Consider the following 72089-nt stretch of genomic DNA (forward strand, 5'->3'; position numbering starts at 1 on the left):
GAGATACTCTCGGGGTGCACTGATAAAAGACGATGAACACCCCAGTGGGTTTGAAACAAAGTCCTGAGTTGCACAGGTTGCACTGTGTCGCTCCATCCATGCTCCTTAGCTCTCAGAATGCTGTCGTCGTGAGGCGGCAGCTGAGATCCGCTCACGCGGCGGGGTTCCATTCGCGACCAGACAAGGCCGCTATTGATGCAAAACACAAGTTGTCCTTATTGAATGAAGCCGCACAGCCAAGGGTGAAAGTATAGCAGTTTAATGTAGATGAAAGCTGCAGCCTGCCAACTCGCACAATGTTCTCAAAAGGTAAAAGCCCAACGCGTTTCGTGCTTCCTCAGCACTTGATCACGGGCGGAGTTCCTGTATGCAGTCCCGGAGTCAATTACCAGCACTCGTGTTTATAATGACGCTCGCCTCGGGAGGCGTGACTGCAGGCTGTTGCCTGCTGGTATTTGAAGTGCTGGCCAGTGTTCCTCCAGTGAGATACTCTCGGGGTGCACTGATAAAAGACGATGAACACCCCAGTGGGTTTGAAACAAAGTCCTGAGTTGCACAGGTTGCACTGTGTCGCTCCATCCATGCTCCTTAGCTCTCAGAATGCTGTCGTCGTGAGGCGGCAGCTGAGATCCGCTCACGCGGCGGGGTTCCATTCGCGACCAGACAAGGCCGCTATTGATGCAAAACACAAGTTGTCCTTATGTTTCAAACCCACTGGGGTGTTCATCGTCTTTTATCAGTGCACCCCGAGAGTATCTCACTGGAGGAACACTGGCCAGCACTTCAAATACCAGCAGGCAACAGCCTGCAGTCACGCCTCCCGAGGCGAGCGTCATTATAAACACGAGTGCTGGTAATTGACTCCGGGACTGCATACAGGAACTCCGCCCGTGATCAAGTGCTGAGGAAGCACGAAACGCGTTGGGCTTTTACCTTTTGAGAACATTGTGCGAGTTGGCAGGCTGCAGCTTTCATCTACATTAAACTGCTATACTTTCACCCTTGGCTGTGCGGCTTCATTCAATAAGGACAACTTGTGTTTTGCATATATATATATATATATATATATATATATATATATATATATATATATATATATATATATATATATATATATATATATATTCTAACACCCGCAGATAAAATGTTGGAAACAGAAAAATCCATAAAATTCCTAAAAAGGGAAACTATTATTAAATTACATACTTATAGGAAGGAGAGCACCAATAATGAGAAAACATACTGGAATGGCACCAGATATTATTCAAAAGCATGTCAGAGCTACTATTAAAAAATGAAATATTAGAAAGTGTTAAAAGGACATAGCCACTCCCCTAATATTACTGAAATAGAACTCAGAAATATTTTTCATGACCTGAAAGAGGCCAATATGAGTTCACAAGAACCAAGAGGAGCTATACTTAAAAATGTTATACCAAATGCTCCTGAACAGGCAACAGGTCAACTCCCCGCCATACCTGACCTTAAAAAAAATGAATTGCCAGAAAATGAAAAACAGCGAATAAAAAAAACACCAATAGCACCTAAACATGGTTGTATGTGATTCCATAGATAAACGACTTCATGGAATGCCATTACTGAGAAACCATTTAATCTAAACTGTTTAATGGAAATTTTTCTGAATTAATGGAATTTACCTTTTTGTAGAAACCAATTAATAGAATGTTTTTTTGGGGTTGGAATTGACATTTGAATGATTATGTTTTAAGTGTAAATGCAAAGGTTGCAGGTATTACTGTCTGGGATGTTTATTTCAATTTTTACTTCAGGGGACATTATTTCATATTTATATCTTTTATATTGTCAAATAATTACTTTAGATGCGTTTAATTTGCTGACCCATCACAATCTGGAAACACCATCAGTCGTTGACTTCTCACAACCCCAAACACAATTGATCCTGCCCCTAAAAACCCCTACCCACACCTAAACCACACTTGTCCCTGAATCCTAAAAGCCATTTCTACTAAGAAAATGTCACCATCCTGGAACCCTAAAATCACTCTTCACCCCTAATTCAACGCATTACTGAGCCCTAAAAACCCTTATTGGCACTTAAAAACCACTCATCCCACACCTCTTAATACACCTCAGCACACCCAGACTCCCCCATCCCTGAACCCTAGAAAACCCTGACTGTCCTTAAACCCCAGCCATTCACTCCTCAACCCTAAACCCTAAAAACGCCCTTTCTAGATATAAACTCCACTCATCCCTGAATCTTTAAAACCCCTCACCACCCTAAATTCACCTCATCATGAACCCTAAAAACTCTTCACTACCCCAGCTGCTACCCATAATTGAACTTTAAAAACCCTCATCAGCCCTAAACTTGGCCCATCCATGGACCTTAAAACCATTCAAAACCTTTACACTTTACCCATACTAGAAACCTAAAAACGCCTCATAAACCTAATCCCCACTCAATCGTGAACCCTAAAAACCCCTCACCACCCCTACACTCTACCCATCTCTGAACACCAGAAACACCTCTCTATGGCCGAACACCAATTATTCCTGACCTGTAAACCCCCCCATCACTCTTAACATTACTCATTCCTGGACCCAAAAAAACCACATTATTCCTAAACTCCACCCAATTACATTTCCTTAAAATTGTCTTATCTTAAAATTGGTTATCCATGATTTGGTTTCCTCCAATGTAGTTTCATATGAAGAAATAGACATACCCAAAGCTTACTAATCATATATAAAAAAGACACTGTTTTCTTCTCTGAAAACCTCAGTAACAATACATGAATGATCATTTATGCTACTAATAACAAGTATTTAACCTTAATGCAATGTAACACATGGATGATGGACACAACTTTCAAGTTGGCCCTCCACCATTCTGTTGGAAATGCACAATACATGGTCAATATCAAAATACAAACACCCATTAGCATATGCACTGTTACTTAACCCCTTCGCTGCTGATGACGAGCTCAGCTCGTCATCAGCCACGGGTGGCGTGTGCTGATGACGAGCTGAGCTCGTCATGTAACGTGGTATTTTTAAAAATGCCGCACAGCGCAAAAATCACCGCAGCAGCGATGCGGTTAACACATCAAATGCAGCAAACAATGAAATGCTAGCACGAGTAAAGCAACAAACTAACATCTATAAACCACAAAAAATAATCATAGATTTTTAATAGGAAAGGATTTATCCCAAACTTAAAACCTACCCACACACTGCAATCAATTCAGGGAGGCCACTATCACTTTGTCCAGAGCAAATGGAGCCACCTGCAAAAAGCCACCATGAGTATAAAATTTTCAACTAACAAAGAATTTCCACACAAAATAAAACATCTAATACCTTTAGAACAGGTCTTTGTAACAGAAGTCACTAAACATTATAATATATTGATTAAATACCCCTTTTACCAACAGCATAAAACAAAACTAGCTCCACTAATGAATTCTTTCGAAGATACTTGTGTTGGTCTCCTGCACCGATTAGGTCACAGACGCCAACCCAAGTATCACATTCCCTAATATATTATCTATGACAACAACATGTCCCAATAAGCAAAGACAGAAAGGAAGGTTGGTACAATTCCTTCCATGTAAGCCACTCTACAAATTCCTAGAAATATGTAAAAAAAAAACAAAGCTAAAAGGATCTTAGAATACAATATTCTCTAACCAAACTCATACCAAAAATCTCCAAACTAAACAAATGCATGAACTCCTAGCCTGCAAAGCAACACTATTTGCTAACAACCAATACACATCAAACAACACCAGTTACCCTCCCTAAAACAAGAACATTTAAACTTTAGCAATATTTATTTTAAAATATTATTAAAGCATATTTAAAATAACAATCTAAATAAAAAACAATTGGAAAGACCAAAATTGAGATTGATATTGACATTTTACCATAAAAATGTTTACCTGTGGGTGCCTGTTGTGGGCCACCAGGGACTGCAGGGGGGGTGGACATGGGGGGTACCTATGGTACCCCCCTGCATTTTAAAGAAAAATGTGGAAGGCACCGCACGGTGCCTGTCACGTTGTGCTTTGAAATATACTACATGCATTTTTAGCATTGCGGCGGCCCGCCGCAATGTTAAAAATACAGGGTGCGCCTGCACTGTGGCGGGCGCACCCTAATTTCCCCCACGGGACCCCCACCCTTATGGCGGGCGGTCCCTTTCTACGATGGGCCCCATAGAATATACACATAAAATGCAAATAAACATTATTACTTCACAGTGAGACCTAAGGCAGTACCATAAACTAACATATGCTACCTTAAAAATAATTCTAAAACAGCATCCAAAAACAAAGAGTAGCCCAACTAAGGGCCTGATTATGATGTTGGGTGGTCGGACTGCCAACAGCCATAGCGGTGGTTGGGAGACCGCCCGATGAGAATGTGGCGGTCTGACCGCTGTATTGTGATCGCAGATCTGGGTTGGAGGTCCGAAGTCAGTACTGCCATGGTGGGCGGAGGCATGTCACGGCCACAGAAAAGTGTTGCAGCACATGCCCCCACTATACAATACCTCCTGAACGTCCGTGCACTGTGTGCCATACACTACGTAGTGCATAGCACTTGGGGCAGGGAGTTAAGTGCAACGGAAGGGGGCTACCATATGTGCCCCAAGGGACAATATTACTTGGCCTACGACAGCCGGGGGTCCTGTTTTGGGCCCCCAGTCCCTTTCTGACAACCTTTTCATGTTGGCGTTACTGCCATGAAAGGCTGTCAGAAAAAGATATAATAACCCCGAGGGCGGTGCCTGCCTCAGCACTGCCACTATTCTGGAACGCTCTTCTGGCCACTGCACTGTCAGGTTCTATGATCCTGGCAGAGGTGGTGGTGTTGCACTAACAGCTGTGCGTCAGACCACCAGTATCATAATATGGCAGTTGGACTGAAGGGCTGTCGGCGGTCAGACTGCCATCGACGGGCTGTCGGCACTCCGACCGAAGACGAAATAATCAGGCTTCAAGTCTAAACACCTCTCTCACCTTTGAACAGTTACAAAATACGTTTAAAATACTCTTACCTGAACCAGACACTAGCAATTGGAAACAGTTACAGCAAACTCCACAACCTGGCAAATATGACGAAGAAGGAATAAAAAATCAAAGAAACTGGAAAAATGCAAGAGAAATGACAATTAAAACAACTCCCATCCCATGGAAATTAATGTAAAAAAATTATTTATTTATGTGCACAATCATAAAATGCAAAAAATGTTTTACAAATACAAGGGTATGCTAGACACTGTAGTTCATAGTGCTGCCCTTGGACTCAGAGTTCCTCTAATCAAGTGGAGGCTGCTCCTGTGCCTCAATTGAATAAATATTCCTGGTCAGGAGAAAGGTTTTGGCAGTGCTGCTTCCAACTGCCACTGTGTTCCTGCGGCTCAGGTCCCCAATGTCCCAACAGCACCTGTGGTTCCAAGTGCCCATGATCCACTAACCAGAATCAGGGCATCCTCGCGTCCGGGCATGGATGCATTTCATGTCCCAAAAAAAGGTTGCCCTTGTGAGGATGCCACGCACATCAGGGTTACCGCACTCAGCGCCTCAGGCAGCAGTGTAGTAAGCAGGTTGATTCCCCCCTCTGCAGCCAAACGCGTTTCGGGTTTCCATGAGCCCTTGATCACTGGTGGGAAGGATACGGAATGAAGGAACATGTGCTTTATTTGCATATGGAGTCCCACCCATGTGGGCCAAAGGTATGCTGAACACAGTAGTTCATAGTGCTACTCTTGGACTCGCAGTTCCTCTAACCAAGTGGATGCCGCTCCTGCGCCTCAATTGAATAAATATTCCTGGTCCTGAATATTTATTCAATTGAGGCACAGGAGAGTCATCCACTGGGTTAGAGGAACTGCAAGTCCAAGGGCAGCACTACAAATGGAAAGGGAAGACCACTCGGTCCCCCCGAACGTATGGATGGGTGCCCCGATCCCCCCGGGAAACCTTTGTGGGTGGGGGGCGTGTCTCGGCTGGTATGCCCAAAGCGGCATAGCCGGAGCACGCCCTTTTCGCCCAGAAGGGGTTGTCCTAGACACCCGCCCGGAAGTCCGCGCACGGATGGGCGTACCTGAGGCGGGCCCCCGCCCTCCCGCAGATGGATAAATGGAGCGGGAATTCAACGAAGCTTCCTCTTGTTCCAGTGCTCTGAAGGCTGCACCACTCGTCGCTCGTGAGCCCTCGAAGGAACAAGCGGCAATTTTGAGAACTTGTAATCTTTGTTATTTCTCTTTCAGTGCCAGGCGTGTGGAAGATCGAGTACCCTTGAGGATCGAGTTGGACGGAGTAACCAAAGTCATGTCTGGCAAGAAGGCGGGAAAGAGCTCCGAGATGGAGAGGATGCTACGCACCTTGGTGAACTGGGTAGCGGTGATGGACCGGAAGATGGGTAAAGTGGATGACATCGGTCGGGGCTTAGCGGCCATCAAAAAGCAGATGGCGGCCCAGAGCACCCCCTCGGGCGGCCTAAAAAAGTCATAGGACCGGCCTTGCCGAATGTCGCCCCAGGGGGTAAGGGTAAGAGGAATAGGGGGAGGGCAGGTTCCAGGGAGGTCCCAGTCCCAGAAGTGCCTCTATCGAGCCCAGGCGCAGACAGCCCAGTCGCGCCGGTAGATAGCCGGTACCAGGTCCGGATGGGGGTTTACCGATCCCGTTAGTGATAACGCCAATTGGGGATGACCAAATGCCCCCTGAACTGGCCCTTCAGTTAGCAGCGGTGTTACCTTGGCTAAAGAAAGGAGCAGGGGGATCAGTGGCCGCGGGCGATCCGGCTGAAGAAGCCAGATTTATTATTGAGCAGTTGCGGCAGTCAAGGGATGCCGGGACAGCGAATGTACTTCTTGTTCCCCCGCAGGTAGTGACGGGGGTCACGACGGACGGTCGAGCTAAGACAACGGAAACGGCTGGGAAGACGGCTGAACCCGGTAAGACACCATTGCCATTGGTCGGGGAGAGTTCAGTACCTTCAAGGCGGGAAAGTTTATCGCAGCATATTCCTATGGCTACGAAAGAAATGATATGGGGAGATAAATACATCAACATGTTTTCACTATTGACTGACCACCATGAGGTGGAATATGCAAAGACCCAGAAAGATTTGTGGCACCCCAGCGTATGGCGAGCCAAGATGGCGGAATTCAGGGTCGACGAGACCATGGTGAACTGGGTCAGGGCCTTTTCTATTTTTACGGCAGTTATGGGTGAGCGTAAACCTGAAGTGTTGCCCGACCTATCATGTTATCAGAATAGGATCATGAATTTCTATGCAATGTATGGGGGGAATGAATAGAAAGGTTATGACGTTACCTTTAGATAAGCAAAAGAGTTTAACAATGCTTTAACGTGGGATTGTCTGGACACGGTGTCGTGGCATAACCAGCTTTTGCCGGGACCGGCGGGTACGTCGGTACCAAGCACGAGCGTGCCTGGGACATTCCAACAGAAGCCGGCACAGCCCTTTCGGGCAAATGCCGGAGGGGATCCGCATCCCAGGCCCGGCGGGAACGGAGGGAAGCGGGGGGTTTGTTGGAGATTCAACAAGGGAACCTGTAACAGGCCTCAAGGTACGTGTAGGTTCCGGCATGCATGCTCGGGCTGTGGGAATTCCTCACACCCAGAAACTAGATGTCGATCCAAGTCCAATGGTGCGGGAGGTAAGGGGGGACCCAAGCAGGATTGAGGTGGCGCCTTGGAAGAAAACATCTTCGCCCATTGATATCTTGGCTTTGACCCCCTGGCTGAACCGATACCCAGATCATTTGTCCGCCGGGATTTTGAGGAATGGCTTTCTGTATGGTTTCAAAATCCCGACAGGAAATTTTCAGGGGAGCCCCTTCTGTAAGAACCAACTGTCTATTCAGCACAACCCGGCGGTGGCCGCCAGAAAAATAGCGAAGGAAGTCAGCCTGGGGCGGGTAGCGGGGCCATTTGCCTGCCCGCCAGTTGCGGACTTTGTGTGTTCACCTTTAGGAGTGGTTCCGAAGAAAGACCCGGGGGAATATAGACTCATTCACAATCTATCGGCCCCGAAGGGGGCCTCGGTAAATGAGGCTATTGATCCTGAGGTATGCTCAGTCAGATACGCATCGTTCGATGATGCAGTCGTTCTGTTGAATTGCCTGGGCCCCGGTGCATTGTTAGCAAAATCAGACATTTAATGGGCATTCAGGTTACTCCCGGTACACCCTCAGGACCAGCGCCTGCTGGGATTCACGTTTCAAGGGAAATATTACATGGATAAAGGTATGCCCATGGGTTGTTCAATTTCATGTGCCTATTTTGAAATGTTTAGCTCCTTTTTGGAATGGGCGTTCACCGAGGCCACAGGGCATAGACAGGTGATGCACTATTTGGATGATTTCCTTTTTCTAGGTCCGGCGGGCACTCCGGAATGTGCACAAACACTGCAGGACTTCTGCACACTCATGCGGGGGTTTGGGGTCCCATTGGCGCCAGGTAAGACGGTGGGGCCATCTACCTCACTGGAGTTTCTGGGGATTGAGCTGGACTCAGTGGAGGGGTGTTTCCGTCTGCCATTGAGAAGGTGGCCAAGTTCAGGGCTTCCTTGATACAATGTCTTCATAAGGACAAAGTGACCCTACATCAGTTACAACAGGCAGTGGGGCAGCTCAATTTTGCCTTAAAAGAGATACCGATGGCTCGCCCCTTCTCACATTCCATAGCACAAGCTATGGTGGGCCTGAGGGAAGGTCACCACCGCACTAGACTGTCGGCAGAGGTTCGCCAGGACATGCGCATTTGGCTAGCATTCCTGGCGGATTTCAACGGTCGAGTGGTGTGGAACAGACCCCCAGCATCGTCTGATGAACTGGGCTTGTGGACCGACTCGGTTGGGAGTGTGGGATTTGGCGCAATCTTTGGTAACCGATGGTCGGCGCAAACATTGCCGGCATGGTGGCACTCAAGTGGCCTAACAGGTAACATTGGGTTCTTGGAGCTATTCCCCATTTGGGTGGCTCTGTTGGCATGGCCGGAAGACTTTAGGAACCGCTCAGTGGTGTTTTGGTCAGACAACATGACGGTGGTGGAGTGTATTAATCACCAGGCGGCACGCTGCAAGTGGATCTTGAGACTGCTGAAAGAAATTGTATTGTGATGCATGAGATTGAATGTACAATTCAGGGCAAAACATGTGCCAGGTGTACTGAATAATGCTGCTGATGCACTCTCTCGTTCACACATGCAGGCTTTCAGGGGTTATCTACCCACAGCGGAACTGGTGGCGGCACCGTTCCCCGAAGCACTATGGCGGATCGGTGCCCCGGATTACAAGACCTCGTGGCAGCCAGTTTAGCGCCCAGGACGAGGAAAGCTTATGAGGGAGCGTTTCGTTCATACTGCGCCTTTTTAGGGCCAGTAGGGGGACATAGCTGGGGGCGGGAAGAATCCTTCCTCGGGTTTTTGGTGGCACTTCATAAGGAAGGCCGATTGGCGGCGACTGCCAACAGATATAGGGCAGCCGTATCATTCATGGCACAGCTTCACGGGATACGGGACCCGACGGGTTCCTTCTTAGTCAGGAAGGCGCTCCGCGGTTGGCAGCGCCTGGAAGGTCGCAGACAAGATACAAGGCACCCGATTGGGCTAGACAGATTGTCCTTGCTACTAGCAAAACTGGATGAGACATGCTCCTCGCCCAGCGAGGTAATTCTGTTCCGAGCGGCTTTCGCATTGGCATTCCATGGGGCCATGCGGGTAAGTGAACTCGTAGCAAGGAACAAGAAGGATGTGGAGGGAGGTCTATGCAGGGATCATGTTCAATTGCGGGGTGATTCTCTGTTGATCTCGATAGCCAGGTCCAAGACAGACCAGGAAGCGTTGGGGAATAGCATGGTTTTGCAGCGCGCCCGTGGGAGCCCCAGTTGTCCCATAAGGTATTTAGAGGACTACCTGGCACAGAGGTCGACAACATGGGGGGGGGGCCCTGCTTAGACACAAGGACGGCACCCCGTTGATGAGATTTCAGTTTCGGAGGGTGCTGGCAATTACGATTGCTGCGGCTGGCTTGAACCCGTGCGATTTTGGGACCCACTCATTCAGAATAGGGGCTGCTACTGAGGCTATGGCTCAAGGTCTGGGTACGGAAGAAGTGAAACAGTTAGGTCGTTGGTCCTCGAACTGTTTCAAGAGGTATGTGCAACTGCACATGTTGTAAAAGACTGATGAAATGCACTCACGCTTGTTGTCTTTTGTTTGGATTACAGTTTCGCAAGCCTGTGACGCGGGGCGGAAATTGGGATCGGCCCAACACCAGAGGACCAGCGGTCAAGGATCACCGACTGGAGATCAAGTGGTATGGGTCGTGGGCCACTCATACGTGAGCACGCCTCACGTATGAGTGGCCCGCGACTATGAGTCGAGTCACCTGCCTTGAATACATCCCCGGCACGCCCGGGGACGTATTCAAGGCAGGTGACGCGACTCACGCATCTGGGGAATACGGGTTCAGAGTGACCTTCCATGGGAAGGGAGGCCTCTGTTTTGACCAATTTCAAACCATTGTGGAGGAACTCTTAGGGCGGCAAAGGTCACAGCCATCTGTAATCATAGTACATCTGGGAGGCAATGACTTGGTAAGACTGGGAAGCCGGGTGTTAGTAGAACACATATTGTCGGCAGTTAGGTGGTTGGCTAAGAGGCTCCCGGGGTGTACGATTGCCTGGTCCCACATGATCCCCAGAAGAATCTGGCGGGGGGTATCTCTGTGTCCGCGTTGAACCACTCGGTAAAGAGGGTCAACAACAAAATTGAGAAATTGTTTCGCTCCGCGCATTTACAAAGCATTCCCCATGGGTGTATTCGGGGTGATCACTGTTATTTGAATGATGGGGTTCACCTGTCCAGGGCTGGGAATGATTTACTCATAGGAGACTTCATAGCATGGCTAGTGGCATTGAGGAGACATGACCTTTAGGAGGTGTGGGGGGCCGGATAGTCGGTCAACTATCCGGCCTGTGGCGGTAAGGTCATGATAGGTGAGCAGTGATTTCAAGGTCCCTAGTGTCAGACTTGAGCTCCGCAGGATCCGACTGAAGCAATATGAATTCCACCTCCCGACTGCACCAACACCCTAATTATTACACAGGGTGTTCGAGTGATCAAGTGAGGGAAAAAAGATAGCAAAATAATAACCAGGAGGGGAAGGAAGGGGACAGCTGGGAAGGGATTGCTGAAACGAGAAAACACACAAGTTTACAACACATACATTAATCCTATTCTCATTTTATTCTCGCTACCCTCCCTTTGTGAAATAATCACCTGTCTCATTGAAAGCACTGCTCCCCTCTTTGACTAGCATCAAGTACTATCACGAGGAAGCTGTTTCCTACACAAATGAAAGACACAGGTTATTGCCAAAGAAAACATCCACTGAAATATATATATTGGAGGCCACACCTAGACAGAACCTACCCTCCTGTTTTAAATGAAGACTCTTAATCATATCCACAACTGAGTTCCACTCAGAATAAAAACGTTCTTCAAAACTGATAAGTGATTCTCCCAAAACGACTGTCTCCAAAGAAAACTGTTTGGATAACTTCAGTATTCAATCCAAGCTGCAAAGCTCTCAACACGGTGTGATGTAGCGACCCACTACAATCCTCCGCTCTGTATCCAGTTGCAATATTTACAATGTTCTTTTAGCATCAAACAAATTGACAACTCTCCAGATACGGTAGAATGTAGGGAGCTACCCCACTATCCTCCGCTCTGGCACTTAGTGAATCCTCCCCGTTTCCTTTGATGCAACTAAAAAAAAGCAGCTTACACGGAAGTGCTATCGATCAAATGTCCAGGCTCCTAATTTCACGTTTGTTACCTCTAACTCCCCGTGTCTAATAAAAAAGGGGACTTGCCTCTAATATTCCAACAGGCTTTCTTTTCGAGGGTTCAACAACTCCAGCCTATGTCCATGGAGTATCGCGTTTAAACAGCAACGCTTACCGTGTCCACCTGCGCGACTCGAATTGATTTGTCTCGCACTTCCCAAACGAGCTTGCTGTATCTCACCTCCGAGGTTTCTCCCCTCTTGCTCGGGGAAGAACGAAAACGCCAATTAACTGCACGGCGCCAACTGTTCAACTCACAATCCGCCCGTGCTTCCTCACCGCAACCGGCAGAACTCCGTCCCCACAGCCTGTGGAAACTCCTACCCTTTTTTCCCTATTTTCCTCTGAAGTCGCTCTGGATCCAGCAACAAGGACGCCTCCAGGAACACACCGGAAAACAAATTACGTGCAATGTCTAAAGGCCACGCCCCCTCTTTTATCCCACTAGAAAGTACAGGGAATTCTGGGCGATGTAGTTTTAACATTGGGCAGGCACGATATTGTTTCCAAATCCTGACACCTAGGGGGGGCGCCACCCAGTACGGATGGGAGCGCCCGGGGGGAGGCGGCCATTGGCCCCTCCCACAGGGAGGCGACACCCACTACGGATGGGTCGCCTAGGGGGAGACGGCCATAGGCCCCTCCCAGGGGGAGACAGCTATATGCCCCTCCTACGAATTTCCCGGGGGCCGGATATCCGCTCCGGCGGAAGAGAGTGTGGGGAAGGGGGGGAGTCCACGCGGTCCTTCTTGCGGATACCTCGCACGAGAACTCGGACGACCTTTAAGATGGCGTCGAGTGAAAGGGGGCCCCCACGACAAGGGAAGTTACAGTTGGCAGCGAGGGTAAAGTCCTCTGCGCATGCGCCACTCACACCGTGAGGGCGGGAATTTGGTAGTAGGGATCTGACACCGGTTAAGACCTTGCCGTTGGCCCTTAATGCTAGGATGTACAATTTTATTTTAGAATGTTATGCATTTTCAGGATGCTAGACTCGGCTAGGAAACCTTTGTATTAGAGATTTGTTAAGGTTAGCCAAAGAACTTGTCTTCATCAAAATGTAATGGAAGAAAAATTGTACATGATTCATGAAACATTTTAATTTAAAGTTTAAAATTTTGTTTCATATTTTAATAAATATGGCCGGGGGGGTAACTCCCCCCCGCCTTCCAAAAGTTCAAACCTGTGTCTGTCTCCTCCCATGGGGAATTGGTGTTGGGAGGGGGTGGCGGGCATCCCGGCCCATATACCCACTGTGACACTTTTTTGGCAACATTTCATGCAGATTGGTCAAACTACGCCAAAGTTATAGCCAAGCCAGTAAGCCTGGCGCATACTGGAGGTACCTGGTGGGCTAGTTGGCCCACAGGGGACCTCAGGATTGAAGAGGAATTAATTCCCCAACTTAAAACGGGCCACAGGGCGTGTTTGCACACATGTCACCTCAGGCCCGCCCCTTCCTTCACTATTGCGCAAAATATTCCTCTAAAACAGCCGAACTACGAATTCCGATTTACTTAACTATTATCACGAGAGACGTCAGTGCTGCATCTTTGAGCCCAGTACGGACCCTGAAAAGTAAATCTAAGCGTACTTACCAGTAACCTGTATTTCCTTCTGCTGACGCTGACGACACCCAACTGGTGGTGTCCATCAATCAATCTAACACTAGCCTGGAAAATCTCGCCAGATGTCTCGAAGGTATCCCACATTGGATGTCTGACTCACGACTCAAGCTCAACGGCGACAAATCGGAGATCCTTCTCCTTGGCAACCAGAACAAACTACCCACTAACCTTTCCTGGCCACCCTGCATGGGTACTTACCCAACCCCTAAAACCGAGGTCAAAAGCCTAGGCATCTGGCTCGACCAGGACCTTAATTTCAAAACCCAGGCCAGAAAAACCTCAGGGACCTGCTTCGGCCTAATTTGCATGGCCCGAAAGATCCTCCACCTGATTCCCTGTCCAGGAAGTTACTGATGCAGGGACTGGTTAACTCAAGGTTAGACTACGGCAACGTCTTGTACCTGGGAGCCCCTGCATCAGTCATTCAGAAACTACAGGTGGCTCAAAACGCGGCAGCTAGAGTCCTAACAGGAACCAAAGCTAGAAGCTCGGCGAAACCAGCCCTCAAAAGCCTACACTGGCTCCCAGTAAAAGAGCGCATCACCTTCAAGACGCTCTGCATATCGCACAAAATCTTGCACGACAAGGGCCCCCCAATACTCAGATCTCTGATGAAACCACACCAGTCTGCCAAACATCTAAGATCTAATACACTTGCCTTGGCCTCCATCCCAAGAATAAAAAAGGCAAGATCTGGCGGCCGCTTGTTTGCCTACAACGCGCCAAAGCTCTGGAACACCCTCCCATTAGCCATGAGGAGAGATCACAACCTCCTCTCCTTCCGAAAAAAGTTAAAAACTTGGCTCTTTCCCTAAACCTCCCTGTTTACGACCTCCACATGGAATTCCTAGGTCCTCTCTGTGCTGGGATGCCCAAGGGTAGCTATGCGCTCTACAAATCCACTTCCAAATCCAAATCCAAATCTTCCATAGGCTAACATTGACTGGTTTCCTAAAATCATCCGAACTACGAATTCCGATTTACTCACCTGTTATCAGGAGAGACCTCAGTGCTGCATCTTTCAGCCAAGTACTGATCCTGAAAAGTAATTCTAACCGTTCTTACCAGTAACTTGTATTTCCTTCCTTAGGAATCCATTGTCTGGTTTGTTTTCACCAGAAAAGTTTCTAAGTGTCTATTTTCACAAACTAAAAATATTCCTTAAAAATCGCCTGTATGACTTAAACGCATTCTTTCAACTGTTTACAGGCGATGCACCAGTGCTGGATCCAGGATCCACCACTGAGTAAGAAAAATTATGATAACACTTCTTACCTGCTAAGTGAATTTCCTCCCATAGGATAACATTGGTGATTCTATATGAAAAAGTTTCTAAGTGTCAACTTTAAAAATACAATAATATTCCATAAAAATCACTACTGTAACCAAAACGCTTTCACTCAACTGTTTACAGGAGATGTCCAAGGACTGAATCTAGGATCTAGTCCTGTGGTTAGAAAAGTAATCCATAAAGTAACTAATTGCATTTAACTAGAAATTCACATTGAGCTCAATGTTGCATAGTGTTTAAATTGTGTTGCCCATTGCAACAACTGTAACTACTGTACTTAAACCTCTATTGCGTATTTGAAAAGTATTTAAACTAAAGTAATTCATTCTGAGAAAGTATATTTTGTAATGTAATGTATAATGTAATTATGATGTAATTTAAAAAATAAAATATCTAAAAATAAATAGTTTAAAAAAATGTAGTAAATCAGTATTAAAAAAATAAATATAAAAATTAATACATTTAAAAATTGTCATTTACAAAACCTTTGAAATTCACTGAAAAAACGATAGGTTTCAGACATGTTATAGTTAGGAATTAGCATTTAAAAAACCTTTGAAATTCACTTAAAAAACCAAAGGTTTCAGACGTGTTATAGTTAGGAATTAGAATTTAAAAAACCTTAGAAATTCACTGAAAAAACCATAGGTTTTAGGGGTGTTATAGTTAGCTGGACATTTCACTCGTACAAAACTATTGAAATTCCTCTGTTATAGTTAGTTTACTAAGTATAACTCGCGCGCGCGCAATCCGCTGCTGATGATGTCACATATTACATCATTCATGATATGGTCTGTGACATCCTGATGACATCTCAAATGACATAACTGATGACATCATCCACGTGACAATCTGATACATCTCATCATACTCTAGTATAAGCTTTCAATACTCATTATAAAATATTGAGTACCATATTTGAAACCATTGACACACCAATATCAGTTTCTTAAAACCCACTCAGTGATTCCTGCATCTACACACACATCTAAACACTTACCTATAGATTCACTCATACATGCTAACAAAGATCAATAGAACACTATTAAATATACTTATACACCTACATGACACACCAGCACAAATCCTATTCACTTATGCAGTCATTCTACTCCCTAACGCAAACAATCGATCATACTTAAATTTACTAAGCTACGCACTTATACAAACACCACTTTATTTATTCGTATAGATAGTAACTTATACTTAGTGTGTTATATAATCACTATTACAAGTATACAGTTTTCGATACAGTCACTCATACAATCCCTGAGTCTTATGTATACTTATTTATATACAACTGTCACATACACTGCTTTTTATATTTCTAGTTTGTTGGACATGTATCATTGAGAAATATATTTACTCATCACCACACCCATATAGAGATTCACTCACCCAAACAACTGTTTCCACATACAGTCTTAACCTCATATACCTAGTAAATCAACGATTTACACATCTTTGGGCAGTCACACACCTCCCACTCAACCACACACACATTCACTATCCCATACAAATACTCACTTAAATAATAAATGAGTAATATAGACTTTCACATAACTAGTAACCAACTTATGTCATAGTTTACGCAACAAGAGATAGAGTGATACAGGTATTCACACAGTTTAATCACTATCCCATATATTTAGTGTAACACTTTAAATTAGTCACTTAAACAGTCAATCACATTGCTACTAAATCCTCCATTCAGACACTTATACATCCACTCAGTCTTCAAGGCAGATTGCTATATATATAATACTTATTTAAATATCGAACCCAACCACATTCACTGGATGATGTCATCAGTGATGTCAGTGATGTCATTTAAGATGTCATCAGTAATGTCATCAGTGATATCACTGACCATGTCATGAATGATGTAATATGTGACATCATCAGCAGTGGATTGCGGGCGCGCAAGTTATACTTCGTACAACTAACTATAACAGAGGAATTTCAATGGTTTTGTACGAGTGAAATGTCCAGCTAACTATAACAACCCTAAAACCTATGTTTTTTTCAGTGAATATATATATATATATATATATATATATATATATATATATATATATATATATATATATATATATTCACTGAAAAAACCATAGGTTATAGACCATATATAGTTAGGAATTAGCATTTACAAAACCTTGAAAATTCACTGAAAAAACCATAGGTTATAGACCATATATAGTTAGGAATTCGCATTTACAAAACCTTATTTTACTCACACAAAACCATTGAAATTCCATATATAGTTAGTTGCACTAACTATATATCGCGCACCCGCAATCCACTGCTGATGATGTCACATATTACATCATTCATGACATGGTCAGTGACATCACTGATGACATCACTGATGACATCTCAAATGACATCACTGATGACATCACTGATGACAACATCCAGTGACTGTATGTTTCTGTAAAGTTAAAATATGTCTTACATATTGAAGAATGAGTGGATGTATAAGTGTCTGGATGAAGGATTTAGTAGGTGCATGACTGACTGTATGAGTGAGTGATTAAATGTGTCTCACTGAGTGCATGGGTTAGTGACTAAACTGTCTTAATTTGTGCATCATTATGTCTGTTGTTCTGTAAACTGTTGCATGTGTTGATAAGTAGCTATATGAGTAACTATATGGGTTATTGATTGGTTGCCAAAGTATTTGTATGGGAGACTGAGTGTGTGTGTGGGTGGCTGGGAGGTGTATGACTCTGTGCATAGATGTGTGAGCAGTTGATTCACTAGATGTATGGTTTCAAAAGTGCATGTGGGAACAGCTGTATGGGCGGTTGACTGTGTGCATGAGTGTATTGGTGAGTGAATGGATATCTCAGTGCTACATGTCAAAGTAAGTACATATGTAAAACACAGTACATGTGAGAGTTGACATATATAAATAACTGTGCATAAGAGCCAGTGAATGTGTGAGTGGCTGTATGGATCATTGTGAACTTGTATCAGGGATTGTATAAGAGGGTAAATATGTGTTAGTATATGTTTGAATAAGTAAAGTTTGTATAACTGTATAGTTGAGGAAATGGAGGTGTGATTGATTCTTTGCATGACTGACTAGGTGTGTGAGTAACTCCATGGATGAGTGACAGTCTGTGAGTGTCTGTTTACACTGATTGTATCTAAGGTTATATTAGAGTCTGAAGAGGTTCATCGTATTATCGCATGAATGATATCATCAGTGATGTGATCAGTAATGTCAAATGAGATGTCATCAGTGATGTCATCAGTGATGTCATTTGAGATGTCATCAGTGATGTCATCAGTGATGTCACTGACCATGTCATGAATGATGTAATATGTGACATCATCAGCAGTGGATTGCGGGTGCGCGATATATAGTTAGTGCAACTAACTATATATGGAATTTCAATGGTTTTGTGTGAGTAAAATAAGGTTTTGTAAATGCGAAGTCCTAACTATATATGGTCTATAACCTATGGTTTTTTCAGTGAATTTTCAAGGTTTTGTAAATGCTAATTCCTAACTATATATGGTCTATAACCTATGGTTTTTTCAGTGAATTTTCAAGGTTTTGTAAATGCTAATTCCTAACTATATATGGTCTATAGCCTATGGTTTTTTCAGTGAATATATATATATACATACATATATAAACATATATCATCTGTATATCTATATAAATACAAACATAAATGCATGCATACATATACTTATATGCATACAGATGCATGTTATTTACATGAAAGTTGAAAAAACACTAATAAAAGCAAAGCTAAAAAGCCACCTCATTACAAACAGAATGGCTTTAACTTAAACGAGGGCGAGATCTATTGCATTTTCAATGCTTGTTTACTTTGGTTCCATCAAGAAGGCATTCAGATGTGTCACACATTTGCCATAAATTCTGAATGTTAGCACTCTAGTTGCACATTAGATCACTGTAGTAAAGCTACTGCTCACCAGGGACGTCTGCTGCTGGTATTCAAAGTGCATGTTTCAGTCTGCATGTCAGAATTGTTTTAATGAAATAGAAGAGGATTTGAGAAGTCACTCAAAATGATCCCTAATTTTTCTTTCTGAAGCACTAATCATACTTTCTATGGCAAAATTAACCCCCTCATGTTGTTCCTTTTTAAATTGAGTGTTTTCAGATCTACCACTTCATTCCAATCAAGATGGCTTCTGGTGTGCCATACTTTTGTCATAAGTAAGACTGTTAGCGCTCTAGTTGTTCTTTAGAACACTCTGGGACATTCTGTCATTGGGCTATACTTGGGGTACATCTGGGTGATATTTGGGCTACATTTAGGCTCTTTTGTCTCTGGTGGCCATCTTGGGAGACTGTATGTCAGAATTTTTTAATGAAATTGAAGAGGGTTTGAGAAGTCACTCAAAATGTGCCCTAATCTTTCTTTCTGCAGCACTAATCATAATTCATATGGCAAAATATACCCCCTCATTTTGTTCCTTTTTAAATTAAATATTTTAAGAGTTACCACTTTATTCCAATCAAGATGGCTTCAGGTGTGCCATACCTTTGTAATAAGTAGGACTATTAGCGCTCTAGTTGTTCTTTAGAACACTCTGGGACATTCTGTCATTGGGCTATACTTGGGCTACATCTGGGTGATATTTGGGCTACATTTGGGCTCTTTTGTCTCTGGTGGCCATTTTGGGAGACTGCATGTCAGAATTTTTTAATGAAATAGAAGAGGATTTGAAAAGTCACTCAAAATGTGCCCTAATTTTTCTTTCTGCAGCACTAATAATACCTTCTATTGCATAATATACCCCCTCATTTTGTTCCTTTTTAAATTAAATGTTTTAAGAGTTACCACTTTATTCCCATCACAATGGCTCCAGGTGTGCTATACCTTTGTAATAAGTAGGACTGTTAGCGCTCTAGTTGTTCTTTAGAACACTCTGGGACATTCTGTCATTGGGCTATACTTGGGCTACATCTGGGTGATATTTGGGCTACATTTGGGCTCTTTTGTCTCTGGTGGCCATTTTGGGAGACTGCATGTCAGAATGTTTTAATGAAATAGAAAAGGATTTGAGAAGTCACTCAAAATGTGCCCTAATTTTTCATTCCGCAGCACTAATCTACTTTCTATGGCAAAATATACCCCCTCATGTTGTTTCTTTTTAAATTAAATGTTTTAAGAGTTACCACTTTATTCCAATCAAGATGGCTTCAGGTGTGCCATACCTTTGTAATAAGTAGGACTGTTAGCGCTCTAGTTGTTCTTTAGAACACTCTGGGACATTCTGTCATTGGGCTATACTTGGGCTACATCTGGGTGATATTTGGGCTACATTTGGGCTCTTTTGCCTCTGGTGGCCATTTTGGGAGACTGCATGTCAGAATGTTTTAATGAAATAGAAAAGGATTTGAGAAGTCACTCAAAATGTGCCCTAATTTTTCATTCTGCAGCACTAATCATACTTTCTATGGCAAAATATACCCCCTCATGTTGTTTCTTTTTAAATTAAATGTTTTAAGAGTTACCACTTTATTCCAATCAAGATGGCTTCAGGTGTGCCATACCTTTGTAATAAGTAGGACTGTTAGCGCTCTAGTTGTTCTTTAGAACACTCTAGGAGGCTGCAGTAGAACACAAAGGAATCAACTGACAGTCTCTGTCCTTGTTGGATGTACATGTTTTACTGAGAATGTCAGACTTCATTTTCACATGACTGAGAAAGATAATGTGAATTTACAGAAAATATGCTTTCAGTTTAGCTTATAGATCCCCTTCCAAACCACTGTGGGAAAATCATGAGATATTAGTTTTCTTTCAAACAATATTCATGTTATCACAGCAGAAGGTTTTTTCACATGGTAAAATAACCTTAGAACCCACCACAATTCCTAAAACGAGTATGGTACCATCAACAAATGATTTATAATGTAACTAAAGTCCTAAACCCCTCTATTAACTACAATGCTTTTTAATGAGGTGCTATCATGTATATTGGTCCCAAGATGGCTGCCAACACTTCTTGGATGAAGTGCTGACAGCCAATCAGATCAGATGTGTGGTTAGGCTCCGCCCAGATATATATCTTTTTTTGAACCTAAATTACTCAAAATCCACTGGAGCACATATATTGAGACCTAGCAAAGGCACATCGGGCTAACAGTCCCTACAATTTTGCCAAGTTTCGTGCAAATCCATTCAGCCGTTCGAGCTAAAAGTGAGGCCAACCGCCCTATGGAAATTAACATGGGAAAAACGCGTTTTGGGACCCCCCTTTTTTCTTGGCCCCCCCTTGATGAAACCCCCCCAAATTGTCAGGGGCTGCTCAGAAACAAAATGTTCCATTTTCCTGAAAATTTCAGCCAATTCCGTCCACAAACGCCAAAGTTATTAGACATAGAATTTCCAAAAATCCCATAGAGAAAAAATCCTAACTATATATTCCTACTGGCGACCGCCAGTAGGTAATATATATATATATATATATATATATATATATATATATATATATATATATATATATATATATATATATATATATATATATATATATATGAAACAAGCACCTCCTCTCTCTGAAAGAAGTGGAAACCTCGAAGGGGAATGCAGGAAAGACATCATTTATTGCAGTAAAGTGGCGAATGCATTTCGGCCGGATTGGCCTTCATCAGCGCCTGCGGTGATTAAAAAGGAAGTCCTGACGTCCTGCAGTGAAAATGCACACAGCCGCACCCTGATAAGTGTAGGTGAAGCTCCGCCCCTCGGCAGTAATTAACTCCTGAAATGTTCCAGCCGGTCCGAGAAGAATAACGGACTCCAATCCCCAGGATGCACCATGGCACCTAGGTGAGTATAGCCGAGAGACGTCTTGATGAAATACCAAGATGATAGTGGGGGTTGTGGGCACTGCAGAACGTGAACCCGCAATAGAAACAAATGGTGCTCCCTTGAGTCCCCGTGCCTCACCCACCGGCAGTCAAAGTGTCAAATTCGCAAGGACAGGCAGACAATGCAACCCGCCCGGGCCGAGATAATATCTCAATGAGCCGCTTCAGATAGCTGGGAATGCCGGCGAGCCTGGAGATATTCGCCCAGATATATATCTTTTTTTGAACCTAAATTACTCAAAATCCACTGGAGCACATATATTGAGACCTAGCAAAGGCACATCGGGCTAACAGTCCCTACAATTTTGCCAAGTTTCGTGCAAATCCATTCAGCCGTTCGAGCTAAAAGTGAGGCCAACCGCCCTATGGAAATTAACATGGGAAAAACGCGTTTTGGGACCCCCCTTTTTTCTTGGCCCCCCCTTGATGAAACCCCCCCAAATTGTCAGGGGCTGCTCAGAAACAAAATGTTCCATTTTCCTGAAAATTTCAGCCAATTCCGTCCACAAACGCCAAAGTTATTAGACATAGAATTTCCAAAAATCCCATAGAGAAAAAATCCTAACTATATATTCCTACTGGCGACCGCCAGTAGGTAATATATATATATATATATATATATATATATATATATATATATATATATATATATATATATATATATATATATATATATATATATATATCAGCGCAAACTCCAAATGCAGCCACTACTGGTTCTTGTGGGAATCAGAACCCTCCAGGCAATGAGGAGACGGACCACGAACTGGATACACAGATGGTTTATTGTTCAAGGGTTGAAAACAGCAAGGGCAAGACGCGTTTCGGGCTTCCAAAGCCCTTGTTCACATGCATCGATTCAACGTCATTTTTTCATTTTTATAATGCAGTGCAAGCCCGCCTCCCCGCCATTTCTCTCTTAGGTCACATGGTCATAGACATAAACAAAAGAGTTTATACATAATTAAATTACGATATGACAGTGCAATGGCAATATAATATAAATAAATTATATTTGCTGTTGGTTAATTGTTCACATGTTTTTCTAAATATAAGAATTGCATTAATTATTTTAACTTTTCTGGGATAAATCCCGAAACAGGCACTGACCTATGTGCAAGATTACGCAATAACCACCGAGACATAGTAAACATGTATAATTCACTTTCCTTAATGGTTTGGGATAAATCCCTGTGCAAATTATAGCTAATGCCTATACAAGCAATAACAAATGTGCAAAATTACGCAATGATGATGGAAACTTATGGGATAAATCCTTGTGCAAATCTTAACAAAGACCTGTGCAAATGTAGCATATGTGCAAAATTATGCAGTTTGTATGGAACAATTAAATTGATATCAGTTTTTTCTACTTGTACAAATTATATTAAAAATTGTGCAAAATATCGTGACCTTTAAATGATAGGGGAACGGGACAAATGGTGAAAGTGCAAATCTTAATGTGTCATTGAATCGCAGTCTGCAATTCATGGAGATAATAAAGTGCATAAATGCTAATAGAGGGAAAATGAACCAAAAGAAAAGGGAAACAAAGTGCTGAGAGCCTATGATGATACAAATCTGTGTACGTGGTACATGTATGGTAATCTAGACATAAATGAAATATAAATGTATCTCCTTATTCTTAGTCTGAGTAAAATCATACATAAAACCTATTAATACCAGTATAAATATATCATCATCTTAAAAGATATAGAAAAAGACACCACATATATAAATAAGTGTTAAAACCAGTTCTCACATCTAAGGTACATGAATAAATACCTACAACCCAGTGAAAAAATATATACATTAAGAAGAAGTAGAGCAATATATAGGAAAGTGGCTGACAAGGAACTTGACCAGCCACTTGGATTACATATATGAACAAGATGTTTACAAGGTGAAACTGAAAATAGATGGTCACCCTAGATCACAGGGATCCTGACTTATTTAGGGGGCTGTAAAGGTGCTAACAGGAAGTCTAAATTAATTATAATAGTTGCATTTGGCAGATATTTTAGAGCGAGTGATTATAAAAAGTGGCGTAGATCCTCGGTATTGTTAAGGCCATTCGGCCATTTGCTGTCGAATTCAAGGATCAAACTCGACTCTAATCGCCTTAACTTGAGCTCCCTGTTGCCTCCTCTTCTAGGTTTTGGGACAGAAGCTATCACATAGTAAGAGAGACAATTAAGATCTTTATTATGTGTACTCTCAAAATGGCGAGCCACCGGATATGCCTGGTCGCTATGAAGGATAGCTCTGATATGCTGCAGTATCCTGACGTGCACTTGCTGTTTTGTACTGCCAATATAGCTAAGGCCACAAGTGCACGTCAGGACGTACACAGCATATTCAGTTTTACAGGTATGGCTACCCTTGATCGGAATATCAGCAGCAGAAAAAGGTGTTCTGTAGTGGGTCTTATTGATTCCGAACTTGCACGCTCTGCAAGAAGTACACTTTCGAAAACCTGCTGATATTAACCAATTGGGCTTTTGTTGCAATTCAGGGCTACTTTGATCAAGAATTGCGCCCATGTTTTGTGCCGCCTGAACGTGACCAGGGGTTTATCAGGTAGCATACATCCCAAAACAGTGTCAGTTTGAATAGTAGACCAGTGTTTGTTTATAATCTGTCTGATTTTAGTTTCCTGGCTACTATAGTCTGTGATAAATCTTGGACACGCTGTATCATCTGTTTCACTCTCATTGGTGGACATACTATTTTTGTTAACCAGTAAACTTGCTCTAGACAATTTCTCAGCCTTTGCTAGAGCCTGGTCAAAAATCTGGTCAGAATAGCCACGGGCCCTCATCCGTACTCTCAATTCGTCAGTGCATCCTTTAAAATCCTCATTAGTGCTACAGATTCTTTTTAGCCTTAGGATTTCTCCGTAAGGTATGCTGTGGATAGTATGCTTTGGATGTAGGCTTGAGGCATGAAGCGTGGTGTTGCCAGCCGTGGCTTTTCTATGTAAAGTAGTCTGGATGCGATTGTTGTCATCTACTTATATCTTGACATCTAAAAATTCTGCTTGCCTGGCACTGATGTTAGAGGTAAATCTTAGATTAAGGGGATTGTTATTGATTTCTTCATCCCCTTGCCAAACAATAAATATGTTATCGATATATCTAAGATATTTTACAATCTTCTCTCGCACCCAAGTCTGGTGTAAGACCTGGAGGACCTGCTCCTCCCACCAGCCAATGTGTAAACACGCGTAGCTGGGGGAGAAACAGGCCCCCATGGCCACACCCCTTAATTGTTTCCAGATTTCTTTTCCAAATGTAAAATAGTTGTTGTTTAAACACCAATCAATCAAACTTAAAATCACCTTACTATGTTCATATATTTCAACAGGTCGTTGGCCAAGATAGTAAGTTATTGCATTTAAGCCATCCATATGAGAGATGCTGGTGTATAATTGTTCGACATCAAGGGTGATGAGTTTTATGTCCTACATAGGGCATACCTGACCCCTGATAAATTACATAAATACTTCCCGGCACACCCGGCGTCCTGTCCGCGTTGCCCGGCGGATCCCGCCGACTTCCAACACATGTTCTGGTCCTGTCCTGAACTGGGGCCCTTTTGGGAGGAAGTAGTGGAGGTTCTGAGGGAGGTGATGGAGAGAGACCTGCAACTCACCATGGCACATTGCATACTACACTGGTTCCCACACACATCAAAGAATAAAGTCACTAGCAAGTTTCTGGACTTGGGGCTCCTCCTGGCGAAGCGGGCCATTACGTCCCAATGGAAGGTGGCCCGGGCCCCCGTGGTAGAGCGCTGGAAGGCTGAGCTGCTAAAATGGGCCAGATGTGAGGGTGAGCTTCGCCTGCAGGCCGCGCTCAGGATAGACAATGACATGGCACTGGAGAGAGCCAGGGCGTGGGAGGGGCTGGTCCTAGATCTCACGCTCCTGGACGTGGAAGAGGAGGACTCCCCGGTGGACTCCCCGGTGCATAGTCCGGCTCCGGCGGGGCACCCGCCTGACGGGGAGATGGCTTAGGCCCACTTTGCTGCTTCACTGCCTTTGCGTTCCAATGTGATGATCTACGAATGTTTGCTGATGAATCCTGGAGCCATGCTTCAGATCGGATCTTGGTGGAGGGGTAGAGAGCTCGGTTGGTGATACTCTGGCACGCCTGGGGGGGTGGGGGGTCCGGGCAGGGGTAGGGGATGGTCAGGGGGGATTCTAGACGAGGGTAGCGGGGTAGGCGGGATGAGGGTGTTATGGGGGAGGGGGGGGCTTATGCAAGGAGGGTGTACAGTGACTCTTGGTTCAAACTGGACTTGGGACATGGGAGAGAGGGTGATAGGACCCAAAAGCAGCTCTGCCATTTCCCACCCACATGGTGGCTACAGCCATATTCATAACGCTCCAGCGCAGCTTCTTTGTACCCGTGACTTTGCCGCTCGACCTCCGGGGTGTGAGCTAAATGGCTGTGTGATACAAGGGTGAGGGAGCGGCGCATTCACTGAGCTCCAAGGGAATGGATTAAATCTACTGTATGCCTTTCTGATTTTGCTGCAATAAAAAGATACTTACAAAAAAAAATCAAGGGTGATGAGTAACATATCATTGTGCCATTCCAAATCATCTATTTTAGCTAAAAAGTCAGTGGTATCACGAACAAAACTTGGAAGTTTGTGGACCCAATCCTGTAAGAAAAAGTCTATATACTGTCCCACATTTTCTCCACAGCTGTTAATGGCGGAGATAATGGGCCTTCCAGGAATTGGTTTTGTTCCTTTGTGGACCTTTGGAATTAGGTACAGGGACGGCAGTACGGGATGCTCATTGTACATGAATTTAAATTCATCAGCCGAGATGAGGCCTTCTCTGCGATATTTCAGAAGTAGTTTGTGCAGAACCTCATTAGCTTTTGAGTACTCTTTGTTATTTGATTTCGTGTAACAGGCAAGATCTTGCAATTGTCTTAATGCCTCAGCAGAGTATTCAGATTTTGGCCAAATAACAATATTATCCCCTTTATCGGCAGTTTTTATTACAATATTGGGGTTGTCTTTTAGCTTTTTCATAAGTTCAAAGTATTTGGCCCGTTGCACATTGTACTTCTTTTTCTTTTGATTGTTGGTTCTTTTGTACAGATCTTTGATGTCTGCAATCACACAATCCTGAAAAACATCTACTGCATCTTTTGCCATGATCGGTACAAAGTCAGATTTACCTTTGAATGGCGTGATACCTGCACCTTTTTGAACCACATGGATTTTTTCTAATCTTTTTTGTGTGCTGGTATCGCCATCATTGATCAAGGGTTGAGAGTTAGTTGCATTGTCTAAATCATTTATGTCAAGAAATAGTGGAACATCAGAGGCAGTAAGTTGTGCCATACTTTCAATATTGTTCATGCCAATATTTGTGTCTTTGTTAGAAGTAGATTTTAATTTCTGTAATGCAAAGATTTTTTTCAATTTAAGTTTCCGGATGAAGCGATATACATCTACTCTAGTGGGAGCATATTTAAAGTTCTGTTCAGGGCAGAAATTGAGACCCAATAGTAGAAGTTGTTGTTCCGCTTTTGTTAAGATCACATCCGACAAATTTACAATGGACTGATTTAATTCTGTTTTTTCTTTTTCCATGTCTGATTTGTTTTCTTGTTGTTGGTCCATCCACCTTTCTTTGCATTTCCTTCTCCTTTCCCGTCTTTTTTTATTTCTGCGGTTGTTGTTGTGTTCTTTTGGCGTGGTCGCAAAGTGCGCAACCTCTCTTCCACTAAAAAACCCATCTCTTCATCTATTTCAAAGATGGGCAATGGAAAAGAACACAACAATAACCGCAGAAATAAAAAAAGACGGGAAAGGAGAAGGAAATGCAAAGAAAGGAGGATGGACCAACAACAAGAAAACAAATCAGACATGGAAAATAACCAATCATGCATTTTCTTGGGGACAGCCATTGAAAGACCTTTGTGTTAAACTCATGCAAAATGTTTTCTCCTGTATGACTTTTCTCCATGGCAAACATGCCTAGTGTTGCATGTTTCCAAGCAGCTTTAAAAACGTTGTCCGGGTCAACACCTGCGTTTAGCTTTGCATTAACCCCTGAAAAAGAGACCCAGTGTGCAGTGATGCACATGTAATCAATGGCTTGGCAACTGGTCCACATGTCTGTTGTCAGATGTATAGTGTGAACAGCACTCTTCTGCAAAGCTGCCCCAATCACCTCCAGCACATCTTCATGTAGTGCTGGAACCGCAACTCTGGCAAAATAGAACTGGCTAGGAACCTTCCATTTAGGGCAGAGCGTTGCCACTAATTCAAGAAAACCAACCCCTTCCACAAAAGAAAAAGGGAGAAGGTCCAGCGCTAGCATTTTAGCCAGCTTAGTGTTATACAGACGCGTCATTGGGTGGTTGCGTTCAAATGGCGCATCTGAAAACAACATGCTTCTAATGGTGGGCTGGACCATTTTATGGGATGATGATGACTTCTTCGACCCAGTTACGCTCGGTGATGATGAACTTTTTCGCATTGGTGTCTCACTCTCTCCCACACTCTTAGTGTAGCTCATATATCTTGCAGGGGGTGTGCTGCTGACAGGGGTACTGGGTGTAAGTGAAGAAATGTTTAACGCTTCTTCCTCCTCGTCATCGTCAGACGAAACATCAACGGATACAGTTTGTTGACTTGCAATTCGGGCTTCCTTGATCTCCTTTAGGTGCGCATGCCATTTGACAGTGTGCTGTCTCTCAAGATGACCTCTCTGGCCTCCGGTACCATAGTTGGTGCCAAGCTTACCACGACTAACTCGAAGCTTACAAATGGTACAAATGGCTATGTTTTCCCTTGTTGGGCTAACACTAAAGAAGTCCCAAACTGCGGATTTCAAATGTCTGTGGGGGGTAGAGGAGGCGATACTGGGAATGCTAATGCCAGATGAAGTGGAGGATGTGTGTTGCCGAACTTTACTACGTTGTGCACTTGCAGCACCACTAATTGAGGCCGAGGTGGATGGAGGTCCCTTCTGGCAAGAAAATATGGAAGCGGTAGGTGGTGGTGTACTAGTTAACTGCATTGGTGGTGGTCCAAAACCACGCCGCCAACATCACGCTCAGCAGCATTTCGGGCTAGGGTAAAAATGTCTGTTTGCTGCATGCACGCAGAGCCTGGAGTGGCGTTTATGATGACTGCGTCATCGTCGTGAGAGTCTTCATCAGCAGGAGTATACGCCACTTCTTGTTCAGCATCATCAACACACTCCATAACTATGAGACTTTCGGGGACCTTCCTTTTACGCTTAGCTACCTTTGTCAGATCATGGTGTGCCTCACTCTCAGACGGCTGTGCTGGTTCCCAATTGTCATCCTTATCATCAGAAGGAAGGGTGCTTGAAGAAGATGTAGGCACCATCCTTGATCTTTTCCTTGCTAGGGATCTGGAAGACAATGAATAAGGAGGAGGAGTGGCTTCCTCAAATGATACCTCGGCTTGAATGTCGATTTCCTGATGTGCCCCTATTTCGGGAGGAACAACTATTTTGGGCACTTGTGCCGCTCCATGCACCTCTGTTTGCGCATGTCCTTGCGCTGCCTCTCCTTCCACATGTACTTGGGCTTGTACTTGGACATGTGGTTATTGTTGCAGCTGTGGTTGTTGAACACTCGTCAGATGAGTTACAACAACCTGTGTCGATTGAGGGATGCTGCTACTTTCTTGCGATGAGCCAATATCACTGGTCGATGGTGATTGAACAACTAGACTGGCTGCCTCTGCAGCACTCAAGGGCTTGGACTTAAGTTGGCGTGGTGGTGGTGGCACTGAGCCCAATGGAGCGGGGGTGCTGCTCCCAGCTTGGTCCCCAGGAGACCCCGCTGCTACTGAAGGCGCACTTTTTTTCCCAAAAAATGCGGCGGTCGGCACACCAGTCTCCTTGGTAAGTGGCGCCACTTGCTTCTTCTGCTCCTTACTGGCAACTTTCTTGCTAGAGGAGCTACGGGCAACTTTTTTTGGGGCCATCTTCTTCAGATGTCAGAACAGCAGGTTGCAGTTGCACAAGTTGCAGAGTTGTCTGTGGCCACACGTGACGTTGTGCTGCACACACCGCAGCAGGACTTGTTCCTGGCACTGATGAGGAACGATGAGGCTGATGATTCGTCTTTCTGCACCTAAAAGCAAACGAAGCCAGAGGAACATCAGTTAAATAAATGTTGCGTATGTAGCGCTTCAATTAATAGTTTGCAAGTAAGCATTTTTATTATACCCACCCCCCAAAATGGAAAGACCAATAAAATGCACCACTGGGCATAATGGATGAAAGCATGGCAGACTGGGTGCAGGCCTATGGCACAACAAAGCACACTGCCTGGCTTCAAAATGCCCCCTAGACCCCCACCACATGGCCAGGCCCTGCCTGTACCAGTCCTCAAAATGGCCCCCACCCACACGGACAGCCCCCATCAACACCCCAAAAAATCAAAAAACACACAAAAATCACCACAATCCAATGCCATCCATGCCCTCAATCATGTTTAAATTCAAGACACCCCATAGAAAGACTAGGCCCATGCGCCACAGAGTACCGCTGGGCAAAAGGCCCCAACAACAGCCCAAAAATCGAAAAACACACACAAATCACCACAATCCAATGCCATCCATGCCCTCCATGATGTTTACATTAAAGAGACCCCACAGAAAGACTCAGTCCATGCACCACTGAGTACCCCTGGGCAAAAGGCCCCAGCACCACCACCAAAAATTGAAAAACACACAAAAATCACCCCAATCCAATGATTTCCATGCCCTCAATCATGTTCAAATTCAAGACACCCCACAGAAAGACTAGGCCCATGCACCACTGAGTACCACTGGGCATAATAGATGAAAGCATGGCAGACTGGGTGCAGAGCTATGGCACAACAAAGCACACTGCCTGGCTTCAAAATGGCCCCTATACCCCCACCACATGGCCAGGCCCTGCCTGTAGCAGTCCTCAAAATGGCCCCCACCCACATGGACAGGCCCCATCAACACCCCCGAAAATCAAAAAACACACAAAATCACCACAATCCAATGCCATCCATGCCCTCAATCATGTTCAAATTCAAGACACCCCACAGAAAGACTAGGCCCATGCACCACAGAGTACCCCTGGGCAAAAGGCCCCAACAACAGCCCAAAAATCGAAAACCACACAAAAATAACCACAATCCAATGCCATCCATGCCCTCCATGATGTTTACATTAAAGAGACCCCACAGAAAGACTCAGTCCATGCACCACTGAGTACCCCTGGGCAAAAGGCCCCAGCACCACCACCAAAAATCGAAAAACACACAAAAATCACCACAATCCAATGCCATCCATGCCCTCAATCATGCTCAAATTCAAGGCACCCCACAGAAAGACGTGGCCCATGCACCACTGAGTACCCCTGGGCATAATGGATGAAAGCATGGCAGACTGGGTGCAGGCCTATGGCACAACAAAGCACACTGCCTGGCTTCAAAATGGCCCCTAGACCCCCACCACATGGCCCGGCCCTGCCTGCACCATTCCTCAAAATGGCCCCCATCCACATGGACAGGCCCCATCAACACCCCAAAAAATCGAAAAACACACAAAAATCACCACAATCCAATGCCATCCATACCCTCAATCATGTTCAAATTCAAGACACCTCGCATAAAGACTAGGCCCATGCACCACTTGGTACCCCTAGGCAAAAGGCCCCAACAACAGCCCAAAAATCGAAAAACACACAAAAATCACCACAATCCAATGCCATCCATGCCCTCCATGATGTTTACATTAAAGAGACCCCACAGAAAGACTCAGTCCATGCACCACTGAGTACCCCTGGGCAAAAGGCCCCAACACCACCCCCAAAAATCGAAAAACACACAAAAATCACCACAATCCAATACCATCCAAGCCCTCAATCATGTTCAAATTCAAGACACCCCACAGAAAGACTAGGTCCATGCACCAGAGAGTACCCCTGGGCAAAAGGCCCCAACGACAGCCCAAAAATCGAAAAACACACAAAAATCACCACAATCCAATGCCATCCATGCCCTCCATGATGTTTACTTTAAGAGACCCCACAGAAAGACTCAGTCCATGCACCACTGAGTACCCCTGGACAAAAGGCCCCACCAACAGCCCAAAAATCAAAAATTCCAAAATTGTAGTTGCAGCAACTGTAATGCCCCAAACAAACTTACTTGTGAAATTTCTATCCAAAAGTGATCCAAAGAAAGTCAAAAATGCCTCAAATCCAAATATCCAGCAGCATCCACAAAAAGTAATCCTTCCAGGTCAAGATCCAAATCAAAGTGACCAGGACATGAACAAAGCACTGGGAGGAGCCTGCTGGACAGGAAGAGGAAGTTGGAGACTGTGGGGCACTTCCTTCCTCCCTCCCCCCCCCAAAATGGACTCCTTGCAAAAGAAAGTGCAGGCAAATGTCAACCTGAAGAGTTATTCTGATAAAAAATCATCATTTTCAGAAGGTTTATGCTGCTTGCTGGTGGATTTCTTGAGCAGAAGTGCAAATTTTGCAATTTGGCGAGTGCGAGATTGTTGCTGCCCGCCGCATCTACGTGTTCGCAATTGTTTACCCCCGCGAGGCGTGATCACGGGCCTTCATGACGTACTCACGTTGACAAACTCTCGCTGTGCAAGGTGGCAAGCCGCGATGACATAATCGCGGTCGACAAACTCCAGCGGGATCCCGCAGCAAGATCCAAAATGGCGCAGCACACGCAAAACATGGAGAAAAACAACTCTGCAAACGCTGCATGACGGTAAGTGAACGCCGCTCGCCGCAATATTGTATCACCAAGCAAAAAAATCCGCTGCGTGCGAATTTTCGGGAAATTCGCAAGAATTCGCAGGTTGCGGATTTGCCGAAAATCCGCAAATTCCGCGAGCGGAACAAATTTTACGCCCATGCTTAATACCAATACCAGTTACTTACAACAACCTATTCAGTAATTCTAGGATCTACATACACATCCACTCATTCACCAACAGTCCTATATAGTCACTCATACATGTACTCATACACCTATACATCGTGTTACACACAGCCAAACATCCATAGAGTTACTCACACACAGTCACTCATGGTAATAAAGAATTAAACATCCATTTACTTGCATATACAGTTATATACACCACCACACTTACTTCAACAGAAACTTACACATACTTACTCTTTTGAACAATAACTTAGAGAAACACATACTTATTCATACAGGAGCTCTTCCAATCTCTCACTCTCACATATACTCACTTATATACACCAATACTTACTTATACTAGTTTAGAACATATGTAGTTACTTATAACAACACTATTGAGACAGTCATTCACTCACTAACCCACCCATACACACACTTATCTACCCATACAGTCCTGCACACATACTGTCTTCAACACATACAAATAGTGACTCACTCATTCATGCATGTATGCACTAAGGAATAACCCCCACTGAACCATACAGACACTCAGACACTCATACTGATACTTGAAAAACTAAGAAAGAAATGTGTTTATTGTAAATAAAAAAGGTCTATGTTAAAAGAGATGGAAAGAAAATGTATATAACAAAATCTAAAAAAATATGAAACTTTACAAAAATGATATTAATAAACAAACAGTTTGTATTATAAATTACAATGGGCCTGATTACGACTTTGGCAGTGTGGCAGTGGGCCGCCACGCCAGAAGAACAGTTGCCATACTGCCAAAGCCGACCACTCGCCAGATTAAGAGTTTTCTCTGGTCTGGCAGGTGGTGCTGTGGCGGTCTCAGGCAGTGAACCTTAGAAAGGCACTGCAATGGGAACGCCAAGCACGTTCCTGCACGGACCAAACTGCTGTTGTGCATTTCATTCCTTGCAGGGACGTGGGGGTGCATACAGATAGGGGAGCATACCATGTGGCCCCCTGCATGCACCCTTGTGCACAGAGGTACAAGGCAGTTTTTTCACCACCACCCTTTTCATGGAGCGCTCACCGCCACGAAAAGGAGGGCAGTGAGGAAACTCAGAATATGTCTGGCAGTGCAGCAGCTGCACCGCCAGCATAATATAACCTCTGACCGCTGTGCAACCACCACAGGATCAAGGATCCCAGCAGTAGCAGAGGTCCTGTGGCACTCCCACTATCATAGTCATAATACGGCGGGTGGACTGCCCCCATGGGTTCAGCGGTCACATGGACCGCCAAACTTGTAATTAGGCCATATAACTAGTGAAAGTACAAAATAATTAATGCAAATAAATGCTAACAGTTTATGGATTTCACATTTCCTATTCGCAAAAAAACTGTTGTAATTTATGGAAGGCCTAATATACTGCTCTCACTCCAAATCTAACCCCAGTTGGGAAATGGTTTGACTTTGAGGGTTTCAGATTTGTTATTCCCACTTCAAACGTAACCACATTGGGAAAAGTGCAGGACTTGGGGTGCAAGGGTGAACTTTACTATTCTCACCCCAAACTAAACCAAATTATAAAAAGCTTTGAACTGTGAAGGAATCAGATTTACTATTCAGACCCAAAACTTAACCATACTGGGGAAAGTGTTGGACTTTGGAGAGTTAACATTTTCTTTTTCCCACTACAAATACGTTGGTGAGTTTCAAAATTAAATTATAATTCCCACTCCAAATGTTATCACTTTGGAGAAAGTGTTGGACTTTGAGGGGGGAGGGGGTCATAGTTATTATTACCAATCCACCCTTGTCACACTGGATAAAGTGTTTTACATTGAGGAAATCATCCTTACCATACTCACTCCAAACTCAATGGCCTTGTGAACAATGCTTGACTTTGGAGGGGGCATATTTACTATTCCCATTCCATACTTAATTACATTAGGGGAAGTGCTGGACTTTTAGGATTTAGAATTAACTGCTCTCACAAAATCATAATAGACAATACACTAAAAATGATAGCTTGTAAGAGTCCACTTTAATTATCCCAAAAAAGTCAACCATATGACTTGCATAAGAAAAATTGGCAGTATAATTTCCCAAAAATATTTACTATGACTTTATAATTTATAGGTATATACATTTTATAATAAATACAATAAGTAAAAAATAACAATATTCTACATTTTAAACTCAAATTGCATAATTTGCTAACTGCCAAATAAAAAACAAATTACAAAATGTACTCAAATGATAAATTACACTGCTAATAAAGACATTAAGAAAAATTATTTTAAAAAAGTAACAACACATGTTTACAAAATTATATTAGTAAAAACATACTCATAACAAACTTTAAAGCCTATAATATTATTATGACATGTAAAAAACATTACATATAAAATGTTAATTTAGAAATAATGAAAAAAAACAAATAATTTAAATATACTTGATTAGAAAAATATTTAAACCCTTTTTTACATTTAAAAAATTACACAAAAATAGTTTTAAACATTATAAACTTAAAAACCACAAATGTCAGTGTACTCTCCACCCTATTGCCCTCTAAACCAATAACCTGCTCCTAAAATAATGATACAAATAATACAAACATTTTAAAATCAAATATAATATACTAATGCATAAACAACATATCCAAATTCCATTTTAAAAATTATATCCATTCCAACAATAACAAATATTCTCCCAGTGATATTCTGACCTATGATATTTTTGACTTTACAATATTCAAGACAAAATATTTGTGTCTCACAATATTCTTGAGACAATATTTTGTTGGAAAACCCTGTACTCCGTTGTGCCATCAGAGTGAGTTTTCTGATAGCAGGGCCAGCAGGGAACCAGTATCAGAAAACTGACAGTCTACGTGACTCTGAGGGGTGGATCACCTGCTAGGTCCCTCCTCTGGGTGGGACCAGGAAGGGGGGCGGTTACACCCCCTTTCCTTTGTCCAGCTCCTCGCCAGCCCTGGGTCTGGAAAGTCCCAGGACTGGTTTGGACTGGCTTATGCACGGGGACACCTTGTGTGCCCCGGGCATGTCTCAATCTATTCAGCCCTGTCCTACCCAATACACAAAATCCTGTCTGGGGTGGTGCTTGCACCTCCCAAGGCAGGAAACCCTTTGTCCAAGCCTTCCTCGCTGGAAGGACTCCCAGCAGCAGGAGGTCAGACTTGTGTCTGTGCTGGCAGCATCCATTTTGTGATGCTGAGGCTCTGGTTAACTTTAACCGGGGTTAAGGCTACGCACGTGTTGTGTCCCTCTAGAAGGGTGGAATGCTATCCCCGTCGACAGAACTGTCGAAGGGATAGTATTCCAAATCGTATGACACCTTACTCGACATGTTTTGATAAAGCCAAACCAAAGATAGCATATAACCGCGAGGATTATAATGCACTTAAGAGTATATGGTATGGCAATATCCCGGAACAGCTAAGGGAGTGGTTCCCGACAGCTGCAGACAGGCTCAGCTCATGCTAGAGCACCATCTCACATATTTCCAAGCACTCTGCCTCCAGGATTGATGAGGCCTTCCATAGGAGTGGCTGATAGGAACATATGTGTCCAGTTTAAGGTTAGATATAGGGATACTATATCTAAGTAAGAGGTGATTACACCAACTTACCCCAGCTGAGTGATCATACAGTTGTGTCAAATATGGAGGCCAGGCCAGGGGTGGCACAATACATGCTGCAGCCCCTGGTAGGCCTTGGAAACACCTATGCCCTGGGTACCTAGGGTACACTGTTACAGGGGCCAATAAGGTGAACCAGTTCCAATTCGTAATGCACCTAGGGTGCATTGGCTGTAATTTAGAGAGAGAACAGCAGGCTGGGGGTCTGATTAGCAGGCCCACAGCCACATTAAGTCATAAACCAGTGAAGCAAAAAGCAAAAATTTAGGGTGACCATAGGATAGCAGACCCTACTCTCCTACACAACCCCCCCAAACGCAGGTACATTAGACTAACCTTGACCAGTTGTGTCTTCATGTTCGAAGTGGAAGTACCTGGAGAGACCATCTGCGTTGCCATGGTCAGTCCCTGGGTGGTGCTCCACTGTAAAGTCCATCCCCTGTAGGGAAATGGACCACCTGAGTAGTTTGGGGTTTTCACCCTTCATCTGATTAAGCCATAAGAGGGGATTATGGTCGGTCTGAATCTTGAAGTGAGTGCCAAACAAGTATGGTCTCAACTTCTTCAGGGCCCACACCACAGAAAAGGCCTCCCTCTCTATAGCTGACCAACGTTTTTCTCTGGGGGTCAGCCTTCTGCTAATAAAATCAATGGGCTGGTCGTGGCCATCTACATTAAGCTGTGAAAGCACTGCTCCCACTCCCAACTCAGAAGCATCTGTTTGGACAATGAACTCTCTTGAGTAGTCAGGACTCTTCAAGATAGGTGCAGAGCACATGGCCTTCTTCAGGTCATCAAATGCCTTTTGACAGTTTACTGTCCACTGAACCTTTTTGGGCATCTTCTTGGATGTCAGATCATTAAGAGGAGTCACAATGGACCCATAGTTCTTAACAAACTTCCTGTAGTACCCAGTCAGGCCCAAGAAAGCTCTGACCTGAGTCTGGGTAGTTGGAGGGGACCAGTCCTTGATGGTCTGGATCTTACTCTCCAGTGGTTGAACTTGGCCTCCACCTACAAGGTGGCCCAGGTATACAACCTTTCTCTGCCCTATCTGGCACTTTGTGGCCTTGATAGTGAGGCCTGCCTTCTGCAGAGCCTCAAGCACTTCCTTCAGGTGGACCAGGTGATCCTCCCAGGTGGAGCTAAAGACAGCAATATCATCCAGATATGCTGTGCAAAAGTCATCCAACCCAGTAAGGACTTGGTTCACCAACCTTTGGAAGGTGGCAGGTGCATTTTTCAAACCAAAGGGCATCACCACAAATTGATAATGCCCACTAGGGGTAGAAAAGGCTCTCTTGGCTTTAGACTCCTCAGCTAACCTGATTTGCCAGTAGCCAGCTGTCAAGTAAAATATGCTCAAATATTTGGCAGAAGCCAACTTGTCAATGAGCTCATCTGCCCTTGGAATAGGGTGTGCATCTGTCCTGGTGACAGCATTGAGTCCTCTGTAATCCACACAGAACCTCATCTCTCTCTTGCCATCTTTGGTGTGAAGCTTGGGGACCAGAACCACTGGGCTAGCCCAGGGGCTCTCTGAAGGCTCAATGACACCTAATTCCAGCATCTTTTGCACCTCAGTCTTTATACAGTCCCTGACATGATCAGGTTGCCTGTAAATCTTGCTCTTTACAGGAAGACTGTCACCAGTGTCCACCACATGGGTACACCAGTTAGTCTGACTGGGTGTCAATGAGACTATATGCCTGTATGCCTGCAGAACTTGTCTACAGTCATTTTGCTGATGTTCAGTGAGGCTGCCATCTAAGACCACACCATCAACTGAACCATCCTCAGGGTTCTGAGTGAGCAGGTCTGGGAGAGGTCACTCTCTTCCTCCTGTCCCTCATCTGTAGCCATGAGCAAGCCCATGTCTTCCCTGTTGACATATGCCTTTAGTCTGTTGACATGGAGCACCCTGTGGGGGCTCCTGGGAGTTCCTAGGTCCACCAAGTAGGTAACCTCTCCCTTCTTCTCCAGAATTGTATGGGGTCCAGACCATTTGTCTTGGAGTGCTGCTGGGGCCACTGGCTCCAAAACACATACCTTCTGTCCTGGCTGAAACTCAAACAAGACAGCCTTTTGGTCATGCCAAGCTTTCTGTAATTCTTGGCTAGCCTCAAGGTTTTTGTATGCCTTTTCCATGTATTCAGCCATCCTGGAGCGGAGACCAAGTACATAGTCCACTATGTCCTGTTTAGGCTTTTTGAGAGGTAACTCCCATCCTTCCTTCACTAGACATAGGGGTCCTCTGACAGGGTGCCCAAACAACAATTCAAAGGGGCTGAAGCCAACCCCCTTTTGAGGGACCTCTCTGTAAGCAAACAAAAGGCAGGGTGGAAGGATGTCCCATCTGCGCCTGAGCTTTTCAGGTAATCCTTTGATCATACCCTTTAGGGTCTTGTTAAACCTTTCAACAAGCCCATTACACTGTGGATGGTAAGGAGTGGTGAACTTGTAGTTGACACCACATTCCTTCCACATAGCTGTCAAATATCCTGACATGAAGTTGGCATCTCTGTCAGATATTACCTCCTTAGGAAACCCCACTCTGGAGAAAACTCCAAGTAAGGCCCTGGCCACAACAGGAGCTGTTGTGGTCCTAAGTGGAATTGCCTCTGGGTACCTGGTACCATGGTCCACCACCACCACCAGTATGAATCTGTGCCCAGATGCTGTAGGGGGATCCATTGGACCTACAATATCAATCCCCACTCTTTCAAAGGGAACCCTCACCACAGGTAGTGCTATCAGGGGGGCCTTTGTGGTGCTACCTGCTTTACCACTGGCTTGGCAGGTTTCACAGGAGCGACAAAACTCCTTGGTGTCTTCAGACATGTGAGGCCAGTGAAAGTGAGGAACAAGCCTGTCCCTGGTCTTATTCTGGCCTAGGTGTCCTGCTAAAGGAATATCATGGGCCAAGGTGAGAAGGAAACCCCTAAATTGCAGAGGTATAACCAACCTCCTGGTTGCACCAGGCGTGGGATCTCTACCCTCTGTATAAAGGAGTCCTTCATCCCAATAAACTTTATGGGCACCTTGAGCATTCCCAGCAGCCTCAGCAGCAGCCTGCTGTCTGAGGGGTTCAAGAGAAGGACAGGTTAACTGAGCCTGCCCCAAGTCTGCCGTAGAAGGTCCCCCTGTCCCCAGAAACTCAACCTGGTCAGGTTCAAGTTCTTCAGAGACAGTTCCTTCAGGGGTCTCAAGATCAGTTTCCTGTGAAGCCTGATCCTCACTTGTAGGCAGTTGGGAAGGCACAGCCTTTACCCTCCTGTTCTTTTTCTTGGAAGGTGCTTGGTCCATTGTTCCAGGATCCAAGACCTGAGGTTCAGAGAGGCACTTTTTGGCCTGTGACCTGGTCACAGCAAGGACATGTGATGATATCCCTAACAGTCCTCTGTTCATGTTTACGCGAAAGTAGGAGGTGCACACATGAAAGGAATTCATTACCTCGTAACGTTGAATATGGGTGGGGCCACTTTAGAAAAAAACCTCGAAGTAAGAAAATATTATTAGCATCGAAGGCGTGTGGAAACGCCATGAAAGTATGAAGCAAGACGTGATTTTAAGCACCCTGGGGACCCATTGAGCATGGTAAGCGTAAAATAGCACTAAAGGTCGTATAACACAGAGGGAGAGAGAATTGCGGGGTTAGAAAGTACAGAATATTACAGATGAAATGTAAGAGGGAAAGTGTAGAAATATGAGAAGAAGCAATGTCATAATTGGTTATATTTTTAAAAATGACTGATGTTTGTAACAAAGTATTTAACAAAAGTGAACCGGTCAGTTAAAATTGATTTTTATATTTGTAGATGCCCCTGAAGAAGGAAAAGCTTTTTCCGAAATGCATTGGGCCGTTTTAATAAACATTATGGGATGTGGAACCCACATTGGACTCCTGAGCTTTTGTGAAATAATTCCGTTCACCGAATAATTGAGTAAAATGAATTGATAATACAAGTGAAGAAATGAATTAGAACAGTTAAAATAACGAAGAATGAGTAAGAGAAAAGCGAAAACATTGATTCAATTGATTCAATTAAAAAGACTAGCTGTGCAACCTGACGGAATCGGAAAAGGAGATTCTTTGTATATGACATCCCTAACATCTCTGCATGAGTCCTGTACTCAACTTCTGACCATAGAGAGCTCTCCAGGTTATTGCCCAACAAACATTCAACTGGGAGATCAGCACTAACCACAACTCTTTTTAGGCCAGTTACCCCCCCCCCCCCCAGGAAAAGTTAACAATTGCCACACTATGGGTAGTGGTGACATTGCTGGCATTGGTCACCAGGTAATTATCACCTGGCATGTATTGTCCAGGGTCCACAAAGTTAGGTGTCACCATAGTGACACTGGCACATGTGTCCCTGTAAGCTTGAGCCACTTTGTTATTAATCAAAGGTGTCTGTCTGTATTTGCCCAGATTACTGGGACTTATGGCAGGGGCCAAATCTATGTCCCCCTCATAAATCAGAACAGCCTGTGTAAGGGTTCTGACTAGGTCAGAATCTCCTTCAGTTCCCAAGGTGATACCCACTACCCCCTTGGTTTGTAGACCAGCACTGCTAGCTGTACTAGTGGGTGCAGGTGCCTTAGGGGCTGCAGTGCTGGGGGCTCCACCCTTTTTACACTCACTTGTCCAGTGAGAGGTGTTTTTACAAGTACTACACCAGGGTTTTCTTTGACCTTCTTTCTTCTTCTTCTTAGAAGTTTGGGACCCACCCTCTGCATTAGTTTGGGGCCCTGTTGAAGACTTCTGGTCTTTAGTTTTCTGCTCCCCACCCTTCTGATCTGTTTTCTTCTGGTCACCACCCTGGTTCTGGTTCTTTTGCTTAACTCTGGTTCTAACCCATTTATCTGCCCTCTTTCCCAATTCTTGGGGAGAGGTCAAATCTGAGTCAACCAAATGTTGATGCAACTGCTGGTTCTGACAATTATTTAACATTTGTTCTCTCATCAGCAAATTATACAATCCTTCATAGTCTGTAACCTTGCTTCCCAGCAACCATCCCTCCAGAGCCTTAGTGGCACACTCAACAAATTTAGACCAGTCCTGAGTCTGTGTCTTCTGGGTGTCTCTGAACATTAACCTGTACTGTTCAGTGGTTAAGCCTAACCCATCAATCAGAGCACTCTTCAGGACCAGGTAGTTTCTAGAATCCCCATCACTAACTGTGAGGAGTCTGTCTCGGCCTCTACCTTCAAAGGAGAGCCACAAGATTGCTGCCCACTGCTCCTGAGGGATCTGCTGTACCTTGCAGGCTCTCTCAAGTGCAGTCATCCATTTGTGGATATCATCCCCAGCTTTGTAGGGGGGCACAATCTTACTCAGGTTTCTGTTATCAAAAGGCCTGTCTTTATCCTTGTGGATATTGCTGCCACCAGTGGGTTCTATTACCCCACTCTCTCTAGGCTGTCTTGCTCTAGCAAGTTTCTCTTGGGCCAGGGCAACTTATAATTCTTGTCTCTGGATCCTAAGTTCAGCCTCTCTCATTTTGGCCTCATGTTCCCTTCTCTGAGGGCTAGTCATCTCCCTTCTGGAGTGACCATGAGAACCTCTAGAAGCCTGGGAGGTATTGGATTCACCTGAGTGATTCCTCCTCCTCCTATGCCCCTGGTTAAGTCCACTTGGGTGCTTGGGCAAGGTCATCCTTGCTTCAGTCCCAAATATACTTAAGTTAGCCTGGTTAAGCCTACTGACTAGCACCTGGCTATTTCTACCATCATCAGAATCACTGCTCCCCCTTCTGTCTCTTCTTCCTCTTCCTCCTCTGGATCTACCTGAGGAGCTCCAGTGATGGGGACTTCCTCATCTACCAGGAATATAGGGACAGGGGTATCAGCATTGTCATCCTCAGAAGGAGAGCCTCCTTCAGCATTCCCTGTGGGGTCTGCTTTAGAGGTCTTTAGAGTCTCAGACTGATCCAAGATCTCTCTAAGGTGGTCTGTAGTAGGGGAAGGCCCTGTCTTCAGACCCCTTAAGGCACAAAGCTGCCTTAATTCCTTAAAGGAAAAGATAGCAAATTTGGATGGTGCCCTTGGAGGGTCACTCTCAACAGGAGTAAGTCCATTGGACCCCTCTGCTCCAGACATTGCTGTAGTGTGGTGGATGTGTTGCAATCTACCTACACTGGTGTCTACCTACTAAACCTATCTAGTAGTTGTAGTCAGGGTGTGCTACTCCCTATCCTCTACAACAACTAAGTTCAGTAGAACTTAATCAATGTATACTAGTCTTGTTTTATATGTACCTGTATGATCTTTCAAATGATACTCTCAAAGATTGTAATGGTAAAACAACAGCAAGCTCAGATCCCAATCCGCTGCTCACCAATGTGAGAAGTTGGCCTGGTATATGAGGCTCACTAGTTCTAGTGATCACCTTGTACCATGCCAAGCAACCCTTATGATGATTGGTTGTAAGTCAACCTTATAGACCAGTTATCCTAGTGGTAACGTGGACAAAGCAGTCTTAGGCTAAACTCTGAAAGGCATGTGAAGCCAGCTGTATTACCATACACAACCCCCTTGAATACCGAATGAAAGGACACCATACACATATATATTGAAAATATATATATATTTATTAACTACAAATATCCCCTGAACTCTTTATGAGCACAGAAGCACAAGCGTTAAACAAAACACAGTTTAAAATACACAAAAGTTGCACAATAAGGATGAGCCCTAGGGGCCACCTAAACCATATACTAAGAAAGTGGTATAAGAGATACCAATCAGAGAGGAAACAGGCCTAGGGCCTTGGGAATCGCTGGAGCTGATCGGGACTAGCAGTGACTAAGTCGGGAAAGGCCCGCGGGACTTGGGTGCAGTGTTTAAAGTGCACGCACTCACCAATACAAAGTCTATGGTGCGTAAAAGTTAGAAAGTTAGTTAGTTCGGAACCTTCAGAGTGACCTAGAAAGCTGAAACTTGAGACACAGGCCCTAGAGGTGTGTACCAGTGTAGGAACACCGGCGTTGCTGATTTACCTCACCCACAGGAAGCGGGTGCATAGGGTCGAAGTAGTGTCGGGTTTAGTCACGCTGGTCGATGGTGCGCCGAGCTGAAGATGCTGCAGGCGCTCGATGTGAAGAGTTCCGGTGGATCCAAGGGTGGATCTGAAGATGTGAAGACCTGAAAGCAGAGGGGACAATGTTCAAAGTCACTAGCCAGTGACTACCGTGGAACCAGATTGGAACCAAGCGATGTCGGGTGCAAACAGGCATGGAGGTGTAGCTTCTCTCTGCAGCCACGTGGACACCGGGGGTCAAGGACGTCCAGGAGTCGGTCACGAGCTGTCCCACTTGGGCTTCTCGCTGTTGGCGGTGTCGGCAACTTGATTGAAGCAAACAGGCCTTGGCTAATGCAAGCCACACAGGAGTCAAAAAAGGCTTGTTACTCGGACCAACAAGGTCAGAGCCGGTGCTCCTTTTTACAGGAGCTAGGACAAGTCTGGAGCAACCAGACCCACAGTGTAGTTCTTCGGTTTCATCGCCAAGATGGCAGCTGACCATGTGGCTAGTGGCCGGGATGGCGCGTCGAGTGGCACAATGCAAAATCGACGCAAAAACGACGCAGATCGTGGAGATGCTGGGGGGCTGATCTTCGGTGCAAGGGCTGCTCGGTGGTGAGGGTTCTCAGTCTCCAAAGCACAACGTCGAGGGTGCCTCTGATGCTGCGCAATCAGCTCTTTGGGGGTCTTCCAAGATGTCCGGTCCCACATCTCTCGGTGCTTCCACGGGTCCCTTCTTTGCAGGGACTGTGGATTAGGCTGTGAGAAGTCTGGAAGTCTGAGTCTTGTCAGGCTCTGGGCTCGGGCTCCGGCAGGAGGCGGCGGCAAAGCAGACGTTGATTTGCTGGTTGGTACCAGTGTTCACAGGGTGGCCACTCCTAGGCCACAAGGGAGATGCTCTTCAGTCTTCTGTGCAGGAGATTGTCGAAGTCCAGTCGTCTTCTTAGTTTCAAGTTGATTCAGGATGATCTGAGGTGCTATGGCACTGCTCCCACTCTTATTCCCAATCTGAGGGGTGGATCACCTGCTAGGTCCCTCCTCTGGGTGGGACCAGGAAGAGGGGCGGTTACACCCCCTTTCATTTGTCCAGCTCCTCGCCAGCCCTGGGTCTGGAAAGTCCCAGGACCGGTTTGGACTGGCTTATGCACGGGGACACCTTGTGTGCCCCGGGCATGTCTCAATCTATTCAGCCCTGTCCTACCCAATACACAAAATTCTGTCTGGGATGGTGCTCGCACCTCCCAAGGCAGGAAACCCTTTGTCCAAGCCTTCCTCGCTGGAAGGACTCCCAGCAGCAGGAGGTCAGACTTGTGTCTGTGGTGGAAGCATCCATTTTGTGATGCTGAGGCTCTGGTTAACTTTAACCGGGGTTAAAGCTACGCACATGTTGTGTCCCTCTAGAAGGGTGGAATGCTATCCCCGTCGACAGAACTGTCGAGGGGATAGTATTCCAAATCGTATGACACCTTACTCGACATGTTTTGATAAAGCCAAACCAAAGATAGCATATAACCGCGAGGATTATAATGCACTTAAGAGTATATGGTATGGCAATATCCCGGACAGCTAAGGGAGTGGTTCCCGACAGCTGCAGACAGGCTCAGCTCATGCTAGAGCACCATCTCACATATTTCCAAGCACTCCAGGATTGATGAGGCCTTCCATAGGAGTGGCTGATAGGAACATATGTGTCCAGTTTAAGGTTAGATATAGGGATACTATATCTAAGTAAGAGGTGATTACACCAACTTACCCCAGCTGAGTGATCAGCCAGTTGTGTCAAATATGGAGGCCAGGCCAGGGGTGGCACAATACATTCTGCAGCCCCTGGTAGGCCTTGGAAACACCTTTGCCCTGGGTACCTAGGGTACACTGTTACAGGGGCCAATAAGGTGAACCAGTTCCAATTCGTAATGCACCTAGGGTGCATTGGCTGTAATTTTGAGATAGAACAGCAGGCTGGGGGTCTGATTAGCAGGCCCACAGCCACATTAAGTCATAAACCAGTGAAGCAAAAAGCAAAAATTTGGGGTGACCATAGGATAGCAGACCCTACTCTCCTACAGTTATTGTTAAGTTGTGTTAATTATTACCAGGGCCACTGAATTTATGCAGCAATGGAGGAACAAATTATGTGTCTAAATTATGCAGCAAGAAAAAGTAAATTATGCAGCATACTGTGTCAGAATCTGTGGTTGTATTATTTCACTGTTTTGTAATTTAACAGACATAAACGCTGTTTGCGAAAAAGATTCATCTTCAACAGAAAGGTTGCTGGTAACATAGGGAATGGGTGATACTGTGCAACACAATATCTAGCGCTTATTTAGTAACTTTTAAACTATTTGAGCATGCTTAGATTGTGGATTATGTGCCAAGTATGATAAATTCATAATAATGAAACAAAATGCCTTGGTCAAAGAATCACATAATTCTGGTCACCATGACTTACTTCTCAAATACTAAATGAAAATGTTTTTTTTGAAGGGTGAATTTTGCAAACTATTCTCTCACTATTTTTGCATTTGATAGATTTAAATGAATTCTAGGGGAACTACGGCTTTTAATCAAACCAACCAGCACTTCACATAAGGGTAGTAAGCGCTATATAAATACTACAATACAATACAATATAAAAATGTGCAAGAATACAAAGGAATTCTTAATAAAAGGAGAATGATTTCAGCACACGTTCTTTTAACTTGCTAATGTTGATTTGCTAGAGTTACGCAAGAGCTAATACAGTAAAAAGATTGACTTATCTTATTAAAATATCATCACAAGACATATTACCAGCCGTAGAATGAGAGTGCTTAGCTGAAGAGCCAGACAGCATAATTAAATACCATAAAAAGGAAATAAAAATGACTAAACACATTCACAAGAGATGCTCTAAATTACTGCAGAAAATTGCTTAGGCGTAATTAAAAGGAGTGGTAGTTGGATTTTTGTTCATCTAGTGGCAATCTACCTTGACAGTGCCACCATATTAACAATATGACTTATCGTGTAGCCTCAGCCAACGGCAGAGCCACGCACCTCTGCTATTCTGCATGAGTGGTGCACCCAGGCACTATGAGCACTAGAAATAGACTGAATTTGGCTAAATCAATTGACAATATATTCTAATTATGTTTCTTTTGTCTTGTGTTGTCTGTGTTTCCTTACCTTTGCAGGTGCCTTTTATTTTTAGTCTCTAAATTTTAGAGGCTGGAGGTGTGTGCGTCCTACCTTCGGGTGGTGAAGCCCGCCTCTGTGTTTTTGTGCACTTCACAGACTTTTTAACTTTCAAGCCCTCTGGTAGGGTGGGCCTTAGAGTGCCCATACCGCCGAGGTTTAACACCATAGGTCCTGACGAATGCCAGGTTAATGATACCACACCGGCTGAAACATGTCCATGTCGACCATTCACATATTCACTTAATGCTAGAGGGAGTAAGACCATCCAATTAGTTGGCCCTACTCACCTACACATTTTTTAACCTTGCCCTTGATGGTCTTTGATTAAAATTAAATTTTTGACACATACAAGGCAATTTTAATCTCACCACTTGACACTATTCACGTATTTTTCCACATAGCCCTCCCATCACAAAAACCAGCTCCGCAGTAATTCTGGCGTCGAAGCACACCGGGGTGACATTCGGTCACACCCGGTGGGGCCCGATGATGAAGCAAGTCACCGACCAGGTCGGTGAGTGAGGGCTTTCCTAACAAACCTATTGGGCTTTGTTGTTTCCTTGTGCTCTGTGCCTTTTTCCACCTTAACCAGAACAGGAACACTCTTTTGTTGTTGTTGCATATTATAATTTGGGGACTAAGAGTGTTCACGACTCTCCCTCTCTCTCTTATTGTTTGTAAATATTTAAGCAGCGCACAGCTGTGAGAGATTTTCTCTTTTCCTCTTTTTTTCCCTCTCCTGCAACCAAAGGGACCCTCAATTGGTTTACTCTCAACTCTGATTGAGTACCACCCACCAAGCAGATCCCATAATGTCGAATCTGGGTCTAACCTTCTCGGAAGCAGAAATAGACGCGATAATGGCAGATGCCAATCTCTTTGCAGACCCGGCAATCTCACAAGCCATAGCACACACCTCAGACTGGGAGAAATTAACGGAACAGAAACGTGATCGTATACGTACCATCCTACATGGGACGATAATGAAGCAATACCTGACTTCCAACTCAGCACCAAAAGGCCTTTTGGTGACCAATGCCCCCCGCATCTTTCTAGATGATGCGCAATTTAGGAAAGATTGGGCCATGATCGCGTGGCATTGCACGCGTGATTGGCTCGTCCTGATCATTAAGACTGCCCTGCGTCTCTCTGACATCCTACTGATAGAAATACAGGAGACGGAATCACAATTTAAAACAACTGTGACCGGCTACAAAAAGAAACTAGATGAGATCAATCGTGAAATGAATGAATATAAAGAAAACCTATTGCAGTCTAAACTAACCAAATTTCAGAAAGACCTTAAGAAATTTGAATTCAACAAAACTTACCCTTACGCTGACCCTGATTATACAGCACCTACAAAGGGCTTGAATGAATCAGATGCAACAGATGATAATTCCTCCAATAGCAGTGGGTCAAGCACAGGCTCATACAAACGAGGAGGGAGACGAGGCAATAGAGGCCACAGAGGCAATCAAAGATTCCAGAACCACAACCAAGCACCAAGTTGGGCAATGGCACCACATGCCGGATACGGACCGCCACCATTCCCCTTTCCACACCCACAATTTCCTATGATGGGTTGGAACCCAGGATGGCATCACCCTCCTCCTCCTCCCCCCCAAAACCAATACCAGCAGCCTTTTTTAGAACGGGGCCGCAGAGGCAGAGGGAGGAACAAGAGAACCCCCAACCAAGTTTCCTGGCAAACAGACGAAGCTGTCGGGAACCGCACGAGGAGCCACACACCACAACCAGGGACCAGCAACCAACAAGTCTAATCACCAACTTGTCGGATTTGGAACTCACACCTACGGAACAACGAGTATTAGAGAAAGGACTGGGGTTTGTGCCTACAGCTCGTCCTGATAAATTCAAATTACATTGTGAACTCACCGATTTTTTCCGCAAATTAAAACTGAAGGCCTTTTTTGAAGGGAAAGAGGATCCTGATGCAGAAATGCGTAAGGGAGATACTGGCCTGAGACCAAAATCGACGTTTGTACCCCCTCCGCACACTGTACCAGCTGCTATTACAGCTTTCGAACAAGCAGTGTTCTTGGACTTGGAAGCATGCCCCGAACCGCACCACTTTGGCAACTTCAGCGCCGAAGAGTACCGGGCACTTGATAAACTAAAAAACAACAACGCTATCACCATCAAACCAGCCGATAAAGGCGGCGGCATCGTAATCCAAAACACTAGGGATTATGAGAGGGTATGTGAAGAATTACTGAGTGACACCAACAATTACCTACCACTTACCACAGATCCCTCCCCTGAACTCCAGAATCGTATCACTAATCTGGTCCAGGAGGCCGAATCCAGGGGTCATATATCTAAAAATGAAGCAGACTTTCTCTCGAGGAGTAATAAAATTATTCCATACTTCTACACACTCCCGAAGACTCATAAAAATAAATTGCCCCCACCTGGACGCCCAATTGTGTCAGGAATCGGGTCCATATTAGAACCCCTGTCAACCTTTTGTGACCAGTTCTTGAAACCAATTGTGCAAAACACACCGACATACCTCAAGGACACGAAAAGCCTGCTACATCAACTGCAATCAATCTCTTTTGAGCCAGATACCATCATCTTGGCCACCTTAGACATTGAGAGCCTATATACCAGTATCCCGCAAGATGAGACTATAACGGTACTAAAGGCCGCCCTGCACTCTACCACTTGGGAATATAACACCCCCAGAGACTTTATAACTGAATGTGCCACCATCGCACTGAAAGAAAACTTCTTCGCATACCAAGGGCGTCTCTTCCTACAATGCTCGGGGACCTCGATGGGCAGTACATTTGCCCCCAGCATAGCGGGGTTGTATGTCGCAGACTTCGAGGCTAAAAACATACTGTCTATTAACAACCCGTTCAGCAGAAATATCACATACTGGAAAAGGTATATTGATGACGTGTTGCTCATCTGGAAGGGCAGCATGGAAAGACTTAAGGAGTTCCTGAACTGGCTTAATACTCTTAACAGATACCTGAAATTCACCCATACAGTGAGCACCACGGAGGTGGTGTTTCTTGATGTGGTTATCACTAAGAGTGGAACAACCTTAACTACCAAGACTCATTACAAAGCTACAGCTAAGAATAACCTGTTGCAGTTCTCCAGCTTTCATCCTCGCCCGTTAAGGGAGAATCTCCCGTATGGTCAATATTTACGGATTCGCCGGAACTGCAGCAACTTAGTTGATTTTAAAACCCAATCAACTGATCTAACAGCTAAACTGGCACAAAGAGGCTACCCCAACCACCTACTAAACAAAGGCTTCAAACGTGCACGGAATCAACCACGGGAAGCACTTCTGGAACCGACTTCGAAAATAACAACAACAGAAGTCCCCCTCACGTGTGTAACCACGTACGGTGCACTATCCAACCAGTTGAAAAAATCAATAAACAAGAACTGGAAAATCGTCACCAGCATCAAGAAGGACTGGCAAAAACCACTGTTTTCCTTTAAGAAAGGGCACAGTCTCAAGGATGCTCTGGTCCACACCAGACCTAAAATACTACCTGCAACCCCGATGAGGAGTATAACTGACACTTGGAACCTTCCTAAAGTGACGGGCCACTTCCCGTGTTCAAACTGCTCTGTCTGTCACCTGACTACCCCGACAAAATCCTTGACTCTGGAACCCGGGAAAACCTGGTGGCAGAAAGCCCACACTAACTGTAACTCTGTCAATGTCGTGTACCTCGTCACTTGCCCATGCTCACTCCGTTACGTGGGTATGACAACCCGTAAAATAAGGCTACGAATATGTGAGCACAGAAGTAATATCAGGTGCAAAAAAGCGACGACAAGAATGAGTGACCACTTCCTCCAGACCAATCACACCACCAACGACCTGAAATGGACTGTGATTGAACAGATCGTTGGGGGCCCCAATATATCTGAGAGACTGTTTGAAAAGGAACAGCGTTGGGTGTATCGCCTTGGCACCCATACTAATGGCCTTAATGATGACATACCTTGGGGCTCTGTTCTCAAATAAATGACTGAAATGAATATATGTTATCCCAAGATCTGTATCTGTTCCCACTAACTCCCTCTGTCTGCTACGGTGTTACTTTAACTTTCTTAATTTTCCTAGATCAGTTTTACCACTCTACTGGTCTTGATAACATCCATCCTGAACTCATGAGCCAGTTATACTTTTGACTGACTCTGATTATACCCCTCACGCGCACATCGAATTGCGCTCTTGTGTTTCCATTCGTGTTCTAGTCTCACCTCGTCTGCGCATGCGCATTACGAACAGTGTCACTATCCAGAATTCCGAAGGAAATCATGTCTGCGCATGCGCCTCCATCCGCGCGTAATGCCCGGAAGTGAGTACCCTGCCCGGACCAGGCTAGCAGTCTAGCCCTGGAGTACATCCTCAACGCATGCGTGGTAGGAAGGCTGAGACTCCCGGAAGTGGTGTCGCGCCCTTTTTTCTCACCGGCAACGCATATAACCGCCTTCGCCCTTCCCAACCGGATCGACGAGACCCGGTCCTGAGGGCGTGTAGGCTTATCTGCAGGAGACGGACGCCGTGGGCGTGAGTACGAGTCCGGCTGAGAAACCATTCAGAGCTAAGTACTGTTAACTGCTGCTTGACCAGTTTTTGGTGTCCCTTTTCTTCCCTCTGTTTTGCTTTACAGGATGTGCCAAATGCGCCGTCCCCTCCCTCCCGCGGTCTATGGGGTGGATTTTCATCCCTGGTGAAGTGAGACTCTCCCTCTTTCTCGCCACTTTTTGACTGCTTCATTGCTGACTGGCCACCGGCCATTTGGCCCATTGATCGATGAGTGACAGAATGTTGCGTGTTTATTCTCACTGCCATTTCGCCCTCATTTCACGTATCAATACCCTCCCCTGTGCACTTACACAGTTAGATTTTGCAAAATTGGCAATCTACCTTGACAGTGCCACCATATTAACAATATGACTTATCGTGTAGCCTCAGCCAACGGCAGAGCCACGCACCTCTGCTATTCTGCATGAGTGGTGCACCCAGGCACTATGAGCACTAGAAATAGACTGAATTTGGCTAAATCAATTGACAATATATTCTAATTATGTTTCTTTTGTCTTGTGTTGTCTGTGTTTCCTTACCTTTGCAGGTGCCTTTTATTTTTAGTCTCTAAATTTTAGAGGCTGGAGGTGTGTGCGTCCTACCTTCGGGTGGTGAAGCCCGCCTCTGTGTTTTTGTGCACTTCACAGACTTTTTAACTTTCAAGCCCTCTGGTAGGGTGGGCCTTAGAGTGCCCATACCGCCGAGGTTTAACACCATAGGTCCTGACGAATGCCAGGTTAATGATACCACACCGGCTGAAACATGTCCATGTCGACCATTCACATATTCACTTAATGCTAGAGGGAGTAAGACCATCCAATTAGTTGGCCCTACTCACCTACACATTTTTTAACCTTGCCCTTGATGGTCTTTGATTAAAATTAAATTTTTGACACATACAAGGCAATTTTAATCTCACCACTTGACACTATTCACGTATTTTTCCACATAGCCCTCCCATCACAAAAACCAGCTCCGCAGTAATTCTGGCGTCGAAGCACACCGGGGTGACATTCGGTCACACCCGGTGGGGCCCGATGATGAAGCAAGTCACCGACCAGGTCGGTGAGTGAGGGCTTTCCTAACAAACCTATTGGGCTTTGTTGTTTCCTTGTGCTCTGTGCCTTTTTCCACCTTAACCAGAACAGGAACACTCTTTTGTTGTTGTTGCATATTATAATTTGGGGACTAAGAGTGTTCACGACTCTCCCTCTCTCTCTTATTGTTTGTAAACATCTAGTGAATAGCCAAAAAGTAGCAAGCTTACTCAAAAGTGTAAATTACTCAAAATTTTACAGCCCCCAAGCCCTTCAATTTGGTAGCGACATGTGAGTTAAACGTTTAAAGTAAATTTACTCTCAGATTTTGTGAATAGCTAAAAAGTAGTAAACTTACTAAAAAAATGTCAATTACTCAAAGTTGTAAGTTATCTTTGTGATTCAGGCCCAGAGTGTGTCAATGAAATTGGTGCATTGGATCTTTCAGTTAGTGTACATAGTCAAGTTCATACTTACACCTTTTGCCTTTGTACAGCTCCTGGATTACCACCAGCACTGTGTCACTGATACTTACATACTCACAATAAAAGTGAAATAAAAATTATTTGCAAGTCATACCACAGGCCCGTAGGAATGAATGGGAAGACAATCTCAGTTTGCGATTCTCAATTAGAGAATCGCAAATTGAGATTGCAATTTCAAGGGTGCCAGAGTGTCAAAAGGACACCCTGTTGCACCCCTGAAATCTGCATATGGGTACATCTTGCACACACATATACCCTAGGGGTGTGTTTGTGTGTAAAATGGAACTTTGAAAAATGCACTTTTAATGCATTTTTCAAAGTTTTTGCAAATTACCATGAAGTTCAACTTCATGGTGATTTGCGACCCCTATTAGTGAAATCGCTATTTTTTTTACTTTAATGCATTGCATTTAAGGAATCTCAATTTGAGATTCCTTAAAAGCAAGTAATCGCAATTTTGCGATTTCTTAAATAGCGATTTTTGCATTTGGGATGATGCATCCCAAATGCAAAAATACCGGTCGCAAATGTGCAGATTCTGAGAATCTGCCCCTTTGCGAACGGATTTTAGCTTGATGCATCTATGCCTATGCGCCTGATTACGAGTTTGGTGGGCTCACCGCCAGCACGCAGCAGCGGTAGTTGGGATAGAATGCCAACAAGCCGACGGCATCCCATCCGCTACATTACACCATGATTGACGGATGAATCTATCTGTACTAAATGTACGCTATTGTTTGGAACACTAATACAGATGTAATACTGGTGTCAAAACATAAACTGTATTGGAATAATATTACTAGACGTGTAATGATGTATGCAAAGATGAAAAACAATAAAAACACATTAGAAAGAAAAATGACTGACGGATGAATGACGGGCTGGCGGTGGGACTGCAGCGGTTCCACGGCAGTGGCATGCCTCGGCTCATAGAGAGAGCCCGAAGCAAATACAGTGTAGTGCCGCTTGCACGTCAGGTGCACTGTGTGCCATGCACCATGTCATGCATGGCAGACAGTGCACGCACAACAGTGCAAATAGAGGAGGGGACATCATGTGTCACCATACACAGTCCCCAATAGGCAAAATCACCCTGGGCCCTGTTTGGGGTCCCTTCCCTGCCTTTATCAATTGTAGAATTTTCCGTATAAATTTAATTTGGGGTGCTTGAATCTCGAACCAAGACTTCAAATCATATATAAATTAACAAAAGACAGATACTTCACTTTGTGGATAACCTTTAAGTCAGCTAACTAACTAACATTCCATAAATGTCAATACCCTATCAACATGAACATAATGTATGCAGTCTGGATTTACCATTGTATCATTCATATGAGGTAGTTATTATTTTATAATTTTATAATTATCATTATCAGTTTATCAATTGTAGAATTTTCCGTATAAATTTAATTTGGGGTGCTTGAATCTCGAACCTTGACTTCAAATCATATATAAATTAACAAAAGACAGATACTTCACTTTGTGGATAACCTTTAAGTCAATCAAAGTACATAATACACAGGAATAATATTGGTTTGGTATGTGGAATATTAATTTTAAAAGTTGGTGTAAGGGGGGATGTATGGGAGGTAGAAGGGGCCACTGGGTGATAGTAGTACAGACAAGGTTACAAAAGGTCCTGGGTAAATAAAGTTGTACTGCATGAAGCAATGGCATTTTCTTGCAAAGTGAAGAGGGGTTATAAATAACTATCTTTTAATTATTGTATAAATTGTGAGAGAGATTAAGAAAATTCCTGAAACACCGAAATGGATGTCGGAAAATCCATGGGACCCATTAAGCTATGGAGAACATTGCTATGTGTTGTATATAAGGAAATCTTTCTGAATGAGCTTTTTATAATAAACAACCATGACATCATCGTGGATTGTTAAGTGTTTTGAGGTAGAATGTGGGTGTCTCACACTATAATTGGGACGCAGTTTCCCACATCTAAAGTTTGTTTTTTATCGTCTTTATCCAGACTTGTCCCCTGAGGTAAACTGGGTTACTAGTGAAAAGATGGTAAGCATTCCAGGTGAAACCATGAAAGGTCACCCGTTCAAGATAGCAGACCAGGACATATCCATGATTTAATGTGAACCAGACATCTTGTCACCGCAATAGTATAAATGACCAAGTGAAAAAGGACTCATAATCTGTGTAACTTGTTATTCGATTGGACTGTAGTAGGACTTCTGCTGCTCTCTGTGATGCTCCATTTGATGTAACCATTTCATTGGTGCTTCTTCTGGATACCAGTGTGGGAGCCCCGTTTATGCACTTTAAGATTACCTGGTAATGAGTCAGTTTCCTTTGTTGTCTTAAATGTGCCTTTAGGAAGGTGAGAGTGCTGGTAGCTAGCATGTTACCTGTGTGTCCTTTTGTGTTCTTAAAGGTGATTGTCTTGTTTTCTCTTAGATGGCATATTTACTTGTGGTGTTTGCATCGTGGCAGGCTGACTCACTTGCTCAGCTTCCCTTGCCTTTGTGGGTAAAAGTGATATGTGGGTGAACATGAGACAGATAGAGATGGTAGGTTTCTCTTTTTAGTCACTCAGTATTTTTATACGCAAATCAAGCTGTTCGATAGCTGCATTCTTCCAGTTTATCATGTACATACCTAAAAATGACCAAAGTTCACAAGAATAGCCGGTGTACGTCGCGCGTGGGTGTTTAACCAAGTATGAACGAGTGTGGGGCAAATGGCTTGGCCTTTTGGGTTAATACATAAGAGAGGTGTGTAATCGTCTACTCCTTCGATTCAATGTTCTTGATGTAAAGACACTCAAAAGTATTAAGAGTGGACCTCTCCGCGTATCATGCATTATTTATGTCATGCAGTGCACGTTCTTGTACTATGAACTGTCGTGTCTACCGGTTATCTTGTTAAAACCCAATAAAATTCAGTATTAAAAAAAAAGACCAAACTTAGGGTATCAGTGGGATTGGGAAACTTAGGAAATGTTACCAGAAGTGCTTCCCATGAAACCAGTGGTATAGTTGTACTGGTCTCCTGGGGGAGGATTTGGCTTCTTTTTCTGTATGTTACAAACATTGTTTAACAGGCTCCTTTACTTTGCATAACTAAGAATGAAGATTCAGTTGGTGGTCTTTGTCTTTAATGTTTTTTTGCGGAGCCTTGCGGGCAGTAACAATTTCCTGCGGCCCTCCATTTCTTACTTCAAGCCTGGATTTTCAGTTCATTAAAGTGGGACAAGCAAGTCTGACTCTGGACTTTAGCCAGATCCAGGGCTAAACAAGGCAAAGCGATAGAAATAAGGAATTAAAAATTGGAAAGTTGTCTCATGATTCTATTGTCCTACTTTCATTTTGTTGCCTTCGTATTTTTTTTAATGAAGCTTAATGTGATGTGAGGTATTTAGTCTGGCCTTTATGAACAAGCTTGTGTCACGTGACTGTCTGTCAGTCCTTCTTTTGTTCTCCATCTTTCACCTTAGGCGAAGAACAAGTAGATTCGTTAATATGTACACTTTACAATTAGGCCCAGCTGTCTCTTCACAAAAAGTTACATTTCTGAAAGGTTGGTTAATGAATTGCCCAGTTTTAGATAATCGAAAGTAGTTTTTTTCGAAGAGGTTATGTTAAACCCATAGACTGCAGACAGAACAAAGTAACCAAACACACCTGTTAAAAAAAGGGATACAAATGAAACCTACATGTAAGTGCGGCCAATGAAATGGCTGGCTGGACATGATAGTCGAGTTCTTCCAGCCCCACGTGCAATTCTTCATCATCCCGAATAATGGCGTGCATATTGCAAGATTAAATACATTGTAGAGGAAGGGGTGCCACTTGCCTGCCCAGTGGTGCCATCTCTTGCTTCCACTGATCTTTTGATGTGGAGTAAGGACTGATATTGTGTCTTCCCCTCCATCCTGCCTGGATCCCAACCTGGATGGGGTGTGTAGCTTGGATGGCACCACTGGTGTAGGCCTCCATGGCGAATTGCACTGGACTGCCTGCTGGGGTCAAAAGTGACTTAGTACTTGCGAGGGCAGTGCCCTTCCTCCTCACTCACCCATCTTTGGATCTGCAGGGTGGACCATGGGGTGGGCCTCTCGGAGGCGCTGCTGACTCCAAGGGGAGAGTTTCATGAATAGAAGATATGAGCTATAAGCCTGGATCCTAGCTGGCTCTGACAGTGGGTGACATTTGGCGAACTTGAGTGGGGTTGTGGGGGCACTGTGGACCACCATGGCACCACCTGGGAGGACCACAAGACTGAGAAGAGGGTTGGCACCGACCAGTGCTTAATTTGAGCCGGAGCTTTCAGGTGCTGAGCACCTGCACTTAATTTGTGCCCGGTGCTCGCACCTAATTGTCAACATTACACTTAGGGCAGTCTGCCACAAGGTGGAGCTCCTCATGTAATTTAGAGATGAGCAGTTTATCAGTTGTTTAGTAAAACAATATACGTTTAAAAAAAAACTAATACCTGCCTCCCCAGCCATTCCTTTAGCAGTGGGGACCTGGAATAATCTGAACTGTCGCATTTACATTCGAGAGAGATGGTTAGTAGATGTTTTGGCAGCGACGACAGGGGCGATGGGTGGTGCAAGCTACAGTGGCCTCCTGATCAGAGCCCTGGCACTTAATATTTTACAACCTAAGCACTGTCACCGACAGCCCCTACTCCACCTTGGCCAGAAGCAGATGACATCTGGCACAGCTGCATGAGACCAGGGGTCACCCTTAAACTGACCTGTGCAAACGTGGGCCCTAATGGGAGGTAGGAAGTGAGGGACCCTCCCAACAGAAGCAGTGTGCTGACAGTTCTCTATAGATGAAGCTGCTGGTCTGTGACCCTTGGTGGCTAAAGCTTTCTGATATTGTTGATGTACCAATATGAATCCCCGTAAAAGGTCATCCTAAGTGGTAATCCTATAGTGCCTCCCTCCCCCAACCCAGCTTATTGAAAAACAGCAGTGGAGTATGATATACCCGTGCACATTTCAGTGCTTCACCATCTTCCCCTGCAATGCACTTGCAGTCTCTCTGGTGAGAAACTGTCATCTCAGCAAACTCACATTTTTTTCTTTTTCTCTGTTTCCCAGCAGAAAACATTTTCCAGACCTAGACTTCTATTTATACCTGGCAACGTCTACAGCGTCTACTTATGACACCTGAACATATGGGACCAGCCCACTACGGATAGCCCTTCTACATCACCACCAAATGTAGAGGTAAGCCATTACCCTTTGGAGCCTGGACGGCAATTTACTCCAGCCTGTAGCTAAAGAAAACTCTGACCATTTACATGGTGAAAAAGGGTCACATCTGTGTCAGAGAATGCCCACAAACCTACATGTTTGTGGACTTTTCCAAACTTCCAATGCTTACCATGCCATTGGCTCCTGCTTGCGACCCCTTGAGTGGCATTTACCACTTCAGATCTCTATGAAGTTGTGGCAAAAACATCTGCAGTAGAAAATCAATGTATTTCCTATCAGGAATAGTTTTGTGAAGTCCTGCCAGGAATAAATGAGGTAGTTTCGCCTCTAAAGCTATTTTTACGGCAAAAAACCTCTTCGAGAATAAGGTTCCTTTTGTTTTTCAATGTATGATTTATGTTTGCTTCGAAAAACAATAAAAATGTTTTATAAAATGAAATGTAATTCACATTAGCTGAAATAGCTTTCCTTGCTCTATTTTCATCACTATGTCCCAACTTTCTATTTGTTACACTGCCCACTTCGATGCCCTCCAACAATACATCAGACAAATATTTTCTCGAAAGCAGAAATAACTCTGTTTTTAAACGTTTACCATCAATCTCAATCTTCCCTGAATGTCAGAGAGGGGCATTTAGTTCAGAAGGGTGAGTGACACACGCATGAGACTCATCGACCAATTTCATCTCACAAAATTGCAAAACTAACTCCTGTGGGTGTTGTGGATCTAGATTAGTTTTTTTTTTCCAGTAAAACTGAACTTGACCTGTTTGTCTACATCACACACACATACACACACACACATGCACATGTACGTGTGTGTTTGTGTATCTATATATGTATGTATATGTATATGTATAAATGTGTGTGTGTGTAAGTGTTTGTGTCTGTGTAAGTATATATATATATAACAAGAACATTTGAGTATGACACTCGGTTTTAATAAGCACAATTTTGCACATTAGCACTATTTTGCACTTTTTTAATAGCATATTTTGCACGTTCCCTAATTTTGAGACTTCCTGTTGCAATTTGAATCTTTGTATACAGCATTTGGAGTAAATCATGAATTTGATGGGCAATGCACTTTATTCCATAGGCATCAGTATGAAATGATTTATTTATTTGTAGATAATATGTAAATATATCAATTTGCCTTATTAAGTGTTTACATTAGTATATATGAATGTAAAATGAACTTGCCTTTTGCACATGGACCATTGTACATTGTTAATGGGATTTAGATAGCAGCTCCGTTTACGCAGTATTTTTTCCATGTTCATGTTGTACTTGAGTCTCAAAGGGGACATTCACAGTATATAAGCACACTTATTGGTTCTTAAAAGTCATGTGATCAAGGCTGCCGTGTTGCAGCCGAAACGCGTCATGCTGGGGACAAAAGAACAATAAACCACCCTTGAATTGAAAATAAGCGCAGCATTTGTGGTCTGTACCTACATCAAGGAGTCGGTACCTTTGCCGAGGAGTAGGAGTTGGAACGGATATATATATATATATATATATATATATATATTTATTTACTTAAAAAACCATAGGTTTCAGGCCTTATATAGTTAGGAATTAGCATTTTAAAAACCTTGCAAATTCACTTAAAAAACCATAGGTTTCAGGCCTTATATAGTTAGGAATTAGCATTTAAAAAACCATTGAAATTGCTCCTATATAGTTAGTTGTACTAACTATATTTCGCGCACGGGCAATCCACTGCTGATGATGTCACATATTACATCATTCATGACATGGTCAGTGACATCACTGATGACATCACTGATGACATCTCAAATGACATCACTGATGACATCACTGATGACATCTCATTTATCATCACTGATGACATCATCCAGTGACTGTGTGTTTCTGTAAAGTTTAAATATGTTTTACATATTGATGAAAGAGTGGATGTATAAGTGTCTGGATGAAGGATTTAGTAGGTGCGTGACTGACTATGAGTGAGTGATTAAATGTGTCTTACTAAATGCATGGGTTAGTGACTAAACTGTCTGAATGTGTGCATCAGTATGTCTGTTGTTGTGTAAGCTGCTGCATGTGTTGATCAGTAGCTATATGAGTGGCTATATGGGTTATTGATTGGTTGCCCAAGTATTTGAATGGGAGACTGAGTGTGTGTGTGGGTGGCTGGGAGGTGTGTGACTCTGTGCATAGATGTGTGAGCAGTTGATCACGAGGTGTATGAGTTCAAGAGTGCATGTGGAAACAGCTATATGGGCGGTCGACTGTGTGCATGGGTGTGTTGGTGAGTGAATGGATATCTCAGTGCTACATGTCCATGTAAGTACATATGTAAAACACATTGCATGTGAGAGTTGGCATATAGAAATGACTATACATGAGAGCCAGTGAATGTGCGAGTGGCTGTATGGATCATTGTGTACTTGTGTCAGTGATTGTATAAGAGAGTAAGTATGTGTTAGTATATGTTTGAATAAATAAGGTGTTGTGTGTATAGATGTATAGTTGAGGAAATGGAAGTGTGATTGATTCTTTGCATGACTGACTAGGTGTGTGAGTAACTCCATGGATGAGTGGCAGTGTGTGAGTGTCTGTACAGGTGTATGAGTGCATATGATAGTGTTGTATTGATGAGTGACTGTATGTATGAGTGATTCTATGGGTGAATGAGTAAATGTGTGTGTAGACCTAGGAATCAGTGAGTGCGTATGAAGTAACTGGTATTGGTGTGTCAATGGTTTCAAGAATGGTAGTCTGTATTTAACACTGGGTGTATCAAAGGTTATATTAGAGTGTGAGGAGGTGCATCGTATTATCACATGAATTATATAATCAGTGATGTCATCAGTGATGTCATTTGAGATGTCATCAGTGATGTCATCAGTGATGTCACTGACCATGTCATGAATGATGTAATATGTGACATCATCAGCAGTGGATTGCGGGTGCGCGAAATATAGTTAGTACAACTAACTATATAGGAACAATTTCAATGGTTTTTAAGTGCTAATTCCTAACTATATAAGGCCTGAAACCTATGGTTTTTTAAGTAAATTTGCAAGGTTTTTAAAATGTTAATTCCTAACTATATAAGGCCTGAAACCTATGTTTTTTTAAGTGAATTTGCAAGGTTTTTTAAATGCTAATTCCTAACTATAATACTATATAAGGCCTGAAACCTATGGTTTTTTAAGTGAATTTGCAAGGTTTTTTAAATGCTAATTCCTAACTATATAAGGCCTGAAACCTATGGTTTTTTCAGTGAATGTGCAAGGTTTTTTAAATGCTAATTCCTAACTATAACAGGCGTGAAACCTATATTTTTTTCAATACATTTCAAAGGTTTTTTAAATGCTAATTCTATTAGTGGATAACGTTTATATATGTTATTATCCTTCTGGGACCACCTGAGCAGCCATCTTGTTTCTCAGGAGAAGTGAGGCACAAGAAAGCACAAAACAACAGTGGAAAACGCAAAAAGGGGGCAGGGTAGAGACCCCCTGAACTCCTAGCCCTTCTCAGGGGGTCCCAGAAGGACCACCAAGTGCAAAAAAACATTTTTTTTTTTAAATCGCGGGGTACGCGCACGGTACGTGTACCGTACGAGTACGGTGTGCGTACCCCTCGATTTTTTCAAAATTTTTTTTTTTTGCCCTTGGGGGTCCTTTTGGGACCCCCTGAGAAGGGCTAGAGGGTTGGGGGGTCTCTACCCTGCCCCCTTTTTGTGTTTTCCACTCTTGTTTTGGGCTCTCTTGTGCCTCAGTTCTCCTGAAAAACAATATGGTGGCCAACACTTCCTGGTTTGGACAGTTTGGAATGTTGACAGTCGACTGCCAGCCAATCAGAAACTCGCTTGTGCATGTAAGGGTACGCACACGTACGCGTACGGTACGCGTACGGTGCGCGTACGGTGAGCGCATATAGATATATAATTTGCTCAAATTCAATTTTCTCAACAACTACTGGAGGGATTTTCACCAAATATAGAAAAGGCACTACTGCATACCTGTCCCTACCATTTTGCCAAGTTTGATGTAAGTCCATTCAGCCGTTCGGGCTGAAGGGATGTCTAAAGGTCCCATAGAAAATGCCATTTGAAAAATTTCAAATTCAATTTTCTCAAGAACTACTGGAGGGATTTTCACCAAACATAGCAAAGGCACATGTGCATACCAGGCCCTACCATTTTGCCAAGTTTGGTGTAATTCCATTCAGCCATTCGGGCTGTAGCCGTGTCTAAAGGTCCCTATGGAAATTAACATGGGGAAAACACGTTTTGGGACTCTCCTTTTGGCCCCCGCTTGACAAATCCCCCCAAAACTTTCAGGGAAGGAGCGGAGCGGAGCTGGCCAAAATTCTGGAAAATTACACGCAGATTCCTCAATCGGTGCCAAAGTTTTTCCCAATAGAATGTTGAGCGCATATAGATATATAATTTGCTCAAATTCAATTTTCTTAACAACTACTGGAGGGATTTTCACCAAATAAAGAAAAGGCACTACTGCATACCTGTCCCTACCATTTTGCCAAGTTTGTTGCCCTAACTATATATCGCGCACCCGCAATCCACTGCTGATGATGTCACATATTACATCATTCATGACATGGTCAGTGACATCACTGATGACATCACTGATGACATCTCAAATGACATCACTGATGACATCACTGATGGCATCATCCAGTGACTGTATGTTGCAGTAAAGTAAAAATATGTCTTACATATTGAAGAATGAGTGGATGTTTAAGTGTCTGGATGAAGGATTTAGTAGGTGCATGACTGACTGTATGAGAGGGTGATTAAATGTGTGTCACTAAGTGCATGGGTTAGTGACTAAACTGTCTTATTTTGTGCATCATTATATCTGTTTTTCTGTATACTTCTGCATGTGTTGATCAGTAGCTATATGAGTAACTATATGGGTTATTGATTGTTTGCCCAAGTATTTGTATGGGAGAGTGAGTGTGTGTGTGGGTGGCTGGGAGGTGTATGATTCTGTGCATAGATGTGTGAGCAGTTGATTCACTAGATGTATGGGTTCAAAAGTGCATGTGGAAACAGCTGCATGGGCAGTTGACTGTGTGCATGAGTGTTTTGCTGAGTGAATGGATATCTCAGTGCTACATGTCAAAGTAAGTACATATGTAAAACACAGTACATGTGAGAGTAGACATATATAAATAACTGTGCAGAAGAGCCAGTGAATGTGTGAGTGGCTGCATGGATCATTGAGAACTTGTATCAGTGATTGTATAAGAGAGTAAAAATATGTTAGAATATGTTTGAATTAGTAAGGTGTGTATAACTGTATAGTTGAGGAAATGGAGTTGTGATTGATTCTTTGCATGACTGAGTAGGTGCATGAGTAACTCCATGGATGAGTGACAATCTTTGAGTGTCTGTTTACACTGAGTGTATCTAAGGTTATATTAGAGTCTGAAGAGGTTCATCATATTATCACATGAATGATGTTATCAGTGATGTCATCAGTGATGTCATTTGAGATGTCATCAGTGATGTCATCAGTGATGTCACTGACCATGTCATGAATGATGTAATATGTGACATCATCAGCAGTGGATTGCGGGTGCGCGATATAAAGTTAGGGCAACTAACTATATATGAAATTTCAATGGTTTTGTGTGAGTAAAATAAGGTTTTGTAAATGCTAATTCCTAACTATATATGGTCTATAACCTATGGTTTTTTCAGTGAATTTTCAAGGTTTTGCAAATGCTAATTCCTAACTATATATGGTCTATAACCTATGGTTTTTCAGTGAATTTCAATGGTTTTTTAAAAGCTAATATCTGTAGCTGTAAATAGTATTTTTATTCTAATTCAAAAATATATTTAAAAATTTTGTAATTTAATGTTTTTAATTATATATTTTTTTAATTATTTTTTTTTTGTTTCGCTGCCGGTTCGCGAACCGGGAAGCTTTCCGTTAGCTCAATTTGATGCCGCGACCCGGTCCGCTAACCGGTAAACTGCCGCATTAGAAATCAACATCGTGACGCGTCGCAGAAGCGCGACATATCACATTGTCGCGTAATGCGTCTTATGACGCGCTGCGTTAGCGCTCCCGGAAGTGCTCCGGACCGCGAGCCGGAAGCGATCCGGGGCGCGGCGCGCAGCGCGTAACGTGAGCGGAACAGGTCATGTGATTTGTTTATAACACTTTTCATTGGTTCATTTCACTTTTGGTTTCCTAATGATGTAAGACTAGGTCATGTGACCTAAAAATAACACTTTTCTATGGTTTTGAACTATTTTTTTTCCCAAATGATGAAAGCCCCCACCTTTTTTCTCACTCTGACTTTCAACTTTGAGAAAGGAAGACCTATTTTGCTCTGTGAAAAAAATGGCTTCAGTAGTAGCTGCAGCTGCTGGACCCCCACCACCACCACCACCACCACCTTATAACAAGAGAGGACCACCTCCACAGTTCCTTGGAAACCCAGAGGAGGAAGAGGATCCAGAAGAGGAAGAGGAAGAAGAGGCACCACGATTTTTGAAAGAGTTACCCCGGGTATCTCATTACAAAAATAGTTTTATCTGGCAGTTTTTTTCTATTCCAGCAGGAAAGAAAAAAGTTAATGCACGCTATGTTACGTGCCTTATATGCCAAGATGAATTATCCAGGGGCACTGAAAAAAAGTACAGTTATGGAAACCACACGATGCACCGACTTATGCAGAGGTGGCATCCACTAAATTATAGCCGGGCAGAGATGCGTGACCTGCAAGAGAACCCTCCTACTTCTGTGGCCAGGACATCAGCTGATATTTCTCTGACGGTTGCAGAGGCACGCGAAACAGTGCCAAATATCCCAAAAAAATTTGTTCATATGAAGTTTACTTGTTTATATTGTGGCACTTTAATTTCATGTGCTAATATGAGTGTTAAATTAATAAATTTAGCATTTGAAAAGCACCAATGCTCTAAACGCCCCAAGCAATAATTTTTTTTTGCTCCTGTTGAGCCCTTTTCAATGCCTGTTTTTTGTTCTTTCCCTTTCAAAAAAAACAAAACAAACATAAAATTGTTCAAAAAATACAAAAAAAACAAATAATGTTCAAAAAAGAAAAAAATATATAAAACAACAAAAACATTAAAAAAAGTTCTTTTCAGAACTACCTCCCCTTTATACAAAAATTGCTAGAAAGTGTAACACTCTGGCAAGCTGTTTTTTTTTTAGTTCGCTTTCCGGTTCGCTCGCCGGTACGCGAACCGGCAGCTAACCCCAAATTTAAAAAAATAAATAAATAAAGGAGTTAGTACAAGGGAAGTAAACAGAGAGTAATGTTAAAAGAAAGACAGCTATAGGGACTAAACCAGAGATGCTGTTTAATAGATTTATTTACCGAAGAAAAGATGGAAGAGGATATAATTGTGGAAAACAAAATAGATAAGGAAGTGAAAGAATCAAGCATTGAAAATGCAATAGGTCTCACAATAGAAGAGTTTGTCCTTTTGGTTTTGCAAATGGATGAGTGGTGTTGCGTGGATGAGTGGCGTTGCGTGGATGATTGGCGTTGTGTGGATCATTGGCGTTGCGTGGATGAGTGGCGTTGCGTGGATGAGTGGCGTTGCGTGGATGAATTGCGTGTGTGAGTGGCGTAGTGTGTGTGAGTGATGTTGTGTGTGTGAGTGGCGTTGTGTGTGTGAGTGGCGTTGCATGTGTGAGTGGCGTTGCGTGTGTGAGTGGCGTTGCGTGTGTGAGTGGCCTTGCGTGTGTGAGTGGCGTTACTGTGGGGGAGGAGTGGGGGGGACGAGAAATGCACACGGCGGACAGGGGAGGGGACGGAGCGGGGACAGCAGAATGAGGGTGTAAAGCAGCCGGGGCCTTTGAAGTGAAGCTAATCTTCACTTCTAAGGTGTGGGAGGAGTGCGCCTGAGGGAACAGATGGCGATTTGGTAATGTGCACACGCATTTTAGGTCAATGCACTTGTGCATTGACCTAAAAGCCACGGGCACAGCTCCAAATTTCCACATTTAGTTAAACTTTGTTTAAAGCTCTATAGACTGAAGCCCTATAGTAGGTGAATGTGATAGAAATGTAACGAAAAGAGTAGAAAACATTTACCTTAAAATTCTTGATAACTTATTCAATTTTTTTTCATACTTTCAATCTGTGAAAGAGAGAAGAAACATTTGAAAAATATTAAAACATGTATTTAAAAATTAGAAAAGACAAGGAAAAAGGTTGAAGGACAAACAGTTTTTCAACAACTTTGACATTTACAGAAGCCTCTGCTTCTCTAGGCCCCCTACACAGTCCTAAAGATATATATTTTAAACTAACAGTATCTTGATGCTGATGAAGTGAGGCCTATTTTGGAACATGGTGCATCTTTTGCACTGCTGATGTCTCACAACAGTGATGCAATGCCAGCGCGAAAGAGATGTAAAGCCATCAAAAATTGTCCCTAACATTTTAAATGATTGTTTCAGGATGCAAATAAGATGTGTTCTTTCCAGAGGTATGCTTGAGGTGAGGCCTACTCAGGTTTCAAAATAAAACAGTACCCAGAAGTGCAGCACTGTATGCATTAACTTTGACACTTACAGAAGCCTCAGTTTCTCCATGTCTACTTCACATTTCTAAATGTATATCATAAGTACAGAAAGTAGAGAATTAATTATACATGTTAAATGGTTTATTTTTGCTGTTCTCAGAATGTATCAAATTTCACTCAAATCAGTGACTTGAAGGTATTCATCATGTAACAGCGGGGAAAAAAAAACACAATCAAAATGATTGTGTTTAAAAAACCCATACAACATAAGAAATCAGAATTCAAAACTCCTTAAAATTAACTTACTTTCCATGACGTCGAAGGATGTCCTATGAACAGCTTACACTCTGTTGTGCTGTTAATATTTTCAGCCCGCCACTTTCTGAAAGAAAACCTCCATCGTTTTGAAAAATATGTTACATACGATAAAAGACTTCTCACATTCTACCACATGTTTCCACATGGCCAAATCATGTTAGAGCGATTTACAACTCTTGGAATTCTTGTAAGCAAATCCCGTCATTTTCTATTTTCGCAACTTTCAGAAAGAAAACGTTTAAGATTACTTTCACAATCCTGGACTACTAATATCTTACCCTTCTTGCTCACTCATGTTCTACTTTTCCTATGACACTGATACTGCTTACTATGAAGCAGACTTACTTGCATCAGGTTTATATAGTTGGATTTTTAAAATGACATTATAATCAAAATTTTTGACCAATAATCTAGACAGCATTGCAGACTTAGATTCCCTCTACTCCATGAACCTCTTGAAATTCGTCAGAGCACATCCCGAGATTCTTTCCCTAAAATTTTGGTTTTAAAAACACCAGGTAAGAATTTTTAAGGTCATACGGCAATTTTGTTTTTGAAAGTTATAACAGAATCGTTGCAGAATGACCAGCCGTTTCTAGACTTTAAATAAGCTGTGTAATGTCCTGATGTTGTTAAAGGACCGTCATGATATATAATTGCTGCAGTTACAAAAGTCCTTCCTGATATTGACAACTGCGAAGCAACACATTTTTTTATTAAAGTTGTCAATTTTGTTCCATCAGGCCTACATCGTTGGAACATTAAAATGACATACTGGCCATATCTTCGTATAAATAATGTTGACATCATTTCAGATTTACATTGGCTACACTCCATGTTGTGATCAGCTGCTTTTACTAGCTTATTAAAGGACACTGATTTACTGTCTGGGAAAGTTAAATATATAAATCTTTCTGAGTCTACACTAGTAGTACTTGATACCCTACAGTTCTCGCAGTCATGCTGCCAATGATAAGAAAGTCCAAACAGGTGATCTACATCTACACCCTCATCTTGCAATACATCAAGCATATACATTAAAAACTCCTGACAATCCTGCTGAATATTTTCAGAGAATTCTGTTTGACCTGAACATTCGTCTAACAGATAACGAACTTCAGACACACTTTCTACTTTTGTTCTATCAGTGCTACATTTCTCTAACACAGAATTCAACAAACCGCATAAACTTTGTTCCGAATTGATCACAATCTGTTCTTTTAAAGTCTCTAATGAAAAGAGAACATTAACAACTACATTAGCATAGCAGTTGAAGTCGAGGAAGCATGTAAACAAATCTGTTTCAGCTTACATGAGAGACCATGGAATGGGCTCCATGTACAACAATAACTTGCGTTACTGCATGCAAGATATCTACAGAGGAGATGGAGTTCACTTCTCAGATGAAGGCAACAGAATTTTCATTTTGAATTTAAGACTGTGCATTGGTACCTACTTATAAGTACCTAAATGTACCATAAACACAAAAGCTCTTCTCAGAGCTACCCTACATCTGATCACTCACAATTATTATTTTACTCAAACTTTTTTCACTAATTTTCAACAAACTACGCTCCCCGGAGCGCTACCCGGTATGCGAACCGGAAGCTAACCGCGCGAAATTTCTAAAAAAAAATGTTTTTTTCCCGCACATATGGGCCTCCTCAGCCACCCTCAGAAAACCTAGGGGGTCAAGATACGTCTACCGTGCCCCCTTCTACCCATTCTGAACATTATTTGCCCTCCATCTTGTATCTTAATTCGTCTGAAACACAAAATGATGGACTCCCGTAACGCTGCTGGTTCGCGTACCGGGGAGCTCCCCGGGAAGTGGTCCATCAAAAAAGGTGGGAAAGTAATTTACAGAAAAATGACTGGAAACACTTTCACCAAATATAGATTAGCTCATACTACATACCATTCCCTGCCATTTTCATAAATTTGTTTGGAATTCCATTTAGCCATTTAGCCTGTAGACCTATCTAAATACCCTGAGGTAAATTACTTCACAAAAGACATCTGAAGTGTTGGAATTGACAACCAATTAAAATGTTACTTTCATTTTCTTTTTTTTTTCCTGACATTTGATTGGTTATGTACCTGAATATATATAAAAGAAGTGAAGGAAACACAGCCATTTTCACTACTACTTCCTGAACTACATTTCAAGAGCCTTTTCACCTCCCTGTGAAGTAAATTGATAATTTGTAAGTGGCACTTTAAATTAATTTGTAAAAACGTTTTTTGATAATTATTTACTGTCCCCCTGCTATAGTTATAGATACAGATAGGCTCCTCTGTTATATTTATTGATTGACTTACACTTCTCTGCTATTTTTATGAATTTACTTACTTTAACTTCACTGTTAAAAAAACAGAACTACCTGTCTGAACTTAAACCCAACAGTGCCCTAACTCTTCTAATATAATTATTTTTTTTATGCAATTTACAGCAAAAAAATGGAAGGGGAGCACGAAAAAATCAATGTTTCCTTCGAGATTACAACAGAAGAGATTTTAACTGAAGAAATTTTGGATGAAGATTTTATGGATGAGTCTTTTGATGAACAATTTATTGAAAGCTTACAAGACATAGAAACATGCATGTTTGAGGAGATTCCAGATGATGTAATGCTGGAAGTTTTATTGAACTATGAAAATTCTGACCAATAAATTTTTATTTAATCAAAATAAATAAATAAATAAAAAAAACAACAAAACGAACAATCAATTAACATACAATATTTGAAAAGTCTATAATTCTTTTTCTCTCATAGTACACTCCCCGGGCCGCTTACCGGTTCGCGAACCGGGAGCTTCCCACGCAAAAAAAAACCTCCTCATCAAACCTAGGGGGTCAGGGAGGATCTACTATGCCCCCTTATGGTCATTTCCCCCTTTGTTTTGGCCTCCTCTTGTCTCTCGATCCTACCGAGAGACAAGATGGCGGCCGCTACGGACTGTTTAGAATGTTTACAGACACCGGAGAGCCAATCAGCTTCGCTTCGCAAAGCTCTGTAACGCGAAAAGTACGCGAACCGGAACGCTGCCCGGGACGCTGCCCGGGATGCTGTCACAGAGATATATCTTTTTTTGAACGTTAATTTCTCAAAATCCACTGGAGCACATATATTGAGACCTAGCAAAGGCACATCGGGCTAACAGTCCCTACAATTTTGCCAAGTTTCGTGCAAATCCATTCAGCCATTCGGGCTAAAAGTGAGGCCAACCGCCCTATGGCAATTAACATGGGAAAAACGCGTTTTGGGACCCCCCGTTTATCTCAGCCCCCCCCTTGACGAACACCCCCCAAATTTTCTGGGGCTGCTCAGAAACAAAATGTGCCATTTTCCTAAATATTTCAGCCAATTCCGTCCACAAACGCCAAAGTTAGTAGACATAGAATTTTCAAAAGTCCCATAGGGAAAAAATCCTAGCTATATATACCTACTGGCGACCGCCAGTAGGTAATATGTTATGTTATGTTATGTTATGGAGCTTTTATATAGCGTGCAGCTACTCACAGGGAGTGTCCCGACGCTTTCCACCCTCAACTCATATTGAAATAACACAACACAGCTAAAAACAAGCAACAGAACGGAACAGAAAAGACGATGGGCAGTAAAAACAAACTAAGAGTTAAAAAGCCAGGTCTTCAGGCCCCTCCTAAACTGGAGTAAATTAACAGTACTCCGCAGAGAAAATGGAAGCTGATTCCAAAGCTGGGGGGCTCTGCAGCCAAAAGACCGCCCTCCCGCACGAGCCTTCCTCACCCGTGGAACCACTGCTCTGCAAAGAGCTTCCGAACGGAGGGAACGAGCCGGACGATAAAAAGTCAGTCTCCTCTGCAGATATCCCGCTCCTGAACCATGCAGAGCCTTGTGCATCAGGGTCAGGGATTTGAACTGGATCCTCTTCCTAATGGGGAGCCAATGGAGCGACTGGAGCAACCCAGACGCTCGAGCTCGTCTCCCTAGACCAAAGATCGCCCGGGCAGCAGAGTTCTGCACCACCTGAAGGCGCTGGACCAAATAATCGGGAAGGCCAAGAAAAAGAGCATTGGCATAATCTAGCCTCGAACCGACTAGAGCCTGCACTGTAATCCTCCTATGCTCCTCAGATAACAAAGGCAAAAATTTGCGGAGCATTTTCAATAGTCCGTAGCAGGTGCCGGCCAGGCCAAGGATGTGAGTGCGGAGCGACAGCTGATTGTCTAGCTTGACGCCCAGGTTTTTGGCCACCACTGAGGACTGTACAGGAGGACTCATGTCGGACGGCCACCAATGCTGCCACTCAGGATCGGCAACGCAACCAAAAAAAAGAATCTCAGACTTTCCCGAGTTGGCCCTCAGACCGTTCCGCTGGAACCAGTCGAAGACCAGCGCAAGGCAGTCCCGGATTCTCTCTCCCACAAACTCTTGGTCTTTCCCGCATGTGAAGAGGAGTTGCGTGTCGTCGGCATAAGAGACGATCTGGGCCCCATACGCCTCTACCAAGGCCGCCAGAGGGGACATAAAGATGTTAAATAATGTGGGGCTCAACACAGAACCCTGTGGAACCCCAACTCCCAGTGGCGGCATCTCGGCGGAGCTCTGGGAGACCCAGACCGTCTGGCGGCGGCCTTCCAGGAAAGAAGTAAACCACCTCAGCACCGTCCCCCTCAGGCCGATGTCATAAAGCCTGGTTAGAAGCGTCTTGTGGGGGACGGTGTCGAAAGCCGCCGAGAGATCTAACATGACCAGCATGGCCCTGCCGCCGGCATCGAGAGTCTCCCTGATGATCTCGGTCACCTCAATCAGAGCTGTTTCCGTACTAAAATTAGGTCGGAAGCCCGATTGAGATGGATGGAGCAGATTATTGGCTTCCAAAAAACTAGAAAGAGCGCCGTGAGCATGTTTTTCCGTAAGCTTCGCTAGTGCAGGTAACAACGAGATAGGCCTGTAGTTCGCCAGGACTTCGGTGTCAAGGCCCGGTTTTTTTAGGAGGGGGATCACCATCGCTCTTTTCCAAGAGCTAGGGACCCGCCCCTCCCTCAGGGAGGCATTGAGGATAGGGTTGACTAAAGGGTTCACCACTGCCGCCATCCCGGCCAAAAATTTGGCGGGGCAGGGGTCAAGTGGCGAGCCAGATTTGAGGTTGGCCAACAACATAAGAGAGGCCTCGCTGGTAACAGTGGGGAAGTCGGACAGCACTGCCACCGAAGTCTGCGGCAGTCCAGAGTCCAGCTTCACACCACTCCCTCCATCCGGTTCCTCCACGAAGGTGGCCTGAATGGCCTTGATCTTATTTGTGAAGAAACCAGCGAGATCGCAGGCCCAAGCGTCCGCCGAAGCTGGGGGGGGCGGATGGGAGCTGGGGATCGTAAACTCCTTCACAATAGTAAAGATCTCCTTGCAGGAGTTCGCAGATGCCTCTATCCTCCTAGCCAGATAAACCCTCTTGGCACCGAGAATGTCCCGATGGTAAGCCTTCAACACCGCCTTGTAGGCAAGTTTAGCCTCCC

Source organism: Lissotriton vulgaris, chromosome 8 (assembly GCF_964263255.1).
Source record: "Lissotriton vulgaris chromosome 8, aLisVul1.2, whole genome shotgun sequence".
NCBI lineage: Eukaryota > Metazoa > Chordata > Amphibia > Caudata > Salamandridae > Lissotriton > Lissotriton vulgaris.